The 70,182-nt window shown below is 39.8% G+C and overlaps 5 protein-coding genes and 1 pseudogene across 44 annotated transcripts; 3 read left to right on the forward strand and 3 right to left on the reverse strand.

Moving 5' to 3' along the window:
* Positions 1,433-2,223, forward strand: Or7a43-ps1 (olfactory receptor family 7 subfamily A member 43, pseudogene 1; annotated as a pseudogene).
* Dhrsx (dehydrogenase/reductase X-linked) lies at positions 12,670-17,423 on the forward strand. 11 transcript variants are annotated; one of them, NM_001400919.1, is made up of 7 exons: positions 12,670-12,791; positions 14,140-14,247; positions 14,850-14,918; positions 15,387-15,488; positions 15,938-16,148; positions 16,754-16,961; positions 17,203-17,421. In NM_001400919.1, the coding sequence occupies exons 1-7, from the start codon at positions 12,689-12,691 to the stop codon at positions 17,395-17,397; spliced, it is 996 nt and encodes a 331-aa protein (NP_001387848.1). In that variant the 5' UTR covers positions 12,670-12,688; the 3' UTR covers positions 17,398-17,421. The 11 variants fall into 11 exon arrangements, with proteins under 11 accessions (NP_001387848.1, NP_001099384.2, XP_087434063.1 ...); XM_087577937.1 differs by having other exon boundaries at positions 12,671-12,791; positions 16,827-16,961; positions 17,203-17,423; XM_087577938.1 differs by lacking the exon at positions 12,670-12,791 and adding an exon at positions 13,070-13,189 and having other exon boundaries at positions 17,203-17,423.
* A 146-nt stretch (positions 17,424-17,569) lies between these two features.
* Asmt (acetylserotonin O-methyltransferase) lies at positions 17,570-22,715 on the reverse strand. Of its 3 annotated transcripts, NM_144759.2 has the most exon segments (8): positions 17,589-18,290; positions 18,762-18,884; positions 20,374-20,517; positions 20,981-21,099; positions 21,380-21,448; positions 21,619-21,748; positions 22,017-22,176; positions 22,457-22,557. In NM_144759.2, coding segments are annotated over 8 exon segments (1,299 nt in total). In that variant the 5' UTR covers positions 22,538-22,557; the 3' UTR covers positions 17,589-17,817.
* A 707-nt stretch (positions 22,716-23,422) lies between these two features.
* Positions 23,423-28,090, reverse strand: Akap17a (A-kinase anchoring protein 17A). Of its 12 annotated transcripts, none has more exon segments than NM_001127246.2 (5): positions 23,423-24,565; positions 24,769-25,018; positions 25,676-25,824; positions 26,157-27,033; positions 27,389-27,468. In NM_001127246.2, coding segments are annotated over 4 exon segments (2,136 nt in total). In that variant the 5' UTR covers positions 26,958-27,033; positions 27,389-27,468; the 3' UTR covers positions 23,423-23,629.
* A 312-nt stretch (positions 28,091-28,402) lies between these two features.
* Positions 28,403-31,066, forward strand: Asmtl (acetylserotonin O-methyltransferase-like). Of its 14 annotated transcripts, none has more exons than XR_015633912.1 (8): positions 28,404-28,585; positions 28,691-28,865; positions 29,748-29,924; positions 30,021-30,068; positions 30,240-30,304; positions 30,384-30,445; positions 30,549-30,657; positions 30,772-31,066. XR_015633912.1 is itself a non-coding variant. In XM_087577958.1 (8 exons), exons 1-8 carry the CDS (start codon positions 28,493-28,495, stop codon positions 30,941-30,943), a joined length of 792 nt encoding a protein of 263 aa, XP_087434084.1. In that variant the 5' UTR covers positions 28,404-28,492; the 3' UTR covers positions 30,944-31,066. The 14 variants fall into 14 exon arrangements, 9 of the variants coding, with proteins under 9 accessions (NP_001099385.2, XP_087434084.1, XP_087434086.1 ...); XM_087577958.1 differs by having other exon boundaries at positions 29,748-29,815; XM_087577960.1 differs by having other exon boundaries at positions 28,691-28,822.
* Il3ra (interleukin 3 receptor subunit alpha) lies at positions 31,067-36,520 on the reverse strand. Of its 4 annotated transcripts, none has more exons than XM_087577683.1 (13): positions 36,343-36,520; positions 36,108-36,198; positions 35,652-35,818; positions 35,438-35,558; positions 35,171-35,303; positions 34,557-34,589; positions 34,396-34,463; positions 34,097-34,212; positions 33,974-34,003; positions 33,776-33,887; positions 33,221-33,323; positions 31,273-31,339; positions 31,067-31,176 (listed from the first exon to the last, which is right to left on the reverse strand). In XM_087577683.1, the coding sequence occupies exons 2-13, from the start codon at positions 36,166-36,168 to the stop codon at positions 31,120-31,122; spliced, it is 1,068 nt and encodes a 355-aa protein (XP_087433809.1). In that variant the 5' UTR covers positions 36,169-36,198; positions 36,343-36,520; the 3' UTR covers positions 31,067-31,119.
* Between the last annotated feature and the right edge of the window lie 33,662 nt (positions 36,521-70,182).

The following is a 70,182-nucleotide window of genomic DNA, read 5'->3' on the forward strand; positions in this document are numbered from 1 at the left end:
AGAGGGATTAACTACACACAGAATTGAATTCAATATGAGAGAGATGTTTTCTGGTGAATGAAGAATTCCAGAGAACATGCTTTGGGGGAAGTGCATGTTGGATGAAACAAAAGACAGAACCAGAATATGCTTACTGGATTTAGCAAAGATTTTAAAGCTGAAAATTCTAGAATAACACAAGGAAAATGCCTATAACATGATGGGAGTAAGAATCACATAATATTGGTAGGAAACCAAGAAGCACATGAGAACCATGAATGTCATGGTTTGTGACTTGTTTTCAAGAACTGTGTACATTCATATATGTGTGTGCTTTATGTGTATGTGTTTGTCTGGTTTGACTGTCTGTGGGGGCAAGATCACATATGATAGGACAAAGTTGGCTCAATATATTTCAACAAAGGACACATATTAAAGAAACTGGTACAAAAAAAGTGACACTTGTAAATAACAAATTGTAATTTCAATTGACAAAATACTTTTCAGCCACATTAAGATGCAAATGAAACTCCTGATCAGAGTCACTACTTTGGTATCTTCATGTTTTAGCACCATCAAGGGTACTTTGTTTCTCCTCATTTTCCCCTTGGAGCAAGTTCTGCTCATTTATACCTTTACAGACTCTATTTTTTAAATTTATTTTTACAATTATATACAATATATTGTGATCCTATACTTTCCCCTTCAAAATACTCACCCCCCACCAACACACACACACACACACACACACACACACACTCAAACTGATCTCCATGTTCTTTGTCTTCTTTTATACTTTTGGCCAAAAGGTTAGTATATCCTGAAGTGTCTTCCTTATTTGTCCTATTGTGTTATTTCTTCAGAGCCATGTGTCACCATATATGCTGCAGGATATGTGGAATAACAAGAGGCCGAATCTTGGTTGCTTTGGTCCTTGGCTACTTACCATCCTTGTTTAAGTATTGTCTGAGAACTTATTAGTAAAATCATCTTCTTTAGAGATTTTAAAAATGTTTTAGATTTTGCTATGTCTTTGGGACCAGAACTGCTAAACTTCAGACATCTTTCTTATATCATAACCACCTGGTCAGAGAGGTACCACATGTCTGACATGGGGTTGTACACACATATTGACTACCAATCAAGAGAATGCACCACAAGCTTGTCCATAGGTCAATCTTATGGTGGCATTTTTCCAGTTAATATTTTCTCTCCCCAGAAATGATTAGGTTTAGTGTTGACAAGGCCTATTGAGACATGGGTTAGTGTTTAAATATGTCAGTATGTAACTTACTGAGAAAATTCTGAGAATTAGTGAAGATTTCCATGTCATAGATGGGTAGACAAAATATTATTGTATACAAAATATTGACTGTAGAATATGATAGGTTTCAATATAATTACATTGCTACATTTTTCTGTTTCGTTTTCAATTTTTAGTAATTTAAACCACGTGGATGCAAAGAATGATACAAAAATTTCACAATTTCTTCTCCTGGGAATTTCAGAGGACACAAATGGAGCCTGTCCTATTTAGACTGTTCCTGGTCATGTACGTAGTTACAGTGCTTGGGGACTTTGCTTATCATCTTGCTCACCATCTCAGACTCTTACCTGTACAGACCCATGTACTCCTCCTCTTCAACTTGCCACTTGTGGATATGTTTCTCCTCCACCACTGTACCGAAGATACTAGTGAACCTTGAATCACAATGTATAAAAACTGCATCACCCAAATGCTTCCCTTCATATTCTTTTCGGGACTGGATATCTTTCTATTTACCATAATGGCTTATGACTGATATGTTGCCATTTGTAAGCCCTTGCATTACAAAGTTGTCATGAATCCCAGATTCTGTGTGTTAAATGTTCTGATATCCTGGACAGTCAATGTCTTGCATGTCTCATTACAAGGCTTCATGGTTTTACAATTGTCCTACTGCACAGAATTGAAAATTTATCACTTTTTTCTGTGAGCTTAATCAGGTGTTACAACTTGCCTGTTCAGACAACCTCCTTGAGGTTCTTGTCGTGTATCTTTTACCTGTGTCGTTGGCAGCTGGATCCCTCATTGTCATCCTCTGCTCTTACTCTGAAATACTTTCCTGCATACATGCCATCTCACCAGCTCAAGGGAAGTACAAAGCATTTTCTACTTGTGCATCACATCTCTCAGTTGTCCCTTTATTTTATTGCACAGGAATAAGTCTATACCTGAGTTCTATTGCAACAGAAAACTCACAGAAAACAGAGCCCCAGTTTTGTACAGCGTGGTCATTCTATTTTGACATAGAAACAAATCACACCTGTTGAGTCTTAAGAAATCCCCATGAGTGCAGGATTCAGATCCTCATGTTGAGATCTGAATACACTGATCTGATGATGAAGTAGATTATGCTCCTTTTATTATATTATTGAAAGTTCTCTTTCTCTAAGCTCAGCTTCACTATTTGATTGATAATTCTATTTATTATATTTTATGATCAGTGAAATAGCCAACCATCCACACGTTGTCATTTTCTATATTTTGTCCAGAAAAACTTTAAAATTTTAAGACCTCTATTACCACGTTTAAGCATAATTTAACTTCAAATGGCATATATAACAAATAAATCTTCTGTTCTTTAAAATAATAATAAATGTTATTACTGTTAGGAAAACCTGCACTCAGCATACAAAGCTTTATATATAATTTTATAAAGGAAATCAGAAACTATAGTTTTTCAATGTGTATTCTTCATTTCATGGTATGTCATGAGCTTAAGCCCTTTGGGGTAATGTATTAGTATGTTATGGTTGGAGATTGGATTTTATTTCCATGCTCATTTTTTCCTTTTTAGATCACTAACATGTGTGTACCAGCATCTTGTAATCTAATGTTTGAAGTCTTAGCTATAATAAGACAAGAGAGTTATTAAAGGGGTAAATATGGTAACTAAAGAAGTCCAACTATTCCTGGTTATAAATGACATGATTCTCTGCTTAATAGAACCCAAGACTTTATCAAAAAACATCTTTTATATATAATAAACATGATCAGTAAAGGAACAGGATAAAAATTAAGGTAAAACTCAGTATCTTCTATATATACAAAAAAATGAACTTGGCTGAGTATCAAATCGGGGAAGTATCACACTCATGATAGCTGAAAAAAAATAAAGTACCCAGGAATAATGATAACAAAAGAAATGGAAGACCTCTGCAACAAAAACTTAAGACAGTGTAAAAAGAAACTAAAGAAAGTTGAAATGATGGTGAGACTTTCCATGGTCCAGGGTTGGCAGAATTACTATTGTGAACACTGTCAAAATTCTAATGTAATTCCTATCAAATTTTCGCATTATACGCAGAGTAAACACTGCTAAAAGTATGACAATACATGGCCTCAAACTATACTATAAGGCTGTAGTGAAAACGAAACCATTGTACTGTCATAAAACAGACATGTAGACCGATGAAACGGTGTAGCACTTTAAATGAGACCATCCCCCATAGGCTCTGGCATTTGAATATTTGATCCCTAGCTAGTATTGCTGTTTGGAGATGCTTTGGAGATCTGGGCTTGCTGGGGGAAGCATATCATCTGGGCCAGGTTTTGAGGTATAAAAGCCTCATGCAATTTCCTATTTGCTCTTGCTGCCTCCTGCTTGTGGTTCAAGATGTGAGCATATAGCCTCTGTTCATGCCATAATGCCGGCCACGTGTTACCATCGTGGACTCTTAAATCCTCTAGAAGTACAAGTAAACCCTTTTCCCTCTAAGTTGCCTTGGTCATGATATTTATCATGGCAATAGAAAAGTAGGTAACATAAATGGAATAGGGGATTCAGAAGTAAACCCACGTGGTTTTGGCAAGAGTATCTGAACATAAACTTGTTTTTGAAGACAGCCTTCTGTCCTAGCTACTGTGGGCTCATATGTGCAACTTCCGATGTTATGCAGCACACATCATCTTCTTGTAGTCACAGTCTCTGAATTTTATGAACTTTATGCTACCTCTTCTGTGATGATCTATGGGCCTTAGGAGGGGGACATATGCTAGAGGTGGCCCATTTATAGCTATTCTTAATTTTTTTTTTGAGCTGGGGACTGAACCCAGGGCCTTGCGCTTGCTAGGCAAGCGCTCTACCACTGAGCTAAATCCCCAACCCCCATTATTCTTAATTCTTTATTTTTCAGCATCTTCATCTCTCCACTTGGCCAATTGGAGATCTGTGTGTTCATTGCCATCTACTAAAAAATAGCCATGCTTCTCCAATGAGGGTTAAGAGATACATGAGTCTACGGTTACAATGGGAAATTAGTCTTGCCCAAACTCAAGCCAAACAAAAACCATGGAGAGGGGAGGTGAATATGAAGCCCCACCCCTATCTAAGAAGCTATTGGAAGAAGAAGAGCCATATTTTTAACTGTGTGAGTCTAGTGGCTCAACCATGCTGCAATGGGTGGCCACATACCTAAGAGTACATGTATAGCACAGTTCAAATTTGATGCATTTATTTTTTAAGAAAGCAAACAGAAAGTTGGGTGTGTAAAGGTGGTGGTGCAGATATGGGCTGAATTTGTGGTTAATGGGATCAAATACATCATTATGAAATCCTCAACAATTTTTTAATAAAAGAGGGAAAGATATCTGCTTAACAAATGGTGCTAACAAATAAGATATTCACCTGCAGAAGAATAAAATTAAATCTATGTTTCTCCCTCTGTATAAATTCAAACTGAAACAAAGGCCTTAATTTACAAGCTAAAATTATGAAACTGCCAAGAATAAAATCATAAGAAGTATACCTCAAGCTGTACCTATGAGAATCTTATAAGTGTTTTGACAGTTCAACATCTTGGAGAGGCTTCAGAAAAAGAAGGCCATAAATGCATGGAAACCTCCAGCTATCCAACCAACTTCATCAGTTGTAAAAGATAATGTGGACCAGTTCTATACTTATATCTGGCCAGTTGGTCCGTGGGAATTGCAATATCTTGTAGCATATGGAGCAGTTATGCATATATATCAAACTTATTGGTTCTTGAAATTTTTCAATTTTTTTTGGTGGTGCTTATCTTTATTTGTTTTATTGAATTTTTAAATTTACATTTCAAATGCTATTGCCTTTGAACCACCCACCCCGTCCTGCCTGCCTGTCCTGACATTCCCCTACAATGGGGTGTCCAGCCTTGGCAAGACCAAGGGCCTCGCCTCCCTCTGGTGCCCAATAAGGCCATCCTCTGCTACATATGCAACTAGAGCCATAGGACTATCCATATGTACTCTTTGGATGGTGGTTTAGACCCTGTGAGCTCTGGTTGATTTGGTATTGTTGTTCTTATGGGGTTGCAAACACCTTCAGCTCCTTCAGTCTAACTCCTCCAATAGGGACCCTTTTCTCAGTTAAATGGTTGGCTGCAAGCATTCACTTCTGTATTTGTCAAGCTCTGGCAGATCCTTTCAGGAGATAGCTATATCAGGCTCCTGTCAGCATGCACTTCTTGGCATCAGCAAGATTTTGTGGGTATGGTGGCTGTAGGTATATGGGCTGGATCTCCATGTGAGGCAGGTTCTGAATGGCCATTCCTTCAGTCTATGCTCCAAACTTTGTCTCTATATCCCCTCCTATGAATATTTTTGTTCTTCCTTCTAAGAAGGACTGAAGAAGTTGTCCTCCTTCTTGAGCTTCATGTGGTCTGTGGATGAATCTTGGGAAATCCAAGGTTTGGGGCTAATATCCCCTTATCAGTGAGTGCATGCGATGTGAGCTTTTATTGTGATTGGGTTACCTCACTCAGAATGATATTTTTGAGTTCCATCCATTTGCCTATGAATTTCATGAAGTTCTTGTTTTTAATAGCTGAGTAGTACTCCTTTGTGTACTACTTTTTTGTATCTATTCCTCTGTTGAAGGACAATTGGGTTCTTTCCAGCTTCTGGCTATTATAAGTAAGGCTGCTGTGAATTTAGTGGAGCATGTATTCTTGTTGTATGTTGGAGAATCTTTTGGGTATATGCCCAGGAGTGGTATAGCTGGGTCCTCAGGTAGTACTATGTCCAATTTTCTGAGGAACCTCCAGTATAATTTCCAGAGTGGTTGTACCAGCTTGCACTCCCAACAACAATGGAGGAGTATTCTTTCTCCACATCCTTGCCAGCATCTCTTGTCACCTGAGTTTTTTATCTTAGCCATTCTGACTGGTGTGAGGTGGAATCTTGGTGTTGTTTTGATTTGCACTTCCCTGATGACTAAAGATGTTGAACATTTCTTTAAGTATTTCTCAGCTGAACTCTCTGTACCCCATTTTTCATAGGGTTATTTGATTCTTTGGAGTCTAACTGCTTGAGTTCTTTGTATATATTGGATATTAACCATCTATCCCATGTAGGATTGGTAAAAATCTTTTCCCAATCTGTTGCTTGCTATTTGTCCTAATAACAGTGTCCTTTGCCTTAGAGAAGCTTTGCAATTTTATGAGGACCCATTTGTTGATTCATGATCTTAAAGCATCAGCCATCGGTGTTCTGTTCAGGAAATTTTCCCCAGTTCCTGTGGGCTGGAGGCTCTTCCGCATTTGTTCTTCTATTAGTTCAAGTGTATCTTGTTTTGTGTGGATGTCCTTAAACCACTTGTATTTGAGTTTTGTACAGGGTGATAAGAAGGGATAGATTTGCATTCTTCTACATGCTGACCTCCAGTTGAACCAGCACCATTTGTTGAAAATACTATCTTATTTCCCACTAAATGGTTTGCTCCTTTGTCACAGAGCAAATGACCATAGGTGTGTGGGTTCATTTCTGGGTCTTCAATTCTAATCCATTGATCTGACTGCCTGACTCTATACCAATATCATACAGGTTTTTTTTAAAAATCACTATTGCTCTGTACAGCTTGAGATCAGGGATGGTGATTCATCCAGAAGTTCTTTTATAGTAGAGGAGAGTTTTCCCTAACCTGGGTTATCTGTTATTCCAAATGAATTTGCAAATTGTTCTTTCTAACACTATGAAAAATTGAGTTGGAATTTTGATGGGCATTGCATTGAATTTATAATTCTGAAAATATAAAAGACACAGAAAACATTTCAGAAAAAAATTGAGTTTTTTTGGAAAATCATCCAGAAAATATAAAAGATGCAAAATATATTTCAGAAAAAAAATTTGAAGATTTTTGGGAAAATCATCCTGAAATTATAAAAGAGACAGAAAATATTTCAGAAAAAATTCAAGATTTTTGGGAAAATAATCTTGAAAATATAAAAGACACAGAAAATTTCTCTGAAAAATTTTGAATTTTTATGGGAAAATAATCCTCACAATATTAAAGACAGAAAATATTTAAGGAAAAAAAATGACAATTTTTTGGAAAATCATCCTGAAAATATAAAAGACAGAGAAAATATTTCAGAAAATAATTGAAGGGTTCTTTTTTGGAAAATCATCCTGAAAATATAAAAGACACAGAAATTATTTAAGAAAATGTTTGGAGCTGGGGATTTAGCTCAGTGGTAGAGCGCTTACCTAGGAAGCGCAAGGCCCTGGGTTCGGTCCCCAGCTCTGGAAAAAAAGAACCAAAAAAAAAAAAAAAAAAAAAAAAAAGAAAATGTTTGAAGGTTATTTTTTTTTAATTATCCTAAATATACTAAAGACAAAATATTTAAGGAAAAAATGATTTTTTTAAAAATCTTTTTAAAAATCTAAAAGATACAGAAAATATTTCAGAAAAACATTAAAGATTTTTTAGTAAAATAACCCTCAAAATATGAAGATACATGAAATATTTAAAGATAAAAATGGACAATTTTTGAGAAAATCATCCTGAAAATATAAAAGACACAGAAAATATATCAGAAAAAAATTGAAGATTTTTTTGGAAAAATCCTGAAAATATTAAAGATAGAGATATTTAAGGAAAAAAAATTGATGATTTTGGGAAAATCATACTGAAAATATAAAGGATACAGGAAATATATCAGAAAAAAATTCAAGATTTTTGGGAAAATAATCTTGAAAATATAAAAGACAAAGAAAGTATTTAACAAATAATTGAAGATTTTTTTGAAAATAATCCTGAAAATATTAAAGACAGAAAAAAATTTAAGGAAAATAATGACAATCTTAGGGAAAATAATCCTGAAAATATAAGAGACACAGAAAATATTTCAGAAAAAAATTAAAGATTTTTATTTTTGGAAAATAATCCTCAAAATATTAAAGGCAAAGAAAATATTTAAGGAAAAAATACACGATTTTTTTGGAAAATAATTTTGAAAATATAAAAGACAGAAAATATACCAGAAAAAAATTGAAGACTTTTTTTAGAAAATAATCCTCAAAATATTATTTGAAGAATTTTTTGGAAGATAATGCTCACAATATGAAAGTCACATAAAATATTTAAGGAAAAAATGACTATTTTTGGGAAAATATTCCTGAAAATATAAAAGACACAGAAAATACTTTACAAAAACCTTGAAGATTCTTTTTAGAAAATAATCCTGAACTATGACACGCAGAAAATATTTATGAAAAAAATTTGAAGAAATTCTTTAAAAATAATCCTCAAAATGTTTAAGACACAAAAATTATTTAAGGTAAAAATTGACAATTTTTGAGAAAATCATCCTGAAAATACAAAAGACACAGAAAAAAACTTCAGAAAACTAATCCTCAAAATATAAAGGACACAGAAAATATTTAAGAAAAAATGTGAAGGCTTTTTGAGAAAATAATTCTCAAAAATTAAAGAGAATATATTTAAGGAAAAAATGAGGACTACTGGGAAAATAATCCTGAAATTATAAACAACACAGAAAATATTTCTGGAAATAATTAAGGATTTTTGGGAAAATCTTCCTGAAATTATTAAAGATGCAGAAAATATTTCAGAAAAATTTTGAAGATTTTTGGAAAATCTTCCTGAAAATATAAAAGACAGAAAATATTTCAGAAAAAAATTGAAAATATTATTGCAAAATAATCTTCAATATAATAACAGAAATTATTTAAGGAAAAAAATTGATGATTTTTTGGAAAATAATCCTCAAAATATTGAAGACACAGAAAATATTTAAGGAAAAAAATTGACAAATTTTTTGAAAATAATTCTGAAAATATAGAGACAGAAAATATTTCCAAAAAATTCAACAGTTTTCAAGAAAGTAATCATGAAAATATAAGAGACAGAAAATATTTCAAAAAATTTGAAGATTTTTTGAAAAATAACCTTGAAAATATTAAAAACAGAAAATATTTTTAAAAAATGGACGATTTTTGGGACACAGAAAATATTTCAGAAAAAAATTGTAAATTATTTTTACCGAATAATCAATATATTAAAGACAGAAAATATTTAAAGGAAAAATTGTGGATTTTTTGGGAAATAATGCTCAAAATATTAAAGGCACAAAATATTTTACAAAAAATTTACCATTTTTTGGAAAATAATCCGGAAAATATAAAGACACAGAAAATATATCAGCAAAAATTTCATGATTTTCTTGGAAAATAATCGTCAAAATATTGAAGGCACTGAAAATATTAAAGAAAAAATTGACAATTTTTTTGGAATATCATACTGTAAATATAAAAACACAAAAATATTTCAGAAAACATTCAAAGATCTTTTTGGAAAATAATCCTCAAAATATTAGAGACACAGAAAATATTTAAGGAAAAAAATGATGATTTTTGGAGAAATCATTCTATACATATAGAAGACTCAAAAAATTTCAGAAAAAATTTAAAGATTATTTTGGAAAATAATCGTCAAAATATTGTAAACACAGAAAATATTTAAAGAAAAAATGACAATTTTTTGGAAAATAATTCTGAAAAAAAACACAGACAATGTATCTGCAAAAACTTGATGATTTTCTTGGAAAATAATCCTCAAACTATTGAAGACACAGAAAATATTTAAGAATAAAAGTGATTTTTGGGAAAATCATCTTGAAATTATAAAAGACACAAAATAATTTTCAAAATATTAAAGAAATGGAAAATATTTAAAAAAAAATTGTCGATTTTTAAAAAAAAGAATCATCCTGAAAACATAAAAGACACCAAAAATATTTATGAAAAAATTAGAAGAATTTTTTTGGAAAATAATCCTCAAAATATTAAAGACAGAAAATATTTAAGAAAAAATTGAATTTTAAAAAATCATCCTGAAAATATAAAAGATACAGAATATATTTCAGAAAAATTTGAAGTTTTTGGGAAAATAATCCTCAAAATATTAAAGACAAAAAATATTTAATGAAAAATTGATGATTTTTGGGAAATCACCTTGAAATATAAAAGTGAAAAAAAAATCAGAAAAAAATTTCAAGATTTTTTTGGAAAATTATCCTCTAAATATTAAAGACACAAAATACTTAAGGAAAACAATGGCAGTTCTTTGGTAAAACATTCTGAAAATATAAAAGATAACTAAATGTTTAAGAAAAAAAGTAGAAGACTTTTTGGAAAATAATTCTCAAAATACTAAAAACACAGAAAATACTAAAGGAAAAAATTGATGATTTTTGGGAAAATCATATTTTTAGAAATTTCCCCCCAAAATCTTTAATTTTATTACCAATGTTTTCTGTCTCTCTTATTTTCAGGATGATTTTCCACAAATCTTCAAACTTTCCTGTAATATTTTCTTTCCTCTTAAATTTCCTGGATTACTTGCTTACAAATCTTCAATTTTTCTGAGGTATTTTCTGTGTCTTTTACATTTTCTGGATTATTTTCTCACAAAACTTCAATTTTAATAACAATGTTTTCAATATTAATATGTTCTCCAACATTTTCCACATATCTCTAATTTTTTTTCTGAAATAGTTCCTGTGTCTTTTATATTTCCAGAATTTTTTTCCCCAAAATCTTCAATTTTACTACCACTGTTTTCTGTCTTTCATAGTTTCAGGATGATTTTCCACAAATCTTCAATTTTTCCTGTATTATTTTTTGTTTCTTTTATACTTCCTGGGTTATTTGCTCACAATCTTCGATTTTTTTCCTTAAGTACTTTCTTTCATATTTTCAGGATTTCATATCTTCAACTTTATTATCAATGTTGCCATCTTAATTATTTTCTGGATGATTTTCCATAAATTTTCAATTTTTTTCTGATGTATTGTCTGTGTCTTTTATATTTGCTGGATTATTTTCTCACAAATATGCAAGTTTACTAGCAATGTTTTCAGTCTTTACTATGTTTACCATGATTCTCCACAAATCTTCATTTTTTTCTGAAATAGTTCTTTTATATTTTCAGGAATTTTTAACCCAAAATCTTGAATTTTATTACCAATGTTTTCCATCTTTTGTATTCTCAGGATGATTTTCCACAAATCTTCAATTTTTCTTGTGACATTTTCTGTTTGTTTTATATTTCCTCGATTATTTGCTCACAAATCTTCAATTTTATCTGAAGTATTCTCTCTCTTTCATATTTTCAGGATTCCCCCCACAACACACACAAAATCTTCAATTCTATTACCAATGTTGCTGTCTTTCATATTGTCCAGATGTTTTCCACAAAGCTTCAATTTTTTTCAGAAGTATTTTCTGTGTCTTTTATATTTGCTGGATTATTTTCTCACGAATCTTCATTTTTTTCCTGAAATAGTGTTTTTTTTTGTTTTGTTTTGTTTTGTTTTTGTTTTTTTAATTTTCAGGATTTTCTCCCCAAAATCTTCAATTTTATTACCAATATTTTCCGGCTTTGGTATCTTCAGGATGATTATCCATGAATCTTCAAACTTTCCTGTAATATTTTCTGTTTGTTTTATATTTCCTGGATTTGCTCACAAATCTTCAAATTTTTTCTGAAGTATTTTTTCTGTCTTTCATATTTTCAGGATCCCCCCCCCCAAATCTTCAATTTTATTTCCAATGTTGCCATCTGAAATATTTTCCCCAAATCTTCGAATTTTTTCCAGAAGTATTTTCGATGTCTTTTATATTTGCTGGATTATTTTCTCACAAATCTGCAAGTTTAATAGCAATGCTTTCAGTTTCCACTATGTCCACCATGCTTTTCCACAAATCTACATTTTTCTCAGAAATATTTCCTGTGTCTTTTATATTTTCAGGATCTCCCCTCCCCCCAAATCTTGAATTTTATTACCTATGTTTTCTGGCTTTCGTATTTTCAGTATGATTTTCCACAAACTTCAATTTTTCCTGTAATATTTTCTGTTTCTTTTATACTTCCTGGATTACTTGTTCACAAATCTTCATTTTTGTTTCTGAAGTATTTTCTTTGTCTTTCATATTTTCAGGGTTCCCCCCCCTAAAATCTTCAATTTTATTACCAATGTTGCTGTCTTTCATATGTTCTGGATGATTTCTCACAAATCTTCAAATTTTTTTAAAAAGTATTTTCTGTTTCTCTTATATGTGCTGGATTATTTTCTCACAAATCTCCAAGTTTAATGACAATGTTTTCAGTCTTTACTATGTCCACCAAGATTAGGACAGGACCAGGTATTCAGGTGCCATTTCCGGTTTTCCCCGACGCCTGGCGACTACATTTCTGTTTTGTTTCCTAGCCCAGGAGGCGTGGCCTCGGTGACTGACAGCCGCGGAATGTCGCGTGCGTAGGACAAACGCGGAGGCTGCATTTCTGTTTTTTCCCCGAGACCACTTCCGGTTTCGAGGGGAAATGGGCGCGGCCTGCGCAGGGTCACGTTGGGGTCTGGGGTCGGTGGGTGTGGCCGGTCCGCCATGTTGGCCGCTTTGTGGGCCGCGCTACGCGTCTATGCCGTGGGCGTCGCGGTGACGATGGTGCAGTTGCTACGCCGCCTGCGCGGGGGCTTCCGGCCTCCGGGTAAGCCGGGGTCGCAACGGGGTCGGCGAGGGTCGCGGCCGGGGGTCGTGGGAAACGACGGAAACACACTGGCCCTGGCTCCCGGCGAAACCGGAAGTGGCTCGTTTGGGATCATCCGGGTGTTTCTGGGGCGCACGGATATATCGGTGGGGGGTCACCAGGGTTAGGGTGGGGTCACGCGGGAATTTCTGGAAACAGCGGGGACCGAGAAAAAGGCGGTAACCTTGTTAGCCCCGCCTCCCGGCGGAACCGGAAGTTGCATTTCTAGGGTTGTGGGAGGTTCCTGGCGGTGTTTCCGGCCTGGGAGAGGTCACTGGGAGTCACGCGGGATCTGCGGGGTCGACTGTCCGACCCCTGAGCCCCAGGGACCCGATAGCTCCTTGGTTGGAGACAGGGCAGTAAGTCCCACCTCTGCTAGGCAGCTATGAATATTTAAATCATAAATTTGCATATTATAATATTACTTTTCGAAAATCAGAAATCTCTTTTATACCCTGGTCCCAGGTGATGTCACTTCGATCCGGCTTCGAATTTGATTAATGTTCGTCAATATTAATGGACCCACAGCTCGATTTTAAGCCAGTTTATAGTGACATCAATCATGAATAGTAATAAGCGGCTCTGAATATCCACACTCCCCCTCCCAATGGGCGGATCCTGAGCGGAAGCCCAAGGCCCCGCCCAGCACCCAGGGCTTTCCTAGGAGCCCAAGGCAGACAGGACATTCCCTCCCCTGCTCAGGCTACACCCACAGCAAGTCCTGCCTCCAACTTCAGTTTTCACACTGGACACAAAGCCCTGGCCTGCGCTACCTGTCACTAGAGGGCGGGGCTTAGGTCTCTGACCCTCATGTTTACCTGCTGGGCTTACCACCATGTTAATGAGTTCATTTGCATAGCAGCTTTGTGAATATTCTCGAGCTGATTTGCACATTTACCGGCTGATTTGCATATTCAAATGACCCGGACAGGGTATTGGCAGGGGAAGCCCGACCCGGTGGGATCAGCGCAGCTTGGTGTGATGGTAGCCTTGTTGCCGACCCCAACATCGCCCTTGGGCTGACATCGCACTGTACTGAAGTCCTGCCCACCCACTGTCTCCTCACCCTGATGTCACGATTATCCCGCCCCTGCTGACCCTGTTCCTTCCTGTCCTCACCTCTCACCAAGACCCCGCCCCTCCTGGTGACCCCACCCGTAATGACTCCACCCATGCTTACACACACACACACACACACACACACACACACACACACACACCCACACCCCTCCCTATGTGGCTGATCCTACTCCTGCCTCTCACCTCCCCTCCCACTGGCCCTACTCCTAACTCCGCCCCCTCTGCCCAGAGCTACCCCTGCAGGCGGACCGCGTGGCCATCGTGACTGGGGCGACCAGGGGTGTCGGGCTGAGCACTGCATGCCAGCTGGCGAGGCTAGGAATGCGTGTCATCGTGGGTGAGATGGAGGGCCTAGGCTAACCGGGGGGAGGGGGGGAAGTGGGTGAGTGGAGTGGGCTGGACTAACAGGGATGAGGAGTGGGGATAGGGCAGCCTGTGCTAATAGGGGCCATGGGAGGGGTGGCCTGGGCTAATGGGGGGGGTCAGTGGTCCAGCCTGAGCTGGGTTAAGAGGGCACAGCTGGGGTAACTGGGAGTTAGGCTAAGCGTGGCTGTCTGGGACAGCATGGGAAGGGAAGGAAGGCCACCTGGTGCCACCCTGGGGCAGTGAAAACAACACAGGCCAGCCTGGGCTACTCCAGGCTAATATAGGCTGGCCTACATTATCCGGGTCCAACCTGGGCCAGCAGGAGATGAAAGCAGTCAGGCCTGGGCTAAGCCACCCAGGGAAACCTGAAGTCGCCCCCTACCCGTGGCCTGACTGGGTCCATCCTGGGCTAACCCTGGGACAATGGGAGGAGGGCGGTGAGTGTGTTCCAGCCTGGGCTACCCTGGGAAACCCAGGCTGTCCTGGGGTAACCTGGTGTAACTGGGTCCAGCCCCGGCTACCCTGGAGGGGCGGTGGCCATCGTGTTCCCCTTCCCTACCCCATCTCTCGCAGCTGGGAACGATGAGCACAGAGGCCATGAGGTCGTTGCCAGGATCCAGGAGGAGTCTGGACCTGAGAGTGGTAAGGGGTGGGGCCTGTGGGGTAAGGGGCGGGGCATTGGGGCAAATGGAAGCCAGGGTGAGTGAGGCATGGGGTAGGTAGGGTTTGGGATGGTGGGGGCCAAAGGGACAGTTGTAGCTTGGGTAGAGCATGGCATGAACAGGTCTTATATTGGGCGTGGCCTAAGGCACAGGTGAGGGGTCCTTTGATGGGCGTCTGTGGGACCTGGATGTAGGGTTGGGGTTCCAGGACAGCAGGGGAGATGGGGTCAGGCAGAGACTCCTTAGGCTGGGCCTTGCATGGAGGTGGGGCTTGCACGTGGCGTGGCCTTTGGGATTAGGTGGGCGGGGCTTCGGAGACAAGTGTGCATGGGAGTTGGGGGGACGATCCCCAGGAGGGACGATCCACAGGAGGGCGTAGCCGGGGCATCCATCCGCCCCACAGGAAGGGACATTATCCCGTGACCCCGCCCCTGGCACCCACTCCCAGCCCACTTCCTGTTTCTGGACCTGGCTTCGCTGTCTTCCGTCCGCAGCTTTGTGCGCAACTTTGAGGCCACAGCACTGCCACTGCACCTGCTCATCAACAACGGTGAGGGCAGGGCCTGGGGTGGGGGCACAGTGCTGACTGGCTCCTGATATCTTCACTGTGGGCCTCTGACATCGCCCAGATACATGGGCCAGAATCACACAGGCCACATTTGCATATGCAAATCAGCCTGTGACTTTTAATTGCCAGCCAGCAAATCAGACCGTTAATATGCATGGAGAAATCTTATCAGGAATATTTCCAAGTGTGCGAAACACCCTGTTTTGTGGATTTTTTTCCACGTGGGTGAGACTGACCTTTTCCCGTTTCTGTCCTTCCCGGATATGTCACTTCCAGGTTGGTGGGACCTGGAAGAACTTCCTGTGGGTGTGTCTTCTTGGTCCCATTGATTTTTTCCTGGTGGGCAGGACTTCTTGTCTCCTGTCTCTACTCGTTTCCTGTGAGCCTGCCTCCTGTGTGACTTGTCCTTGACCTCACCCCACCCCCTGCAGCCGGTGTTATGCTGGACCCGAGTGGCAACACCAAGGACGGATTCGAGCGCCACGTGGGCGTGAACTTTTTAGGCCACTTCCTGCTGACTTCCCTGCTGTTGCCAGCCCTGCGGGCCTCTGGGCACCAGGGACGCAAGTCGCGCGTCATCACTGTCTGCTCCTCCACTCACTGGGTGGGCCAGGCGGATGTGGCCAGGCTGCTGGGGCAGAGGTGAGCACTGGGGGAAGGGAGGAGAACTTTGCTCAGAGAGCATGCCCTCGGGGTTTGTCATAGCTGCTGGGGCAGAGCATGGCGGAGTTGGCAGGTGCGGGGCCTGGGTGAGGACAAGGCCTGGGAGGTGCCCCAGATGACATCACTTCTTGTTGATTGGTGAGGCGGAGACGTCTTTCCTGCATCTTCTCCAGGCCTGGTAAGGGCCAAGATGTCCCCACACTTATTGGGGTGATTTGCATGCTCAAATGACCCAGGTAGCCATGTTAGCTTGTGCATATTAATGACTTGATTTGTATATTCAAGAGAGGGCGGCCATTGTGGTGAGTGAAGGGTGGACAGGTTGGTGATACTACCTAGGTGGTGATTGACAGGTGTTTGGGGCTATGGTGTCATCAGAAGTTTAACAGGTGGGTGGGGCCCAGGGCATGACTGACAGTTTGGTGGGGACGTGTCATCCCATATTTGACAGACAGGTGGGTGGGACCCCAGGCTGTGGCTGGCAGGTGGACTGGGCTGAGATGACGCCCTCCCCATTCTCTGGGTGGGCGTGTCCTGGCCACCACTGCCCTGGGTACCACCCTGACCCAGACCCTGCCCCACAGCCCTGCCCCCTGTGCCCTGGCTGCATACGCTGGCAGCAAACTGGCCCTGGCTCTGTTCTCCTTGCGGCTGCAGCGCTTGCTCAGTGCCCTGGGCGACCCTGTCACTGCCAACATTGTCGACCCAGGCGTGGTTGACACCGCACTCTTCGCCCATGCTGGGTGGGGGACCCGCGCAGTGCAGCGCTTCCTGGGATGGCTGCTGTTCAAGGTGGGTGGTGCCCAGACCCTACAAACCCTGTGTGACTCCTGTGTTGCACCTGTGGCCTCTGTGTGACCCACGACCCCAAAGACCGTCATGACCTTACATGACTCTCATTGACCCCTAGTTACCCCCATTGGCCCCTAATGACCTCATTGACCACACCGTCAGTAGTCACACTGATGAACCCACTATGACCCCAAGTGGCCCCACAGTGACCTCCGCTGTTCTCCACCCCTCTCCCCTGCAGACCCCCGATGAGGGGGCTTGGACCTCAGTGTATGCAGCAGCATCGCCCAAGCTCGAAGGGATCGGAGGTCGCTACCTGCGGGACGAGGCGGAGGCTGAGGTGCTGGGGGCTGCGAGAGACCTGGAGCTGCAGGGGCATCTGTGGGCAGAGTCTTGTAGACTGACTGGCGCGGCCTGGGTGGCGGTCGGGGAATAAAGGTGTCATCTTCCTGCTGCCTCAGATCCTCACTCTCCTGTCGCACTAGGGTAGGTGGGGCCGTGACTTCATCCCCATGCAGGCACAGGCATCGCCTGTCACTCACCTGGCCTAGGAGCCCGCAGAGCCTTCCCCGAGATGGACCTACAATGTCACCGCCCTTCCCAGAGATACACGGACAAACGCGCAGCTGCGTTTATTGTCCCCTACCCCACCATTACTGTGACATCACTTCCTGCCTAAAACTCACTGACTCTCAGCTGTAATGTAACTGTCCAGAAGTCATAAATTCCCACCCATGATGTCACTTCCTATCCCAAGTCACAGGTTTTGGTTATGGCGTCACTTCCTGGCCAAAACTCCTCCATTCCCATCCGGGACATCATTTCTTGCCCAGGATTCCCTGCCCTCACTCCCCAGTCACTTCCAGTCTCCTTGCTTGAGGGTGCCACTTCTGGGTTCATTTCCTGCCCCGCCAACGTCACTTCCTGCTTGTGGGGCGCTGACCTCTGATTCCAACGTCTCTCCCTGTAGCATGATGCCACTTCCTGTGTTTCCAGTGCCACTTCCTGTCCCTGCAGCGTCACTTCTTGCCCCAGGGACATCACGTCTTATACCTGTGACAAAACTTCCTGTCCCCGTAGTGTTACTTCCCACTCCTGTGATGATCCCAGGGCGGGGTCCCCGCCGGGCCAGCATGGCATGGTATGGCCCACCAGGACGCCGCAGCTGCAGGCGGGGGAAGCCTGCACGAGTGGCCAGGTTGCGGTAGTCGCTGGCCTGGCGCTCCCACCCCTCAGCCTGCAGCATCATGTTGAGTGACAGCAGGAGCGACCGCAGCGGCCCAGCCCCGCCCTTGGCCAGCACTGCCTCCACCAGCAGTAGTGCACCACCTGTGGGGTAGGGGATTCGGAGCTGGCCTGACCACTGTGACCTATGTGACACCCCATGACCCCTGTGACCCCCAGGTGACATCAGCTTGACCTCTGTGACTCCCGCAGTCCACCCCCAGCCAAGACACCCCCTAACCCCACCTGTCCTGCAGGCCCTACGACACCTCCCCCCAACCCCGTGATCGCTAGAACCCCCAGGAATTCCCCCATGACCCCCAACACCACCTGGCCTGCAGGCCCTGTAACCTGCTGTGGCACACTGTGACCCCATGAGCCCCTGTGACCCCGCAGTGACACCCCTTGATTCTACCTTACTTGCAGGCTCTATGACCCCCTCGTAAACCCTGCGACCCCACCGTGACCCCCACCCCAACTGGCCTGCGAGTCTGTCACCATGACCCTGTGACCCTCCTCCTGACCCCACCTGACCTGCAGGCCCCAGAACATCCTTGTGACCCTCTGGGACCCCACCTGGCCTGCAGGCCCTGTGCAGCCGCCCCAGCAACTCCACGCAGGCACCATCAGCCCAGTCGTGCAGGACCCGGGCAAGAATGAAGAGGTCAGCGCGGGGGAGGCGGGAACGGAAGAAGTCACCTATGGGTGGTGCCCCAGCATGTTGGAAGGGGTCCAGGGATCGACAAGGTCAAATAAGAAAGCAGCTCATTAGCATAAGTCGTCATAAAATAGCATAAATAGATTAGCATAAAATTAGAATTCGAATAGGCCAGCATAGCAAGGCTAGGTTGCAGATTTGCATAAAGCTAACATAGGTTAACATCAATTAACATAGAATTCGTCCACAGGAACTGGAGTAATTTCAGAAGCTGGCTTGATTTGCATGAAATTAGTATATTCATGGTTGAAATGCCTGGAGGGAGCACAGCAATGGATCAGGAGCGTGGTTGGCGTTAAATTAGCATAAATCTGCATGGGTTGGCATGATATCAAGACTGACAGGAATGATGATTTGCATGAAATTTGTGCGAATTAACATTGATTGAAATGAACTAAGCACGCATTTTCAAAGTGAGTTTCGGCCATGATTTGTCACCTGAGTTCACTCGCATAAAATTAGCATATGCATAAGGGTAGATCTACATGAAGGGAAGGAGCCAGTGGGGATGATTTTCATAAAATTAGCATGAGTTAGCCTGGAAAGGAGGGAGACTGGGAAGAGTTCCTAAGTGCAAACGAAACAAACCATAGACATCGTTAGCATGGAATTAGCACATATTAGAATCAACCAGATACTGTGAAACAGCAGGGCTGATTTGGATAAAATCAGAATAAATGAACATTAATTAGCACAGAATTAACCTGAGTTATGGATGGACAGTGGATCTCATTTGTGTGAAATTAGCAAAGGCATTAGCATTAACATTCAGGAATAAACCAAGGAAGATATCAGCATAAATTAGCATAAAATTAGCACAAGTCAGAACAATGGCAAACTGGTGTCAATGGTTAGCAGAACTTATCATAAATTAGCATAGAATCTGCACCAACGTGCTGAACAAGGCTGTGAAGCAAAGTTGATTTGCACAAATTAGTATAGCAGAGCTGGGTTGCATAAAAGTAGCAAGTATTTGTTGACCGACATGGGTGGGGTCAACACAATAACTGAGCTCCACGCACAATAAAACCGCTCACTGGAATTAAATAGTATAAATTTGCATAATTGTGACGACAGAAAATGACATCACAGGAAATATTAAGAGATGCACTCCACGGTGTTTGGGGATTTAGCTCAGTGGTAGAGTGCTTGCCTAGCAAGCGCAAGGTCCTGGGTTTGGTCCCCAGCTCCGAAAAACAAAACAAAACAAAACAAAAACAACAACAAAAAAAGATGCACTCCATGGGGGCTGGGGATTTAGCTCAGTGGTAGAGCGCTTGCCTAGGAAGCGCAAGGCCCTGGGTTCGGTCCCCAGCTCCGAAAAAAAAAAAAAAAAAAAAAAAAAAAAAAAAAAAAAAACCAAAGATGCACTCCATGGTCCCCCCCAATGGTCCCAGTCAACCTCCAGTCCTGACCAACTGCAGGCCCCGCCCAGCTACATGCCCCGCCCCTCCAGCCCCGCCTACTCACCAGCGACAAACCTCACACTGGGTCTTGCCCCTGGCGACAGGAAGTGGGTGCGGGCAGCGGCGATGACATCAGGGAGATCAAAGACACACACGGAGCTACCGGGATAGAGGCGGGCGGCCTCCTGTGCCAGCGCCCCAGACCCGCCTGTGGGGGGAGGGGTCGCCATAAGGTGGTTGTGCACACTACTGGAGATGTGGGACACATCCACCCGTGAAATCAACCGGGAGACTTAATGACCTCACTTCCTGTTCATTAACACTGAGTGACAAACATTTCCAGTCTGTAGTGGTTCTCTGATGTTGTCATTTCCTGTTTTTAGGGTTGAATTGTGGGCGGGCCCTGATGACATCACTTCCTGTCATTACAGCACCAGTGATACCTTTGGTGATGTCACTTTCTGTCACAAATGTCTAGCCAACAGGAACAACAGTAGTGGCCTCTCTTCCTGTCCTTTGGGCCACACCCCATCATGACATCACTTTCAGTGTCAGGGGCATGTCCCACCCACAGCAAGATCACTTCATGTACCCAGTTTCCGACCCCAACCCTGATGATGTCATCCCTGACATCCCACCCCTGACATGGGCAGAGTGGGGTCAGGGCTCACCGCCAAGGTCACAGATGACCCGGAAGCGTGAGAGGTCAAAGGCTGTGAGGACCCGTCCCCCGCATAGACTCCATGTCTCCTGCAGGCCCCTCATGAACAGCAGGCGCTCAGGCTCTGACCTGGGGGCGAGGCAAGGGTTGGGTGCCAGAGTCAGGGTTGATAGGCAGGGATGTTGGGCGAGGCTGGGGGGTCAGTGGGCCGGGCTGGGACTGGTGGGCGGGTTCGAGAGGCGGTGCCTGGCCTGTGGGAAGGGTCGGTGGGTGGGGTTGTCCGGCAAATCTTGGGTCGGTGCTGGGACTTGTGGGCAGGGCCGTGCCCAGGGCAGGGGTTACGGGAAGGGGTAGGGGGTCGGCATTTGGGGCTGGGCTCTGTGGGTGGTGCCAGGTAGGGTGGGGGCACCTGTAGATGGCCGAAAAGGGGTCCTCAGCGGAGATGCCCACGGCCCTGGAGTACTGGTTCCGCCCTTCCCTGTGTGGGTGGGGCCAGGACATGTGACCTTGTGACACATCCTGATCCCTCAGGACCCTGGTTTTACCTTTTTGACCTCGTATGACCCCACCATAGCCCTGTAACCCCAGGTGACCCCAGATGACCCCAAGTGACCCTCAGGTGATCCCCACCCACCCACCCGCCCGCACCTGACCCCAGCAGCCAGGTGGGCCCAGCAGCCGTATGTTGTGCCCGCCAGGTAGAGCAGCATGCAGCGTTGAGACTGGGGGCTTCCGCTCACCAGGAATGTGGATGACAGCGCAGAGTTGGTGTAGGAGCCTGAGGGGCGGGGCATGGAGCGGTGGCGTGGCTGTCAATCATCAGATCTAGGTCCTGTCCCCTCACGGGTCACTATAAGCCATGCCCTTATCCTTACAATCATGTCCTAAGCTCCACCCTAAGCCGTCAATCACACTCCCAGGCCTGGACCCTCTCTGTCACACCCGAAGGCCCGCACATAGTCTGTCACTCACACCCAGGCCCCACACCTCATATCTGACCTTGCCCCCACCTCAGGCCCCATTCCCACTCAGGCCATGCCCCTCACCGTCCCCGGCCCCTCTTAGTAGCCCCAGCCTGGTGCAGGCGTCCATTAGCAGCTGCGTTCCCCGCGGACTCCACCCCCCAGTCTGTGCCACTGCCTCCGCTGCCACCGGGCCCTGGGCCGCAAGGTCGAAGATGCCCAGATCCAGGGCAGCAAACAGCACCTGGGGATGGGGTGGGGAGCGGGGTCAGTTGTCACGGGACAATATGTCAGAGGTCAAGGTGGCCCGGAAAAAATGCGCCATATGGTCACCATACAAAGGAGGGTGGGGTCAAACGGTCGTGGGGCACAGAGGACGAGATTGTGGGGTCAAAGGTTGGGACATGCAAAAATAAAGGATCAAAATGAGGTCAAAGGTCAGGATGGTGACTGTGGGGTGGGGTGAGTTAAAGGTCGCCACCCCACCCCCAAATGACCCCCGAACCCCCACCTCTTCTGGGTACCTGGGAGACCATGAAGCCGTGGGCGAGGCTCATAAGGACTCGGAAGTCGCGGTCAAGCTCGCCCTCCCGGCCGGGTGCCATCTTGCCTATCCTAGCCTCAGGCACAACTGCCCTGGCCCTGGGGCAAATCCAAATCCTTTAAACTGGGGCTGGAGTGGGTGTCAGCTGCTGATCCGGATCAGGCCGGCTAGCCAGGTGACGTTACTTCTGTGTCCAGGGATAAACGATGTAAGCCCTGGGCGCTACCACTCTAACCTCTGACCTTTCCTGTCCCCTCCCACCTGCATCACTTCCTGTTGTCCTCAGGGTGGGGTTATTGACCACTTCTGTCTCCTGTGACGTCAAATGACATCATCAGTCCTGTCTGACTCCTAGTGTTCGGGCCTGGCATTCACTTCCAGGGAGAGCAGCTCCACCCATTGACACCTGACCCTATCACAATCCTGAAATGCTAGAAGCCCCGCCCCACTGGGCGGTCTGTGGCATGAGGCAGGAAGCCCTGCCCACGAAGGTGACATCACTTCCAGTTGTCACATTGCACTCCACCCACGGTCAATTCGGACAAGTTCACCCCCAATCTACCCCTTCACCAGAGGCCACGCATACACACATCGCTCACGCTAAGACCCACCCATAAACCAGACCTTGACCATCTACCCAGGCCCTGCCAACACCAAGCCTTTCTCCTGGCGCCAGTCACAGTCCTGCGATCATTCAGACTCGACCACGCCCACCACCGAAGTCCTGCACACCAGGCACAGGTCCAGGGAGGCTTCCAGACACATTGGATAAGCCTTGCACAGCACTTGGGCACCGGTCACCCACATACCACACTTAAAGTGAAGCCTAACTAAGCCCTGACCACCATGGCTGATCTCATCCCTGGTTGACACCCAAGACTTCCCCACTCCAATTGAGGACTGTCCCCACGACCCCAGACAGGATGTGATGCGACAGGGTCACACATCTCCAACTCCAGGCGTTTATTCAGCATGGCCACACAATACGCCACTCATGTCACACCCAAGTCCCGCCCCCGAAACCGAAAACTCAACTCCGCATTCAGAGGTTTGAAAAAAATCCATAATGGCCGCCAGGGAGCCTATGACTTTCACAGTCCTCGGGGCGGAACTTCTGGGTCATCTAGTAAGTCCCATGATTTGGGCAGGTCGGTCACCGGCGCCGCGGGGATCGAGACCTCGAGCGACCACGGTCCTCACGATGGCGGTGTCCGCGCTTCCGGTCCCGCCCACCGCCGTCCTCTTCCTCGTGGGGGCGTCGGCGCTCACTGCCTTCACGGCTTCTAGACTGTCCTGAACTGCCCCCAAAGTCACGGGAATGCCAGGACGGGCGGCCCTCAAGGCCACATCTCTCCCGGTCACTACAGGAACTGGGCATGGCTTTGAGCTTGGCAGATGAACTTTCGGTCTCATTGCTAGCACTTACTGTCGCCATCTTGGCCACACCACTTCCTGTTTCGGGGCTGCCACTTCCTGTCGTCATATTTTCCGACCACGTCTTTGCAATTGGGTCCCTTCCCGGGCCACCTCCTGTCCCTCTGGCACCATTTCCTGTCTTTGCATCACTTCCTGTCGGCTGGACACTACTTCCTGTTTGTTTGTCCGCACCTCTTGGGTCCCCAGTACCACCTCCTGTGGCTGGGATCCCACTTCCTGTCTTTATTTTCTCATTTTCTCTGTCAATGTGGCCATTTCCTGAGGTAGCCACATCACTTCCTGTCTTCATATTCTCCCTTCCATCTCCCCTGATTTCACTTCCTGTCATTGTCTGGCTTTGTCCTGCCTCCCCATGGCCACTCCCCACAGCCATCTTGCTGTTCCCAGCCCCCAAAACGTCACTTCCTGTCCCGGCTCCGCCCACTAGACGCCCCAAGCCAGGCCCCCGGGCAAGCAGCAGGGCAAGGAGGCGATGTCGGAGCTCACGCTCCCGACGTTGCAGTCCCAGTGCCCGCCGCTTCTCCTCTTCCACTCGGCGTAGCTCTGCCTCCCTCTGACGCCGAAGCTCTGCCTCCTGCTGGCGCCGAAGCTCTGCCTCCTTTGCATGGCGACGTCGCTCCTCGCTCTGCTCACGCTGGCGGCGTCTGGCGGCCTGTGGGGAGCAGGGTTGTGAGCCTAAGCTCCACCCACTGGGTAACTTCCTGTGAGCCAAGGATCCCAGAAAAGACTAAGGCAAGCACACACTTCCTGTTGGTCACTTGAGGCCCTGCCCACCCATGCCCATACCACCTCTGACTGAGGCAACACTGTAATTCTGCTCTCCTCTGACTCTGCCCACCCATAAGGCCTGCTTACTTCAGCGCGGGCAAGCAGGGCAGCAATGAGCCGCACAGACTGCAGGTTGCGCTGGGCGAGCAGTAGCCGACGGGGCTCTGCACCTTCCTCTTCCTCACGCCCCAACACAGGCTGGGGCTCTGCCTCCTCCTCCTCCTCCTCCTCTCGACGTCGGCCTCGTCTCTTCCGTGCTCGTTGCCGTGCCTCTCTGCGCCGAAGCTTCTCCTCCCGACGCCGTGCCCGTTGTTGCTGCTCTGCCTCCCGCTGCTTCCTGGGTGGTTGGGGGTGGGTGGGTGATGTCACTGGGCGTGACATCGTGTGATGTAATCGGGTTTGGCGTCACTAGATATGACGTCATTCAAGCAACGTCATCAAATGATTTCATCCCAGGCTGAAGGTGATGTGATAGGGGGCGACATCATAGGGATTGACATCATCGAATGACTTTGCCCCAGACAGGAAATGAGTGTGGGATAAATGAGTGTGGGTTTGCAACTACTGAATGAGTGACAGGTGGGAGGGACCAGGAGTGTAACAAAGAGAAAGTGAGGGGTGGTGATGTCACTCTGTCATTCATATGGGTGACATTCTTATTAACACATTTAACATGAGATCATACCATGATATATGATATTGCATCCTAGTGACATCACCCCAATGATGTCATATGGTATGATGTCATACAACACAAAGTCATTTGGGATGATGTCACCTGGTGATGTCATCCGAGTGATATCGGCCAGCAATACCATTCAGCATGACCTCATACAAGACCTGATGATGTCACACAGCATGATGTCATCAGAGTAAGCTCATCAGGGCGGTGTCATTATCAACAATGTCATGTGAGTGATATAATCCAAATGATTTCCCAGTGACATCATCCCATTGATCCACCCACCAGTCACCCTGCCTCAGACTGGCTCACCGCTGGCCTGCCCGCCGCCGCGCCTCATCCTCACGCTCCTTCCGCTTCTGCTCTTCACGCCGCTGCTCAAGTTCCTGTAGTTTCTGCCGCTCCAGCTGCCGGCGTCTGATCGAAGCCTCGCTCAGGTGCTGTGTGGCATCTGATGTCACCTGCAGGGGAAGGAGCACAGGGGAGTGAAGAGGACGTGTGGTCACATCACAATGCCGCCCTGTGATGTCATGTGGGTGACCTTTGATCTCCACGACACTACCCCGCCCCCTTTGACCCCTGTGACATCATTGAAACCATCATGATGTCATGGACCCCACCCCTCATCTCAGGCACTGCACTTTTCCCGAGGAACCACCCACCTGTCCACATGCAAGCGCCAAGGAGTTCCATGTGTCATTTACATCTGGTGCCCCGCCCCTACTCTGTCAGTCATAGCTTAGTCTCCGCCCACAAGATGTCAATCCACTCCAGGTCCCGCCAAACCCCTCACCTTGATGCCGCAGGCCACAGCTTTGCCGTCCGTGCCCCTAAACATGAGCTTAGCACCACGCAGGGCAGCCATGGCACGGGCGTAGGCATCACGCTCTCGGTACTGAACGTAGGCCTCGAAGCGGAGCCGCCCGCCCCCGCCCCCGCCATGGCTGCCGTCCTCACCAAGGTAAGGGTCCAGCATGGGAATGTCCACATGGCGGATCTCACCAAACGCCCCGAAAGCCTGGCGCAGGAGAGCCTCGCTGGGCCTCTCTGCTGAGGCAATGCCACCAGGGGAAGAAATGCCTCCAGCCTCATCCCCGCCACTGCCCCCACGGGGCGCAAACCAGCGGCAGGGCAGGCCCTGAAGGTGGATGGTGTCATGAGGGTGGGCGGGGTCATCTGTGGGTGGGGGCGTGGCCTCAGCGGCGCTTACACGCAGGCCATGGGGGAGGCCGCTGAGCATCATAGTCTTGCCGTCCAGGCCAGCGAGTGCGGGACGCACAAGCGCCCGGTTCTCGACCTCGCCCTCAAAGCGCACGACCTCAGGGCCGCCCCGGGCCAGGCGCAGTGATGACAGCGGCGCTCGTGCCCCCTGTGCCATCGCCCGCAGTCCCTCCATCACCTCCCAGTTTGACACTGCACGACTTGGCGCACGCGGGGGTGGGGACGTCGAGGAAGGCGAAGGGGGCGGAGCTGGGGGCGGAGGGGGCAGCGACACCGAGATTGTCACCCGCGCGATTGGCTTCAGGTACAGGCCCAGCGCCGGGCACAGGGGCACCGCCTCCGAGGGGTCGTGCACGATGGTGGCTGAGGACATGGCCAGCAAGTCTGGGGGAGCGGGGATGGTGCAGTGATATCAGTATGTAGTGATGCTCATGGTGACGTCACAACATCTGAAACACGCACACAAGGTCATGACATCAGAGAACCTTAGGATGAGAACACAGCTAAGGCTATGCTCACCTGACTCCATTATGGCCAAGGAACCAAACCCCGCCCCTCCTCTCAAATAAAGCCAAGCCTCTGCCCCAGGCTCCGCCCCAGTCCTACATTTCTCCTGCTAGGGCCCCATCCTATTTCCTAGCCGGAAAACTCCGCGGAAGCAGCAGAAACAGGTCAGACCCAGTCCACGCGAGCCCGGAGTGTTCTCCGCTCACCTCCTCTAAGCTCCACCCCTGTGCTCCGCAGCGGCCTCGTCACTCTGCCCCGTTACCCTTCGTAGCCATTCCCGGGGCTCCCGTGACGCACCTTAGCTTCCGGTGCCCAGACTCTAGTCCTCGCCACCGTCTAAGGCCTTTTGGTAAAGTCCCCGCAGGCGTTTCGTTCACGGCCGCTGACAACTGATTTTCGTAGTTTAAATGGCCACTTCCGGTTCCGGTCACCTCTGATCCGGGATACCGGAAACAGGGATCACCAGCAGAATCAGCGGCACTCAGCGCGCACGCGCAGGTTTTTGCTCTCGCTCCCAGACACAGGAGGTTGCGGCTCCTTGGTCAACAGGGCGATAATCCTGTGACCAAGGCGCTCACCGGTGACGTCAAATACGATCGACTCCCTCCCGTTTCCTCCGTGGAGACAACGTCTGTCAGCCGCTTTCAACCGCCCTCCTGTGGCGGGAAAGCGGAGGAGCACAAAGGGAACTTCCGGCACCGCTCACCTCTGACCCCCGCCTCAAGAAACAGCAACAGCAGCAGGGCGCGCATGCGTAGACGCTCTTCCGCCCTCCCAGTTCCCTTTTGCGCTTAGGCTCCGTGACAGTGGCCTGCGGGGTCAGCACTGGTGACCCCTTCGTCGCCTTCGCTCGGATGTCACAACAAAGCAACTAGGCTCAGCAAAGAGCAGACTCTGTCCGCTATGCGTGAGGTCATAAACTATGCGACTCGTCGTCAGCCAGCGCGGCCCGCGTAGCGCGGCGGGCAATCCCGTGATTCCTAGCGTATCCATGTGTGTGACGTCCGCCCTGGCGCGACCCCCGTGGCAGTGACAGTGCATCCGGGTCGTCCTTTCCCGGTTTTGACGGAGGCGACAGGGGGCGGGACTTCCGGAATTGATTCCCAGGGCTCTGCGTGGTTCTAGGGCAAGTTCCGGCTCAGATTTTCTTTAAACGGACTTGAAAAGGGGCGGGACTTCCGCCCGTCATACTGATTTTTACTAGTATCTAATACCGCATACGCCCTCTTGCCTGCGCTTTTCCTAAATTTCGCAAGCCAAGAGGGAGGGGCGGGGCCTGGGCGAATTCCGGAAATTGCGCAAAAACGCCACCATTCACGTAACACGAAGGGTGGTGCCTGGGCTGCGGAGTCCTCCAGTGATATCGGTCAGGTCTGGTAACCCCGCGCGACTCTGGCCCCCATGGCACTGAAGCCGCTCGCCCCGCTCCTGCGCGGTTACCACGTGGTCCTGGCGAGCGCTTCGCCAAGGCGGAGGGAGATCCTCGACCTGGCGGTGCGCTTTCCGTTTGCCGGGTCACTGACAGGGAGGGAACCGGAAGTCGGTGGGCGGAACCGGGAGCCCCCAAAAATGAGAGTGTGACGTGACCACACCCCGCAGGGCGTGGTTTTCGACGTCATCCCCTCGCACTTCTCGGAGGTCCCGCCCCCGGAGCACCTGCTCCGCCCTCAGGACTTGGTGATTGCAAATGCCAAAGGGAAAGCCTTGGACGTCGGAATGCGCCTAAGCCAGGTGCGGGAGGCCCCAGTAGAAAGTAGACTGGGCTTCTGTGAAGGTGCTGGATTTTCTGTTGTGGGGCGGAGATTCTGGGCCCAGGGCTTGGTTTCAGCCTTAGCAGGAGGGGCTTCTGGTTTGATGGCGTGGCTTTCAGTTTGGGGTTGTTGTCTGTTGTGGGCGTGGGTTTACGACCTGGGGCGGGGTTACTATTAGGGGTGGAGCTCCCGGCTTTGGGGCGTGGTTTCAGCCTTAGGGGTGAAGCCTGCAGATTGAAATTCTAGTTTGGGACAGAGATTCCAGTTTAGGTTAGAGTTAAGGGCTTGGGCGTGTGCCCTGTTTTCTGATTCTGATTTGGGGCGTGGTGTGAGCGTTTTGGGGAGGCTTCACAGAGTTGGGTCCTGGATTTCTGTTTAGTTACCGACTCTCCAGGTCAGTGTGGGATTTCATGGTCAATGTGCGTGGCCTTTAGGTTGAAGGGTGAGGGTCTGTTTTAAATGGGGTTTTCATAAGTGGTCGGAAACTCGACGTCAGGGGCGTGGTTCAGGGATTGCGGGCAGAGTCTGCGGTTGGAAGGCATGGCTGTCATGTCAGGAAGACGTTTAACAATTAGTGGGCGTGATCTTCAGGTTGAGGCAGTGGCTTCTTGTCCTGAGAATAACTTTAAGTAGGAGAGTGTTTAGAGTGCTAGGGGCTTAGCTTTTGCATAAGAGGCGGGTTTGGGATTCAGGGTAAGGATCGTGGGCGGGGCTTCTGGTCTGGGACTGGGCTTGCGTGCTAGGGCCGGGGTTTTGGTGTTGGGGTCAGAGCTCCTTGAATCGGCAATAACTTCCAGGTCAAGGTAGGGTGTCTGTCTTTTAGGGCCGACTTGTGGCTTGTGGGCATGGTTTCTTAGGGGCGGGGCCGCCATAGGAAAGGCACTGTTTTTTTGTTTTTTTTTTAGATGATGGCGGGGTTTCAGGCTGTTCTGTGTTACGGGTGGGGCTCCTGGTCAGGTGGAGGAGTTTCCTGGTAAGAGGCAGAGATTTGAGGCCAGGGGAGTGGATTCTGATTGTGGGCGTGGCTTCACCTTAAGGCCCTGGACTTCCCTTTCCTGGCTCTGCCCACCTCTTCCTGCTTGGTAGGCAGAGCTTCCCATTTTGGGGTTGGATTTTCCCTGTCAGGGGCGGGGTTTGCCCGCCCATCACTCAACCATGACCCTGCCCACCAACCCCAGGCTGACCCGGAGACCCAGCACCTCATCATTGGAGCGGACACCATTGTGGTGAGAACCTGGGGGCGGCGGCACTGCGTGCAGTAGGGGGTCACAGAGGGCACGGGGGTGGGTGGGTAATCTCAACCCCTCGCTGATACCCTGGGCCACTCCCGCATTCTGGCTGCCTAATGCACAGGGCAACCCTGCCTTCCCAAACCCTAACCCCCCCACCCCCCACAGGCCATGGAGGGGCAGATCATGGGGAAGCCCTGCGACCGTGAAGATGCACTCCGGATGTTAACCAGGTGGGCGGGGCCTCCCCGGGTGCGTGGCCAAACCCTGACCCCAGGCACTTACCCTACACCTGCTGGGCCCCACCCCCAGGCTGAACGGTCGTGAGCACAGTGTCATCACCGGTGTCGCCATCATCCTTACGGGTGGAGCAGGTGACCCCAGGGTTTTTGTGGGGTTTCTGGGGATCCCAGTGATGTTGTCCGGGTCCTGGGGTCATGACGTCTGTTGGGGTGACCTGTGAACATCCTGTCACAGGCACCCGTGACGCAGAGGTGGTGGTGGTCTTCCACGAGGAGACGCTGGTGACATTCTCGAAGCTGTCAGATGAGCTTGTGCAGGAGCATGTGGAGGGCGGGGAGCCCTGGTGAGCCACACCCACCCCGACTCCGCCCATAATCTTCACCAGTCCTCTGACCTTTGACCTCAGCTTCTAAAACTTGACCCCTGACATGACCTCTGCCACCCCCCTTGCTTCCAGGGACAAGGCGGGGGGCTACGGGCTGCAGGCGCGGGGCGGAGCGATAATGGCAGAGGCCGTGCGGGGTGACCCCCTCAATGCAGCGGGGCTCCCTCTCAACCGGCTCTGCCGCGAGCTGGGGCGCCGGCTGCTGCCTTCGGGACCAGGACAGGAAGTGGAGTCGCAGACATGAAGTTATGTCATCACAGCCGAAGTGACAGGAAGTAATGTTACAAACAGGACCCCTGTGTGACCGCCCCCCCCCCCAACCGCCACCCGGGTCATGGTGTAATAAAGGTCGATAAGGTGGACAGAGTTTCTCAGAGTGGCAAGGGGTTGGTTTATTGGGGTCCGTGCTGGGGGCAGGGCTCAGTTGTCTGTCACCAGCGTCACCTCGCAGTTCTCAGGTGCCTCGACCCATGCAACCTGCAAGGCAGACAGGCCATGCTCACCTGTCAGTCACTCAGCCTGGACCATGCCCCTTCCCAGGTCACATCCCCTCCCTAGGCCCCACTCCTTCACCATCTCTGGCCCAGGTAGGACTCTCATCCTTGGGATGGGTGGGAACAGGCGGCTCAGCAGCGACTTCCTGTGGACAGAATGGGTGTGGGGGCAGTGTCATGCCAGTCATGTTGACATCTGCACAAATTTATTACTTTGCATGAATTTGATGTCATTTGCATGAATTGGTATAATATGTGGGGGGCAGGTCAAGGTCCCGCCTACCAAGCCATCACTCAATGGGGAAACTGTCAATCACAATAGGGGAAATGACATCACGGTGCTGATTTGCATACAGACTTGCATGCAAACCGGCCAGGTCCCACCTCCCCTGGCATCCATCTTCACTGCAGCTGTCACCCACAACCTTAAGATGTCATATGGCGAATTTGCGTGCATTTGTATAAAACATTTAATTTCCAAATTTGCACAGAAAGGAACAAATCTGCATGACTTATATAGAGTGGCTTAAATTTGTGTGGATTTGTGGGTTGTTAGGTAGGATAATGTATGTTGCTGTCAGAAGCGTAGGATGATGCCATACAGATCTGAGTAAATGTGCATGAGATTTGCATAAACTTGACAGCCTTAGTGTGGGTTTATAGAATTTCAAGTGGGACAATATGTGCAGTTGTCAATCACAACAGTGCTATGGGGCCTCATTTGGATAGATTTGCATGAAAGGCAAAGATTTGGCAAATTTTCACGAATCTGCATAAATTTTCACAATGTTGGTGAGAATTTGCATCTATTTGCTGTTGGGCTGACGTCATAGACATATTTTCATAAAGACGTCTAAAAATTTGCCTGAGATTAGTGGAGATCTGCATGAATTTCCACAAAGCTCTCACGGTTGGTTTGGATTTGCATGCAGCCAGGCTCTGCCTCCCAAGCATCAGAGAACCTGTATCTCAGGTTGTCAGACTGATGACATCATTTGAAGTCATTTGCATAGATTTACATAAATCTGTCCAATTATGTTGACTCTGAATGTTTTGTGAATTGGACAGCCTTGGTGTAAATTTGCATACATTTGCATGAGTCTGCCCCTCCTCCTGAGCCAACAGTCACAGTAGGATGATGCCAAATCCAAATTTTTGCCAAAGGCCAAATTTGCATAAAATTGTACAAGTCCACATAAATTTGGAAGAATCTGTCAAATTCTGTGTATTTGCCAAAATTTACATGTAGGCATCCAGGCACCACCTCCCAGCCATACTGAAATGCCGAAATGTTTCCACCTGTCAGTCATACTGTGATGATGTCATAGGACTTACAAATATGTGCATATTAAAATATGCCTAAATGTGTATAAATCTGCATGAGATTAGTGCAAATCTGCATAAATTTCCACAAAGGTGCCCAGGTTGGCTTGGATTTGCGTGAACTACATGCGGCCAGGTTCCACCTCCCAAGGCTGATGACATCATTTGTGTTCATTTGCATAAATTTTCATAAATTTGTCCAATTAACAAAGCTACTCGACTGTAAGTGAAGCTGTGTGACTTGGGACAGAGTAAATGTGGATTTGCATAAATTTACATGCAGGAATCCAGGCCCTGCCCCACAGCTCTCACTTGATGTTAGAGTAGTACACTTGTAAATATGTGTGTTAAAATATTTATAAATCTAGATAAATCTGCATGAGATCAGTGCAGATCTGCATTAATTTTTACAATCTCAAGGCCTTGGCATAGATTTGCCTAAATTTGCATGTGCCTGGACTCTGCCTTCCCAGGCATCAGAAATACTTCTTCAGCTGTCATTCACAGCTGGGGGATGATGTCATACCACAGACCTGCATACATTTGCATAAATTTTACAAATTTCCATGAGTTTGTACCAAACCAGAGACACTCTTGGAATGTGATTTTGACTTCAACCCTCACCCGCAGGGGCAGGAAGTGAAGAGGCAAGGAGTAGAGCTTCCCACCCCCCCAGACCCACCCCCTGGGTGCAACATTATCACCTCCAGCACAGCAGCAGCACAGCCATCACTGTGAGCACCGCGCCCGCCCCCGCCAGGAGCAGCGATGTCATCGGGGTTGCCAGAGTCGCTGTGGGGCCACAGTCTGCACGGGGACAGGAAGTGAGGGTGGATTCCCACCCTGGGAGCCCTGACTGGATGGTGGTTGGGTGGGGTTTGTCTGACACAAGAAAAGACGTCACAGTAGGAAAGCAGAGTTGATGCCATTGGGGAAACCAGGAAGTGTCATTGCCAGGGACAGGAAATGAGGGCGGAAGATCTCAGGGGCCATATTGGGAGTGGGGCTACAGTGAGGTTGGTGCAAGGCCTTGCCAACCAGGATGTGAGGTCACTGGGTAAACTAAGCTGGTTGGGGGTGAAAAGAGAAACATCGCTGGGACAGGAAGCGAATTGAGAGCTAGCAAGTGATGTCACAAGAGACAGAAAGTGAGGCACAAAACAGAAGTGACATCCTTCAGAGAGGCGGTGAGTTTGGAAATAGGAAGTGATGTCACTGAGCAGAGAGGTAGTGGCTCTGGGCAGGAGGTGGGGCCTCACCCAGGCTCCAGGCCTTGCTCCAGTCGCTCTCCACGCCCGAGTCCAGGGCTGTGGCCTTGACACGCACAGAAACCGTGTCCAGGGTCGGGACCTTGAATTCTGTCTCATATACCTGGAGACGGCCAGAAGCGACATCAGCGGGTGTGGCCAGACCCCGATGCCCCACCCCCACCCGGCCCTGCCTCACACCTGACTTACCATCTCAAGCTTTGGCTCTGTCTGTGAACTCTGGGGTGGGGGGCATCAGGGGAGCAGGGCATCAGCGACCAGGCACACCTTGGGAGGTCCTGTCCCTCCCCCCAAGTCCTGTTCCATACCCACCTGGTTGATCTGCAGAGTGAACACGAAGGCCGTCTGGAACCGGCTCTGCGGCGCCCACCTCACACGGGCCCCGGTGCTTTCGCATTCAGCTGTCAGCACGGGCGGGGCCAGGATCTCTGTCGGGAAGGGGCAGGGCAGGGATGGGCGTGCAGTGGGGCCACATTCTGCACTCCATGGTGTAGAGTGGGCCTGCCCTGCCCCGTACTCACTGACCTGCCCGGTGTCTATGTTGCAGGTATTCAACGGTTCCCACCACACCCCATCCCACCCACCCCGCATTGCGCGTGCTATAGGCTCACCCACGGCAGCCATGTCGATATCCGCGTCGGTACAAGACACGGGCGCGTGGACCCCATGGGCGCCACCACTGCCGTTCACCGTCACTGTGATGAGGGAGGCCAGGGTCCCAGCCTCACCCACCGCACAGCCCACGCGCGACCCTTGGGAGTCAACCTCGTACCTCGGGCACTCACGGTCGTGGTCTGGGCTGTGCCTGTGGAGGTTGGGAGGGGGCAGAATGTGGGGATGAAGGGACATGGGAAGTGAAGTCAGTGAGTCCCAACCACACAGGAAGTGACCCCACCCACAAGATAACGACAACATCCACACAGGAAGTAACAATATTCACAGGGAAGTGACATAACTCCATCCCACACTGAAAGTAACACTACCAAGTCCCAAACACACAGGAAGTGATACCACTCACAAAAGAAATGATGGAAATTAGTCCCGCCCACACAGGAAGTGATGTTGCTAGGCAAAGTCCTGGCCTCAGAGAGACAGGAAGCAACCCCAAGTCACACAGGAAGTAACCCCAACGTCACAGGTAGCCCTCACAGGAAGTGACCTGATGAAGAAAGGAAGTGACATAATCCACCCAAAAGTGACATGGCCCAGACAGGAAGTGACATCACCCACACAGGTAGTGACCCACCCCACATACAGGAAGTGTTGTCACCCACAAAGGAAGTGACCCTGCCCACGCAGGACGTGACAACACCAAAACAGGAACTGACCCTGTACACAAACGAAGCGATCCCCTCCTGGTCCCGCCCCTGACATCCCTACACCCACCTTGCATCTCGCAGGAACATTCTGTATCGCACATCCCGCGTTGCCCCAGGGCCCCGACCCCAGCGGCAACTCAGCCAATCCACGTCGTGCACCCAGCAGTGCAGGTTGCGGGCGGCAGCCGCCCTGTTGGGGTCTTTGGGGGGCCAGGGGCCGGAAAAGACACAGAGGTCAGAGATCATGCATGGAGTTAGGGGGTAAAATTTGGCGTCAGAGGTCAGATGTGGTGCATGGTAGTCGGGGTCACTTGAGTCAGGGGAGGGGCCTCACCACGGGGCTGGAAGCACAGGTGGGCCGCATCCTTCTCTTGCCCCTCGGGGAAGACAGTGAAGTTGGTTACGTGACAGTGGGAAAGGGCAGGGAAGGAGCAGGAATGACCTGCAGGGTCCGCCTGGGGGCGACAGGAAGTGGCCAGGGGTTGACTGACAGCACCTGCTCCACCCACCCTGGCCCCGCCCACCCTGGCCCCGCCCCACCCACTCACCCGCACAGGGTCCCGCCCCTCCTTTCTGCACAGGAACCTGGGACCCAAGGCCCCGCCCTCTGCCCTGGTCCCGCCCCCGCCCCACTCCCACGTCAGCCTGCGCTGGGCGGGGTCGATGCTTAGGTTCCTGATGGGCGGTGTCAGAGGTGGGGCCTCCATATGGACTCCTGCGGGGGGATGGGGGTAAGGAGGAAAGGATGGGGTCACCGCTAAACAAAAAGTGTGGCTGGTGGGTTGTGCTTGGATGGAACTGATGGCCTGGATGGGCCAAGCTAGGATTTGACCTCAGATTTTGCTACTTCCTGTTTCGTCCCTACTTTCTGTCCATGCTCCGCCCCCTTCTTACTGAGGCCACGCCCCTGAGCTCACTTCCAGTGTTTTCTCATCACTTCCTTTTCTGAGTCCACCGACCCCGCCCACCCCGCCCCAGCCCCGCCTACTCCAGTCCACGCCTACCCCGTTCTGACATCGCCTCGAACATAGTAACCGACAGCAGCAGCCACACTCCGGCAGCCATGATGGCCGTGGGAACCGGATCCGAACGTATCTGTCCAGTGGTGGTGGTCAGAGTCAGCCTCACCCTGGGCCTGGAGGGTCCGAGGGGAAGAGGCGGGGTCTCAGCGCTCGGACACGCCCTGGATCCCGGCCACGCCCCTGTGAGGGTCACTTCAGGTTTGGGGGCAGAACTTACTGTTATCTTCCGTTCCTGCTCTCAGTGTTCCCTGAGACACAGAGTGACCACCGCCTGATCCCGGACCCCAAATCCACGCACGGACCTCGCTCGCTCTCTGCCGACCCCAGCAGAGTCCACAGACCTCAAAGCCCAGGTCTAGCCGCGACCCTGTGACTCCGCAGGCCCCGCCCCAAGTGGCCGCATCCAGTGTTGAGCAATTATCTGAGGCTGTCGCCTGGCCAGGGAGGGCGGGGCCTGCGTAGTCTCTTGGGTAGTGGGGGGATTTGCGGGTCGCCCAGGCCACGCCCCCCGGCCGCGCCCTGGGGTCCGGAAACGAGAAACCTGCACAGCGGCATCCATGTTGTGGGTGTGGCCGAGCGCAGGATATGCCTGGGTTGCGATCACGATGTGGTCGCCGCCCTGGAGCTCGGGTCGCTGAGGCAGGGGGATGGCGCGGAGCACCGGTAGTTGGGGTATGGTTTGGAAGTAGGGGGCGGGACTAACTGACACAGCGGTGATTGACAGCCCTGGAGAAGGGCGATCACAACACAGTGCAGGTACAAGATTGCAGGTTCAGGGCAAGTACAGGGCTGCAGGTGCAGGTCTGGAGGTAAAGGGCTGAAGGTGCTGGGTTGCAGATATAGAGCTGCAGGTAAAGGCCTGCAGATGGAGGGTTGTAAGTGCAGTGCAAGTTCGAGGGTCGCAGGTACAGGGCTGCAGGTACAAGGCTGCAGGTGCAGGGCTGCAGGTGCAGGGCTGCAGGTGCAAGGCAAGTACAGGGCTACAGGTACAGGTCTACTGATAAAAGGCTGAAGATGCAGGGTTGCAGATATAGGGCTGCAGATACAGGCCTGCAGTTGGAGGGCTGTAAGTGCAGTGCAAGTACAAGGGTCGCAGGTGCAGGGCTGCAAGTACAGATCAGCAGGTATAGGGCTGCATGTACAGAGCAGCAAGTAAAAGGCTGAAGGCACAGAGCAGCAGGTGCAGGGTTGCAGGTGCAAGACTGTAGGTACATACAAGCACGTTCAGGGTTGCAGGTGCAGGGAAGCAGGTACAGAGCAAGCAAATACAGGGCTGCAGGTATAGGGCTGTAGGTGCCTTGCTAGGACAGGGCTGGAGGTATAGTTCTGTAGGTACAGGACTTCAGGTGCAGGGATGCAAGTACAAAGCATCAGGTACAGGGCTGCAGGTACAGAGCAAGTGCAGGGTTGCAGGTACAGAGGAGCAGGTGCAGGGCTTCAGGTGCAGGGCTGCAGTGCAGGGCAAATACAGGGCTTCAGGTTCAGGGCAAGTATAGGCCTGCAGGTGCAGGGCACCAGGTACAAGGCTGCAGGTACAGGGCTGCAGGTGCAAGGCAAATACAGGACTGCAGGGGCAGGACATGTACAGAGCAGCAGGTGCATGGCTGTAGGTTCATAGCTGCAGATACAGGGCTGTAGGTGTAGGGCTACAAGTGCATGGCTGCAGTTATAGGGCTGCAGGTGCAGGGAAGCAGGTATAGGACAAGTGCAGGACTGCAGGTGCAGGTTAAGTGCAGGGCTGCAGGTCCAGAGCAGAAGGTTCATGGCTGCAGGTGCAGGGCTGCATGTACAGGGTTACAGGTACAGAGCAGCAGGTGCACGACTGCAGTGCAGGGCAGGTCCAGGGCTGCAGGTGAAGGGCAGCAGGTACAAGGCTCCGGGTGCAGGGCTGCACGTGCAGGGCAAGTACAGTGCTGCAGGTACAGTGCTGTAGGTACAGTGCTGCAGGTAAAGAGAATCACGTACAGGGCTGCAGATGCAGGGCAGCAGGTGCAAGGCAGGTATAGGCCTGCAGGTGCAGGGCTGCAAGTACAGGGCTGAAAATTCAGGGTTGCAGGTGCATGGCAGCAGGCTCAGGACTGCAGGTACAGAGCAGGAGGTACAGGGCTGCACGTACAGAGATGCAGGTGTAGAGCAGCACGTAAAGGGATTCAGGTACAGGGCTGTAGGTGAAGGGCAGCAGGTGCAGGGCATCAAATACAAGGCTGCAGGTGCCAGGCAGGTGCAGCTCTGCAGTTGCAGGGCTGCAAGTGCAGTACAGCAGGCACAGGGCAAGTACAGGGCAAGTACAGGTGCAGGGCAGCAGGTACAAAGCCTGCAGATGCAGGGCAACAGGTACAAGGCTGCAGGTACAGGACAAGTACAGGGCTGCAGGTGCTGGGCTGCAAGTACACGGTAGAAGGTATAGGACTGCAGGTACAGGGCTACAGGTGCAGGTCAAGTACACGGCTCCAGGTTCAGGCCTGCAGGTACAGGGCAACAGGCTCAGGGCTGCGGTACAGAGCAGGAGGTACAAGGCTGCAGGTACAGAGATGCAGGTGTGGAGCAACACGTACAAGGATTCAGGTGCAGGGTAGGTGCAGTTCTACAAGTGCAGGACAACTACAGGGCTATAGGTGCAGGAAAATAATTCTGAATATAATAGACACAAAATGATTCAGAAAAAATTTGAAGAATTTTTTAGAAAATTATCCTGACATAATAAAGACAGAAAATATCGAAGGAAAACAATAAAGATTTAAAAAAATCATATTGATAATATAAAAGACACAGAAAATATTTCTTAAAAAATTTGAATATATATTTTTTTAAAATCATCCTGAAATATCAAAGACTAAGAAAATACTTAAGAAAAAATTGACGATTTTTTGGAAAAATCATCCTGAAAATATAAAAGACAAAATATTTCAGGAAAAAATTGAAAACGTTTTTGGAAAATAATCTTCAAAATACTAGATGCACAGAAAATATTTAAGGAGAAAATGAAGATTATTGGAAAATCATTCTGAATATAAAAGGAAGAAAATATATCAAAAAAATTTGAAGATATATTTGGAAAATGATGGTCAATATATTAGAGACTCAGAAAATATTTCTGGAAATAAATAATGATTTCTTTCGGAAAATAATCTTGAAAATATAAAAGACACTGAAATATTTCAGAAAAAATTGAAGATATTTTTGGAAAATAATCCTCAAAATATTAAAGGTACAGGAAATATTTAAGGATAAAATGACAAGTTTTGGAATAATCATTCTGAAATTATAAAAGACACAGGAAATATTTCAGAAAAAATTTGAAAACTTTTGGAAAATAATTCAGAAAATATAATAAACAGAAAATGTTTCAGAAAAAACTTGAAGACTATTTAGAAAATCATCCTGAAATATCAAAAACAGAAAATATTGAAGGAAAAAACTGAAGATTAAAAAAAATCATCCTGAAAATATAAACGATACAGAAAATGTTTCAGAAGAAACTTGAAGATTTTTTTTTTTAGAAAGTCATTCTGAAATATTAAAGACAGAAAATATTGAAGGGAAAAGATGACGATTTTTGGAAAAAAGTCATCTTGAAAATATAAAAGGGACAGAAAATTCTTTAGAAAAATTTGAAGATTTTTTTGGAAAATCATACTGAAATATTAAAGACAAAATATTTAAGGAGAAATTGACTTTTTTTGGAAAATCATCCTGAAAATAAAAAAGACATATAAAATATTTCAGAAAAAATTGGAGAATTTTTCTGAAAATAATGCTCAAAATATTGAAGACAGAAAATATTTAAGGAAAAATTGAGGATTTTTTGGTAAAATCATCCTGAAAATATAAAAGACACAGAAAATATATCACTAACATTTGAAGATTTTTTTCGAAAATCATCCTGAAAATGTAAAGACACCAAAAATATTTCAGAAAAAAAATTGAAGACTTTTTGGAAAGTCACCATAAAAAGAAAGACACAGGAAATGTTTCAAAAAATTTGAAGATTTTTCAGAAAATTGTTCTGAAAATATAAAAGTTACAGAAAGAATTTAAGAGTTTTGAAAATCACCCTGAAAATACAAGAGAAACTGAAAATATTTCAGAAAAAATTTGAAGATTGGTTAGAAGGTCACCCTGAAAATATAAATGACACAGAAAATATTTCTGAAGAAATTTGAAGATTTGTTTTGTAAAAATCCCCCTGAAAATATAAACTACACACAAATATTTCAGTATAATTTTGAAGATGTATTAGAAATAATCCTGAAAATATAAAAGATGCAGTAAATATTTCAGAAAAAAATTAAAGGGTTTTATAAAATTCTGCAAATACAAAAGATACAGAAATATTTCAGAAGCAATTTGAGATTTTTTGGAAAATCATCCTGAAAATATAAACGACACAGAAAATATTTCAGAAAAAAATTCAAAGATTTTTAGAAAATAATTCTCAGGAAGATTAAAGACACAGGAAATATTTATGGAATTATTGATGATTTTTGGTAAAATAATTTTTAAAAGATAAAAGATACAGACTGTATTTCAGAAAAAATTTGAAGATTTTTTCTAAAATAATCCTCTAAATATTAGAGACAATATTTTAGAAAACAGAATTTTTTTTGGAAAATAATACTGTAAATATTAAAGACAAATATTATTTGCAAATATTTAAGGACAAAAATGACGATATTTCGAAAAAATCATCTTGAAAATAAAAAAGACAAAAATATTTCAAAAAAATTTTGAAGATTTTTTTAGAAAATCAACCTGAGAATGTTAAAGACACAGAAAATATTTCAGCAAAAATTTAGAAGCTCTTTTGGAAAATATTTTTCAAAATATTTAGACATAGAAAATGTTTAAGGAAAATAATCGAAGTTTTTTAGTAACATTCTGAAAATGTAAAAGACACAGAAAACATTTAAGAAATAATTTGAAGATTTTTAGGAAAATATTTCTCAAAATATTGAAGAAGAAGCAAATATTTAAGGAAATAATTGAAGACTTTTTTGGAAAATAATCCTCAAAATATTAAAGATACAGAAATTAAGGAAAAAATGACAATTTTGGGGTAATCATTCTCAAAATATGAGACAAAATATTTCAGAAAATTGATTCTTTTGAAAATAATCTTCAAAATATTAAAGACACTGAAAATATTTTGGAAAAGTTGACGATTTTTGGAAAATCATCCTGAAAATATAAAAGACACAGAAAATAATTAAGAAAAAATTGAAGATATTTTTTGCAAATAGCTATTAAAGATATTAAGAACAAAAAATATTTTAGGAAAAAAGTGACAATTTTTGGGAAAATCGTCCTGAAAATATAAAAGATACAGAAAATATTTCAGAAAAAATTTTGAAGAATTTTTTTTGGAAAATAATCTTCAAAATAGTAAAAACACAGGAAATATTTAAGGAAACAAATGACGATTTTGGAAAAATTACCTGAATACATAAAAAACAAAGAAAATACTTCAGAAGAAATTTGAAGATTTTTTTTGGACAATCATCCTCAAAACATAAAACACAAAGAATATATTTATGAAAAAATCGAAGATAGTTTGGGAAATAATGCTCAAAGAATTTAAGACACAGAAAATATTTCCAGAATAAATTGAAGATTTTTTGGAAAATCGTTCTGAAAATATAAAATACACAGAAAACATTTAAGAAAATTTGAAGAACTTTTTGGAAAATAATCTTGAAATATTGAAGATAAAGGAAGTATTTAAGGAAAATAGTCAAAGATTTTTTGGTAAAATGATTCTAAAAATACAAAAGAAACAATATTTCAGAAAAAAGTTGAAGATTTTCTTGGAATATATCCTAAAAATATTAAAGACACCAAAATATCTCCAGAATATGTGACGATTTTTTGGAAAATCGTCCTGAAAATATAAAAGACATAGAAAATAATTCAGAAAAACTTTGAAGATTTTTTGGAAAATCATGCACAAACTATAAAACACACAAATATTTCAGAAAATAATTTTGGAGATTTTTTTTGGAAATTTATGCTCAATATATTATAGACAAAGAAAATAGTTAAGGAAAAAAGTGTTGACATTTATGAAAAGAATCCTGAAAATATAAGAGACAAGGCAAGAATTGCAGAAAAATTTGAAGATTTTAAAAAACAAATAATTCTGAAAATATTAAAGGCAGAAAATATTTAAGGAAAAATTGACAATTTTTTGGAAAATAATACTGAAAATATAAAAGCATAGAAAATACTTCAGAAGAAATTTCCATTTTTTTGTAAAATAATCCAGAAATATTAAAGACACAAAAATATTTAGGAAAATAGTGGAAGTTTCTTAAAAAAGCATTCTCAAAATATAAAAGACACAGAAATTATGTAAGAAAAATTGTTCAGTTTTGGAAAAATCATCATTAAAGACAAAATAATTCTGAAAAAAATTGAAATTTTTTGGGGAAATAATGGTCAAAGAATTAAAGATACAGAATATATTTAAGGAATGTTGACTATTTTTTGGAAAATAATCCTGAAAATATAAAAATACAGAAAATACTTCAGAAAAAACATTGAAGATTTTTTTGGAAAATAATTCGCAAAATATTAGAGATGCAGAAAATATGTAAAGGAAAAATGTCGGTATTTGTGAGACTCATCCTGAAATTGTAAGAGACATAGAAAATATTTAAGAAAATATATGAAGATGTTTTTGGAAAATAGTGCTCAAAATTTTAGAGAGAAAATATTTAAGAAATAATTGAAGATTTTTGAAAAATAATCTTAAAATGATAAAAGAAACAAAATATTTTTTAAAAAATTAAAATTTTTTCAGAAAATATTAAAGAGAGAAAATATTTAAGAAAAATAAAATCATATTATTGAAAAATCATCCTGAAAATATACAAGAACCAGAAGATATTTCAGAAAAAATTTGAAGATTTGTTTGGGAAATAATCTTGAAAATGTTAAAGACACAGAAAATATTTTAAAAATATTTGTAGTTTTTATGGGTAATAATTCTCAAAATATTGAAGACAGAAAATATTTATGGAATAATTGAGGATTTTTGTTAAAATCATCCTGAAAATATTTAATAAGTATTTAATAAAAATTTTCAAGATTTTTTTTAGAAAATAATACTCAAAATATTAAAAACAAAATATTTTAGGAAATATTGACTACTTTTTGAAAAAAATAATCCTGAAAATATTAAAGACACAGAAAATATTTATGGAAAAATTGATGATTTTTGGTAAAATAACCTTGAAAAGTTAAAAGACACAGAAAGTATTTCAGGAAAAATTTGAAGATTTTTTAAAAAAAATAACCCCCAAAATATTGAGGACAGAAAGTATTTTAGAAAACATTAGAATATTTGTTTTTGGAAAATAATCGTCAAAATACTAAAGACATAGTAAAATGACAATTTTTAGAAAAAAATCTTCTTGAAAATATAAAATTCACAGAAAATATTTCAGAAAGAATCTGAAGACATTTTTAGAAAATAATTGTCAAATTATTAAAGAAACATAAAATATTTAAGGAGAAAATGAAATATTTTTTGAAAAATCATCCTGAAAATATAAAATGCACAGAAAATATTTAAGAAAAATTCAAGTATTTGGGAAAAAAATCCTGAAAATATACAGGACACAGAAACGATTCAAGAAAAAATGTGAAGACTTTTTTTGGAAAATAATCCTCAAAATATGAAGAAACAAAATATTTAAGGAAAAGAGTTGATGATTTTTTCAAAAATACTTCTGAAATATAAAAGACACAGAAACTACATTTAAAAAAATCTGAAGATTTTTTTGGGAAATAATCCTCAAAATATTGAAGACACAGAAGTTATTTAAGGGAAAAAGTTGATGATTTATTGGAAAACACTTCTGAAAATATAAATGACACAGAAAATATATCAGAAAAAATTTGAAGTTTTTTTTGTAAAATAATCCCCAAATTATTAAAGACACATAAGATATTTATCGAAAACAAATGACAATTTTTGGGGAAATAATCCTGAAAATGTAAAAGACAGAAAATACTGAGAAAAAAATTGAAATTTCTTCTGCAAAATATCTTCAAAATATTAAAGGTATAGAAAGCATTTAAGGAAAAAAATTGACGATTTTTGGGAAAATAATCCTGAAATTGTAAAAGACACAGAGAATAGTTCATAAAAAAATGGAATTTTTTTTACAAAGTAAACCTCAAATATTAAAGATACAGAAAATATTTAAGGAAAAAAATGATAAGTTTTGGGAAAATCATCCTGAAAATAAAAAGTACACAAAATATTTGAGAGAAAATTTGAAGATATTTTGGAAAAACATCTTGAAAATACGAAATACAAAGAATATATGAGAATGATTTTGAAAATTCTTTGACAAAATAATCCTCAATGTTAAAGGTATAGGAAATATTTAAGGAGAAAAATTGACGATTTTTTTGGAAAATCATCCTGAAAACATAAAAAGCACAGAAAATATTTAAGAAAAAATTTGAAGAATATTTTTGGAAAATAATACTCAAAATATTAAAGACACAGAAAATATTTAAAGAAAATAATTGAAGATTTTTGGAAAATAATCCTGAAAATATAAAAGATACAGAAAATATTAAAAAGAACTCAGTATATTTTAGGAAAATAATCCTGAAATTTAACTGACATAGATTCTACTTATGAAAAAATTTAATGAATTTGTTTTGAAGATAATCCTTAAAATGTTAAAGACACAAAATATGTATGGAAAATTATTGAGTTTTTGTAAAATAATTCTGAAACTATAGAAGACACAGGAAATAAGAAAAAAATTGATGATTTTTGGGAAAATTATACTGAAAATATTAAAGACACAGAAAATAGTTCAGAAAGAATTTGAAAATTCTTTTTAGAAAATAATTCTCAAAATACTAAAGAAACAAAATATTTAAGAAAAAAATTAACAATATTTTGAAAAATCATTCTGAAATTATAAAGTAGACAAAAAACATTTAAGAAATGTCTGAGGAATTTTCTTGGAAAATCTTGAAATATTAAAGACACAAGAAATATTTAAGGAAAATAATTGAAGTTTTTTTGGTAAAATGATTCTAAAATACAAAAAAAAGACTATTTAAGAAAAAAATCCTCAAATCGAAGACATAAAATTTTAAGGAAAAAAATGACGATTTTTTGGAAAAAATCCTATAAATATAAATGACATAGAAAATACAACAGAAAATATTTGAAGTTTTTTTAGAAAATATTGAATCACAGAAAATATTTAAGGAAAAACTTGACGATTGTTTTGAAAATAATACTGATAGTATAAAAGACAGAAAATATTTTTAAAAAATTGAAACTTTTTTAAAGAAAATAGTTCACAAATAATAAAGAAACAGAAAATATTTAAGGACAAAAATTGACCATATTTTGGAAAAACCATGGTGAAAACATTAAAGAAACAGAAAATAGTTCATAAAAAATTTGAAGTTATTTTGGAAAATCATCCTGAATACATGAAAGACAGAAAATATTTAAGGAAAATAATTGAACTTTTTAAATCATTGTGAAAACTTAAAGGACAAAGACATTTTTCAAGAAAATTCTTTGAATTGTTTTGGAAGTAATCCTCAAAATATTAAAGACAGAGAAAATATTTAAGAAAAAATGTAGATTCCTTTTTGGGAAAATAATCCTGAAAATATCAAAATCATAGAAAATATTTCAGAAAAATTCGAGATTTTTCAGGAAAATAATCATGAAAATATAAAAGACAGAAAATATTTCAGAAAAAAATTGAATATTCGTTTGGAAAATAATCCTCAAAATATTTAAGGAACAGATAATATTGAGGGAAGAAAAATGACAGTTTTTTGGAAAGTCATCCTTTAAACATTAAAAACATAGAAAATATTTAAGAGAAAATTCAAAGAATTTTTTTGGAAAATAATCTTCAAAATATTAAAGTAAAATAGTAAAAGCCATATACAGCAAACCAGTTGCTAACCTTAAACTAAATGGAGAGAAACTTGAAGCAATCCCACTAAAATCAGGGACTAGACAAGGCTGCCCTCTCTCTCCCTACTTATTCAATATAGTTCTTGAAGTTCTAGCCAGAGCAATCAGACAACAAAAGGAGGTCAAGGGGATACAGATCGGAAAAGAAGAAGTCAAAATATCACTATTTGCAGATGATATGATAGTATATTTAAGTGATCCCAAAAGTTCCACCAGAGAACTACTAAAGCTGATAAACAACTTCAGCAAAGTGGCTGGGTATAAAATTAACTCAAATAAATCAGTAGCCTTCCTCTACACAAAAGAGAAACAAGCCGAGAAAGAAATTAGGGAAACGACACCCTTCATAATAGACCCAAATAATATAAAGTACCTCGGTGTGACTTTAACCAAGCAAGTAAAAGATCTGTACAATAAGAACTTCAAGCCTCTGAACAAAGAAATTGAAGAAGACCTCAGAAGATGGAAAGATCTCCCATGCTCATGGATTGGCAGGATTAATATAGTAAAAATGGCCATTTTACCAAAAGCGATCTACAGATTCAATGCAATCCCCATCAAAATACCAATCCAATTCTTCAAAGAGTGAGACAGAACAATTTGCAAATTCATCTGGAATAACAAAAAACCCAGGATAGCTAAAACTATCCTCAACAATAAAAGGACTTCAGGGGGAATCACTATCCCTGAACTCAAGCAGTATTACAGAGCAATAGTGATAAAAACTGCCTGTTATTGGTACAGAGACAGACAGATAGACCAATGGAATAGAATTGAAGACCCAGAAATGAACCCACACACCTATGGTCACTTGATTTTTGACAAAGGAGCCAAAACCATCCAATGGAAAAAAGATAGCATTTTCAGCAAATGTTGCTGGTTCAACTGGAGGTCAGCATGTAGAAGAATGCAGATCGATCCATGCTTATCACCCTGTACAAAGCTTAAGTCCAAGTGGATCAAGGACCTCCACATCAAACCAGACACACTCAAACTAATAGAAGAAAAACTAGGGAAGCATCTGGAACACATGGGCACTGGAAAAAATTTCCTGAACAAAACACCAATGGCGTATGCTCTAAGATCAAGAATCGACAAATGGGATCTCATAAAACTGCAAAGCTTCTGTAAGGCAAAGGACACTGTGGTTAGGACAAAACGGCAACCAACAGATTGGGAAAAGATCTTTACCAATCCTACAACAGATAGAGGCCTTATATCCAAAATATACAAAGAACTCAAGAAGTTAGACCGCAGGGAGACAAATAACCCTATTAAAAAATGGGGTTCAGAGCTAAACAAACAATTCACAGCTGAGGAATGCCGAATGACTGAGAAACACCTAAAGAAATGTTCAACATCTTTAGTCATGAGGGAAATGCAAATCAAAACAACCCTGAGATTTCACCTCACACCAGTGAGAATGGCTAAGATCAAAAACTCAGGTGACAGCAGATGCTGGCGAGGATGCGGAGAAAGAGGAACACTCCTCCATTGTTGGTGGGATTGCAGACTAGAACAACCATTCTGGAAATCAGTCTGGAGGTTCCTCAGAAAATTGGACATTGAACTACCTGAGGACCCAGCTATACCTCTCTTGGGCATATACCCAAAAGATGCCCCAACATACAACAAATACACGTGCTCCACTATGTTCCTAGCAGCCTTATTTATAATAGCCAGAAGCTGGAAAGAACCCAGATGCCCTTCAACAGAGGAATGGATACAGAAAATGTGGTACATCTACACAATGGAATATTACTCAGCTATCAAAAACAACGACTTTATGAAATTCGTAGGCAAATGGATGGAACTGGAAAATATCGTCCTGAGTGAGCTAACCCAATCACAGAAAGACATACATGGTATGCACTCATTGATAAGTGGCTATTAGCCCAAATGCTTGAATTACCCTAGATGCCTAGAACAAATGAAACTCAAGACGGATGATCAAAATGTGAATGCTTCACGCCTTCTTTAAAAGGGGAACAAGAATACCCTTGGCAGGGAAGAGAGAGGCAAAGATTAAAACAGAGACTGAAGGAACACCCATTCAGAGCCTGCCCCACATGTGGCCCATACATATACAGCCACCCAATTAGACAAGATGGATGAAGCAAAGAAGTGCAGACCGACAGGAGCCGGATGTAGATCGCTCCTGAGAGACACAGCCAGAATACAGCAAATACAGAGGCGAATGCCAGCAGCAAACCACTGAACTGAGAATGGGATCCCCGTTGAAGGAATCAGAGAAAGAACTGGAAGAGCTTGAAGGGGCTCGAGACCCCATATGTAGAACAATGCCAAGCAACCAGAGCTTCCAGGGACTAAGCCACTACCTAAAGACTATACATGGACTGACCCTGGACTCTGACCTCATAGGTAGCAATGAATATCCTAGTAAGAGCACCAGTGGAAGGGGAAGCCCCGGGTCCTGCTAAGACTGAACCCCCAGTGAACTAGACTGGTGGGGGGAGGGCGGCAATGGGGGGAGGGTTGGGAGGGGAACACCCATAAGGAAGGGGAGGGGGGAGGGGGATGTTTGCCCAGAAACCGGGAAAGGGAATAACACTCGAAATGTATATAAGAAATACTCAAGTTAATTAAAAAAAATCTTAAAAAAATATTAAAGTAAAGAAATATTTAAGGAAAATAAGTGATGCTTTTTGGTAAAATCATTCTAAAAGTACAAAAGACACAGAAAATATTTAAAGAAAAATTTTAAGATACCTTTTGGAAAATAATCCTCAAATTTAAGACACAGAATATTAAGAAAAAACTGACAATTAAAAAAACCCTGAAACTATGAAAGACTCAGAAAACAAATCAGAAAATATTTGAAGATTTTTTTAAGAAAATACTCCTAAAATATTGAAGACACTGAATATATTTAAGAAAAAAATTGATGATTTTTTTTGAAAAATAATCCTGAAAATATAGAAGACAGAAAATATTTTTTAAAAAATAATTTTTTTAAAGAAAATAGTTTCCAAATATTAAAAAAACATGAAATACTTCAGGACAAAAATTGACCATTTTGGAAAAATCATCCTGAAAACATCAAAGAAATAGGAAATATTTCAGAAAAAATGGATGATTTTTGGGAAATCACCCAAAAAATATAAAAGATAAGAAAATAAGAAAAAAATTGAAGGTTTTTGGGGAAAATAATCCTCAAAATATTAAAACACAGAAAATGTTTCAGGTATAAAATTTACTATTTTTGGTAAAATTATTCTGAAAATATAAAAGGCATAAAAATATATTAAAAAAAGTTTGATGATATTTTGGAAAATAATTCTCAAAATATTAAAAATACAGAAACTATTAAAGAAAAATATATCAGAAAAAATTTAACAGTTTTTTTCAGGAACCTAATCCTCATAATATTAAAGACAGAGACAATATTTAATGAAATAATTTGAGGATTTTTCAGAAAAATAATCCTCAAAATATTAAAGACAGAAAATATTTATGGAAAAAAATGATGATCTTATGAAAAATCATCCTAATAATAGAGAAGACATAGAAAATATTTAAGGAAAAAATTATGATTTTTGGGAAAATCATTCTTAAAATACATGACACAGAAAACATTTCAGAAAAAGTTCAATATTTTTCAGGAAAGTAATCCTGAATACATAATAGACAAAGAAAATATTAAGGAAAAATTGACGATTTTTGGGAAAATCATCCAGTAAATATAATAGACACAGAAAATATTTCAGAAAAAAATTGAAGGTATTTTTGGAAAATACGCATCAAAATAGTAAAGACACTGAAAATATTTTGGAAAAAATATGAAGACTTTTTTTGGAAAATCATCCTGAAAATATAAAAGATACAGAAAAAATTTAAAGATCTTCTTCAAAAATAATTCTCAAAATGTTAAGGACACAAAAAGTTTCAGAAAAAATTTTGAAGATTTTTTTTTTTTTTTAAATCTGGGGACCGAACCCAGGGCCTTGCACTTGCTAAGCAAGCGCTCTACCACTGAGCTAAATCCCCAACCCCAGATTTTTTTTTTTTTTTGGAAAATAATCACCAAAAATTTAAGTCACATAAAATATTAAAAGAAATAATTGATGATATTTGAAAACATAATCCTGAAAATATAAAAGACAGAAAATATTTCATAAAAAATAGAAAAATATTTTTGTAAAATAATCCTAAAAATATTAAAGACACAGAAAAATTTCAGAAAAAAATTCAACATTTTTGTGGAAACAATCCTAAAAATATTGAAGTATTTCAGAAAAGTTTGATGAGTTTTTTTTGGAAAATAATCCTCACAATATTAAAAATAACAAAAATATTTAAGGAAAAGATTGACAATTTCTGGGAAAATTATCCTAAAATATTAAAGACACAGAGAAAGTACAGAAAAATATTGAAAATTATTTTGGGAAATAATACTCAATATATTAAAGAGATAGAAAATATTTGAGGGAAAAAGGGACGAAGTTTTGGAAAAATCATCCTGAAAGTATAAAAAACAGCAAACTTTTGAGAAAAAAATTCAACGTTTTTCAAGAAAATAATTCTGAATATATAAATGACACAATATATTCAGGAAAAATATGATGATGTTTCAGAAAATCATCCTCAAAATATAATAGACACAGAAAATATTTCAGAAAAAAAATGAAGATTCTTTTCGTAAAATAATCCACAAAATTTAAAGAAACAGAAAATATTTAAGGAAAACATTGATAATATTTTGGGAAATCATGCTGAACACAAAACACAATAAAAATTTCAGAAAACAATTGAAGATTTTTTTGAAAACAATTCCCCAAAATTAAAGACAGAAATTATTTAAGGAAAAAAATTGACACTTTTCGGTAAAATCATCATGAAAATAAAAAAGGCAAAGAAAACATATAAGAAAAATGCGAAGTTTTTTTGGGAGATAACCTTCAAAATATAAAAGACAAGAAAATATGCCATTATAAACATTGACGAATTTTGGGAAAATCATCCTGAATATATAAGACACAGAAAATATATCAGAAAAAAATTGAAGATTTTCTTTGAAAAGAATCCACAATATATTTTTTTTATTAACTTGAGTAATTCTTATTTACATTTCAAATGTTATTCCCTTTCCCGGTTTCTGGGCCAACATCCCCCTAACCCTCCCCCTCCCCTTCTTTATGGGTGTTTCCCTCCCCATCCTCCCCCCATTACCGCCCTCCCCCTAACAGTCAAATTCACTGGGGGTTCAGTCTTAGCAGGACCCAGAGCTTCCCCTTCCACCGGTGCTCTTACTAGGCTATTCATTGCTACCTATGAGGTCAGAGTCCAGGGTCAGTCCATGCATAGCCTTTGGGTAGTGGCTTAATCCCTAGAAGTTCTGGTTGGTAGTCATTGTTGTTCATATGGGGTCTCAAGCCCCTTCAAGCTCTTCCAGTCCTTTCTCTGATTCCTTCAATGGGGGTCCTCTTCTCAGTTCAGTGGTTTGCTGCTGGCATTCGCCTCTGTATTTGTTGTATTCTGGCTGTGTCTCTTAGGAGAGATCTACATCCAGGCTCCTGTCAGCCTGCACTTCTTTGCTTCATCCATCTTATCTAATTGGGTGGCTGTATATGTATGGGCCACATGTGGGGCAGGCTCTGAATGGGTGTTCCTCCTGTGTCTGTTTTAATCTTTGCCTCTCTATTCCCTGCCAAGGGTATTCTTGTTCCCCTTTTAAAGAAGGAGTGAAGCTTTCACATTTTGATCATCCGTCTTGAGTTTCATGTGTTCTGTGCATCTAGGGCAATTCAAGCATTTGGGCTAATAGCCACTTATCAATGAGTGCATACCGCGAGCGTTTTTCTGTGATTGGGTTACCTCACTCAGGATGATATTTTCCAGTTCCAACCATTTGCCTATGAATTTCATAAAGTCATTCTTTTTGATAGCTAAGTAGTATTCCGTTGTGTAGATGTACCACATTTCTGTATCCATTCCTCTGTTGAAGGGCATCTGAGTTCTTTCCAGCTTCTGGCTATTATAAATAAGGCTGCTATGGACGTAGTGGAGCAGGTGTCTTTGTTATATGCTGGGGCATCTTTTGGGTATATGCCCAAGAGAGGTATAGCTGGGTCCTCAGGTAGTTCAATGTCCAATTTTCTGACTGATTTCCAGAATGGTTGTACCAGTCTGCAATCCCACCAACAATGGAGGAGTGTTCCTCTTCCTCCACATCCTCGCCAGCAAAATCAGAAATGAAAAGGGAGACATAACTACAGAATCAGAGGAAATTCAAAAACCATCAGATCCTACTACAAAACCCTACGTTCAATAAAACTAGAAAATCTGCAGGAAATGGACAATTTCCTAGACAGATACCAGTACCGAAGTTAAATCAGGAACAGATAAACCATTTAAACAACCCCATAACTCGTAACGAAATAGAAGCAGTCATTAAAGGTCTCCCAAGGAAAAAGAGCTCAGGTCCAGACGGGTTTAGTGCAGAATTCTTTCAGACCTTCATAGAAGACCTCATACCAATACTATCCAAACTATTCCACAAAATTGAAACAGATGGAGCACTACCGAATTCCTCCTATGAAGCCACCAATTACTCTTATACATAAACCACACAAAGACCCAACAAAGAAAGAGAACTTCAGACCAATTCCCCTTATGAATATCGATGCAAAAATACTCAATAAAATTCTGGCAAACCGAATCCGAGAGCACATCAAAACAATCATCCACCATGATCAAGTAGGCTTCATCCCAGGCATGCAAGGATGGTTTAACCCTATTAAAAATGGGGTTCAGAGCTAAACAAAGAATTCACAGCTGAGGAATGCCAAATGGCTGAGAAACACTTAAAGAAATGTTCGACATCTTTAGTCATAAGGGAAATGCAAATCAAAACAACCCTGAGATTTCACCTCACACCAGTGAGAATGGCTAAGATCAAAAACTCAGGTGATAGCAAATGCTGGTGAGGATGTGGAGAAAGAGGAACACTCCTCCATTGTTGGTGGGACTGCAGACTGATACAATCATTCTGGAAATCAGTCTGGAGGTTTCTCAAAAAATTGGACATTGAACTACCTGAGGATCCAGCTATACCTCTCTTGGGCATATACCCAAAAGATGCCCCAACATATAAAAAAGACACGTGCTCCACTATGTTCATCACAGCCTTATTTATAATAGCCAGAAACTGGAAAGAACCCAGATGCCCTTCAACAGAGGAATGGATACAGAAAATGTGGTATATCTACACAATGGAATGTTACTCAGCTATCAAAAACAATGACTTTATGAAATTCATAGGCAAATGGTTGGAACTGGAAAATATCATCCTGAGTGAGGTAACCCAATCACAGAAAAACACACATGGTATGCACTCACTGATAAGTGGCAATGACAACCAACCAGAGCTTCCAGGGACTAAGCCACTACCCAAAGACTATCCATGGACTGACCTTGGGCTCCAACCTCATAGGTAACAATGAATAGCCTAGTAAGAGCACCAGTGGAAGGGGAAGGCCTTGGTCCTGCTAAGACTGAACCCCCAGTGATCGTGATTGTTGGGGGGATGGCGGTAATGGGGGGAGGATTGGGAGGGGAACACCCATATAGAAGGGGAGGGGGAGGATTTGTGGGATGTTGGCCTGGAAACCGGGAAAGGGAATAACAATCGAAATGTAAATAAGAAATACTATACTTAATAAAGAAAAAAAAAAGAAATACTTTGAAAATATTTTTGGAAAATAATACTCCAAATATTAAAGACATAAATTATTTCAAAAAGAATTTGAAGTTTTTTTTTGGAATATAATCACTATGAATAAAAGACAAAGAAAATATTTAAGGTAAAAATTGATGATTTTTGGGAAAATCATCCTCAAAATATAAAAGGCAAAGAAAATATATCAGAAAAAAATTGAAGAATTTTCTGGAAAATATTTCTCATAATATTAAATGCACAGGGAATATTTAAGGAAAAAAATTGATGACTTTTTGGAAAATTATTCTGAAAATATAAAAGACACAAAAATATTTCTGAAAAAATTCAATATTTTTTGTGAAAATAATCCTTAAGATATTAAAGACACAGACGATATTTAAGGAAAAAATTGACGATGTTTTAGGAAAATCATCCTGAAATTATAAAAGCCACAGAAAATATATCCAAAAAATTTAAAAAGGTTTTTGGACAATTATTCACAAAGATTAAAGACATTGAATATTTAAGGAAAAAAATTGATGATTATGTTGAAAATATAACACACAAAACATTTCAGAAAAATTCAAGATTTTTTTAGGAAAAGAATACTGAACATACAAAAGACACAAAATAAGGAAAAAATTAAAATTTTTGGGAAAATAAACCTCAAAATTTTAAAGACACAGAACATATATAAGGAAAAAATGGCGATTTTTGCAAAATTCATACTGAAAGATAAAATACACAGGAAAGTATTCAGAAAAAAATCAAGAGTTTTCTGGCAAATAATCCTGAAAATATAAAAGACACAGAAAATATTTCAAAATAAAATCAAGATTTTTGGGAAAATAATCTTGAATATATGAGAAAAAGAAAATATTTCAAAAAATATTTGAAGGTTCTTTTTTTTAAAAATAATCCTAAGAATATTAAAGACACAGAAAATGTTTAAGGTAAAAATTGATGATTTTCAGGAAAATCATCCTGAAAACATAAAAGACTCAGGAAATCTTTCATGAAAATAATCCTCAAAATATTAAAGACAGAAAATATTTATTGAAAAAAATTGATGATTTTATGGAAAATTATCCTTATTATATAAAAGACAAGACTTTTCAGAATAAATTAAAGGTTTTTCAAGAAAATACTTTTGAATATATAAAAGACACAAAATATTAAGAAAAAATTGACGATATTTGGGAAAATGATCCTGAAAATCTAAAAACACAGAAAATATTTAATGAAAACAGTTGACGACTTTTGGTAAAACAATCCTGAAAATATAAAAGACTTAGAAAATATTTCAGAAAAACATTTATTATTTTGGGAAAAATTATCCTGAAAATATAAAAGATACAGAATATATATCAGGAAAAATTTGACGGTTGTTTTGGGAAATAAACCTCAAAATATTAATGATACATAAAATATTTAAGGAAAAAAATTGATGATTTTTAGTAAAATCACACTGAAAACATAAAAAAAACACGGAAACTCAGAAAAAAATTCAAGGTTTTTGAGGAAAATAATCCTCAAAATTTTGAAGAAAAAAATTGACGATGTTTGGAAAAAATCATCCTAAAAATATAAAAGAAGATTTTTTTGAAAATAAACCACCAAAATTAAAATTAAAAATATTTAAGGAAAAAAGTGACGATTTTCATAAAAGTAAGCTTGAAAATATAAAGCGTACAGAAAATATTTAAGGGAAAAAGTGACAATTTTTTCAGGAAATAATCCTGAAAAGGTACAAGACACAGAGAGTATATCAGAAAAAAATGTGACTTTTTTGGAAAAATAATCCTCAAAATATTAAAGACAAAATATTTAAGACAAAATATCGAAGATATTTTTGGCTAATAATCCTCAAAATATTAAATACATAGAAAGCATTTAAGGAAAAAATAGACGCTGTTTTGGAAAATCACCCTGAAAATATAAAAGACAGAGAAAATATTTCAGGAAAAAAACTGATTATGTTTTGGAAAATCATTGTGAAAATATAAAAGACACAGAAAATATGTCAGAAAATATATGACAATTTTTTGGAAAATAATCCTAAAAATATTAACGATAGAAAATGTTTAAGGAAAAAATTGAGGATTTTTGGGAAAATCATCCTGAAAATATAAAAGACACAGAAAATATTCTATAAAAACTTTCAAGAATTTTTGTAATATAATGTTGAAAATACAAAAGTCACAGAAAACTTTCTTGAAAAATATGAAGATTTCCGTGAACAATACTCCTCAAAATAGAAAAGACAAAGAAAATATTTCAGAAAAAAATTGGAGATCATTTTAGATAACCATACGGAAAATAAAACAGACACAGAAATTATAAAAAAATGTGAAAATTTTTTTTTTAGGAAAATAATCCTGAAAATATAAAAGACACAGAAAATATTTCAAAAAAATTGAAGTCGTTTTGCAAAATAATGTTTAAAACATAAAAGACACAGAAAGCATTGAAAAAAATTTGAAAAACAAAGCAAAAAAATTGAGAAGAAAATTCAAGATAGTTTAAGAAAACAATCCTCAAAGTATTAAAGATACAGAAAATATTTATAGAAAGAAATTCGCTTTTTTAAATGGAAAATCAACAATGAAAAATAAAAAAAGACACAGAAATTATATCAGAAAAAAGGTTGTAGATTTTCTTTAAAATAATCCTCAAAATATTAAAGGCACAGAAACTATTTGAGGAAAAAGAATTGAACAGTTTTTGGAAAATAATCCTGAAAATATAAAAAACACAGAAAATATGTAAGAAAAAAAATTGAAGATTAAAAAAAACTTTTCAAGGGCTGGAGAGATGGCTCAGCAGTTAAGAGCACCCGACTACTTTTCCAGAGGTCCTGAGTTCAGTTCCCAGCAACCACATGGTGGCTCACAACCATCTCTGTAAAGAGATCCGATGCCCTCTTCTGGTGTATCTGAAGACAGCTACAGTGTACTTATATATAATACATGAATAAATCTTAAAAAAATTCCTTCAAATATTAAAGACATAGGAAATATTTAAGGAAATATTGACCATTTTTTGGGGAAATAGTCCTAAAAATTATAAAAAACACAAAATATTTCAGAAAAAAGTCAAGAATTTGAGGGGAAAAATCTGGAAAATATTAAAGACACAGAAAATATTTAAGAAAAAATTGATGATTTTATGGAAAATCATCCAGAAAATATAAAAGACAAGGAAATTTATCAGAAAAAAATTGAAGTGTTTTTGGAAAATCATACTGAATATATAAAAGACACAGAAAATATATCCAAAACCATTTTAATGTTTTTTTGGAAAACAATCCTCAAGATATTAAAGACACAGAATATATTTAAGGAACAATATTGAGGATTTTATGGAAAATCATCCTGAAAATAAAAAAGAAACAGAAAACTTTTCAGAAAAAATTGAAGATATTTCAGGAAAATAACCCTGAAAATATAAAAGGCACTAAAAATATTAAGGAAATAAATGGATGATTTTGGGAAAATAATCCTAAAAATATAAAAGACACAGAAAATATAGGAGAAAAAATTTAACATTTTTTTTTGGAAAAAAATCCAAAAATATTAAAGACAAAAAACATTTAAAGAGAAAATTGACAATTTTGGGGAAAATAATCCTAAAAAAGTATAAAAAGCAGCAAATATTTCATAAAAAATATTTGAAGATTTTTTTAACGAAAATAGTCTCCAAAAATTAAAGACACAAAAATATTTAAGGAAAAAAAATTGACGATTATTGAAAAATCATCCTGAAAATCTAGTAGACACAGAAAACATTTCAGGAAAGAATTAAAGATTTTTTTCCTTTGGAAAATAACCTTCAAAATATTAAAGACCCAGAAAACATATCAAAAAAAGTGTGAAGCCTTTCTTTTAGAAACTAACCCTCAAAATATTAAAGGCACAAAATTATCCTGAAAATATAAAAGACGCAGAAAACATTTAATGTAAAATATGATGCATTTTTTGGAAATAATCCTCAATATATTAAAGACCTAGAAAACGTTTAAGAAAAAAAACAAATTTTAGGAATATAATCCTAAAAAATATAAAAACAGGAAATATGTCAGAAAATATTCAAGATTTTTGGAAAATAATCTTGAAAATATAAAAGACACAGAAAATATATCAGAAAAAATTGACGACTTTTGGAAAGTGATCCTCAAAATATTAAAGACAGAAAATATTTAAGAAAAAAAATGGACAATTTTCAGGAAAATTATCCTGAAAATATAGAAACAGAAAATATTTAAGGAAAAAAATTGATGGTATTTGGTAAAATAATCCTGAAAATACAAAGGACACAAAATATTTCATAAAAAATTGGAGATTTTTCAGTAAAATAATCCTCAAAATACTAAAGACACACAAAATATTTAAGGAAAAATTATGGAAAATTGTCCTAAAAACATAAAATACACACTAAACATTTCAGAAATGAATAAAAAATTTTAAGGAAAATTATTCTGAAAATATAAAAATACAGAAAATATTTCAGAGAAAATTTGAAGATTTTTTGGGGAAATAATACTCAAAATATTAAAGACCTGGAAAATATTTAAGGAAAAAAATTGATGATTTTTGGGTAAATAATCCTAACAAAATATGAAAACACAAAAAATACTGCAAAAAAAGTTCAAGATTTTTGGGACAATAATCTTGAAAATATAAAAGACAAAAAAAGTAGCAGAAAATATTCAATATGTTTCAAGTAAATAATCCTCAAAATATTAATAACACAGAATAAATTTCTTGAAAAAACTGTATTTTTAGTAAACTGATTTTGAAAATCGAAAAGACACAAAAATTATTTAAGAAATAATTTGAGATTTTTTTTGGAAAATATTTCTCAAAATATTAAAGACTAAAAATATTTCTGAAAAACATGGGGGATTTTTTAGTAAAATCATTCTTAAAACAAGACACAGAAAATATTTAAAGAGAAATTTGAAGAAGTTTTTGGAAAAGAATGCTCAAGTATTAAAGAAACAGAAAATATTTCTGTATAAAATTGATGATTATTTGGAAAATCATCCTGAAAATATATATCACAGAAAATATTTAAAAATTTTTTTTGTAAAATTGCCCACAGAATCCTAAATCACAGAAAATATTTATATTAAAAATTAATGATTTTAGGAAAATAATCCTTAAAATATAAAGATACAAAAATATTTCTGAAGAAATTTGTTTTCTTTTGCTAAATAATCTGCAAAATAATAAAGACACAAAATATTTCAGAAAAAATTTGAAGATTTTTAGGAAAATCATACTGAAAATATAAAAGACACAGAAAATATTTCAGAAAATTTGAAGATTTTTTTTTTGGAAAATAATGCTCAAAATAATGAAGAGACAGAAAATATTTAAGGAAAATAGTTGAAGATGTTTTGGAAAATAATCCTCAAACAATTAAAGACACAGAAAATCCTTAAGAAAAAAATGATTTTTGGGAAAAATTATTCCAAAAAATAAAAGACATAGAAAATAGTTCAGAAAAAATTTCTATACTTTTTGGAAATTAATCCTCAAATTATAAAAGATCCAAAAAATGTTTCAGAAAATTTTTTTTAGATTTTTCTGCAAAATAACTCTCAAAATATTAAAGATACAGAAAATATTTTAGGAAAAATATGGGAAAATCATCTTGAAAATATAAAACACACAGAAAATAAATCAGGAAAAAATTGAAGTTTTATGGAAAATAATCCTCAAAATATTAAAGACATAATAAATTTTTAAGGAAAAAAATGAAGATTTTTGGGAAAATCATTCTGAAAATATAAAAAAACCTCAGAAAACATTTCATTAAAAATTTGAAGAGCTTCCTGCAAAATAATCCTCAAAATGTTAAAGACACAGAAAATATTTAAGGAAAAAATGGAAAACAATCTTGAAAATATAAAAGACAGAAAATGTTTAAGAAAAAATTGAAGAATTTTTGGGAAAATAATGCTCATAGAATTAAAGAAACAGAAAATATTTCTTGAAATATTAACAAATTTTTGAAAAATCATCCTGAATATACAAAAGACAGAAAAAATTAAGAAAAAATTTGAAGGGCTAGAGAGATGGCTCAGTGGTTAAGAGCACCTGACTGCTCTTCCAAAGGTCCTGAGTTCAATTCCCAGCAACCACATGGTGGCTCACAACCATCTGTAAAGAGATCTGATGCCCTCTTCTGGTGTATCTAAAGGCAGCTACAGTGTACTTATATATAATAAATGAATAAATTTTTAAAAAAACGAATAGAGGAGAAATTTATTTAAAAAAAGAAAAAAATTTGAAGATTATTTTTTGGAAATTTATCCTCAAAACATTAAAGACAGAGAAAATATTTAGGAAAACAATTGAAGATCTTTTTGGAAAATAATACTCAAAATATTGAAGACACAGAAAATATTTAAGAAAAAAATTGATGATTTTTGGGAAAAACATCTTGAAAAGATAAACAACACAGAAAATATTTCAGAAAAAAACAAAAGGTTTTTTTGGAAAATAATCCTCAAAATATTAAAGAAACAAAAAACGTTTTAGATAAAAATTGAAGATTTTGACCCAAATCTCATGGGGAAGACAGCTGACCACCCAGAAGTGCATACATCCAGAGACCTCAGGACAGACTGCCAACTCTGCACACCTCTGCCCATATCCCTGGTCCAAGGGGGAAACTGCACAGTGCCTCTGGACACAGAGATATAGGAACAGATAGCCACTGGTACCTGCGGTTCTGGTCTGCGCCCAGGACTGAACTGAACTGGCCAAACAGCTCCCTGAACCCAAATCACATGGGAGAGAGAGCTGGACCCTCAGAAGTGTGGATACTCCCGAGAAGGCAGAAGAGACTACCCTCTGCTCACAGTCCAGACCCAAGAGAGAATTGCATAGTGCCAACTGTGCTCGCTGGATGCAAAGACCTACGAGCAATCAGGGGCAGGATGCTTTGATTCCTGCCCACACCTAGAGCTGGAAGACAGTCTCCAGGAATGCCAACACACCTGAAATTAGAGCACCTATTCTCAGGAAAGGCTGAAAGAAAACAGGAAAACAGTTCTACAGGAGTGCTGACACAGAGGTTTATAGCAGGGTCAAGTCACTCTCAGAAACAGCAAGACAAGCAAACACCAGAGACAACCCAATGGCTAGAGGCAAGCGCAGGAACCTAAGCAACAGAAACCAAGACTACTTGGCATCGTCAGAGCCCAGTTCTCCCACCAAAGAAAATACTGGATATCTAAACAAACCAGAAAAGGAAGATTTAGATTTAAAATCACATTTTTTGATAATGATGGAGGACTTTAAGAATGACATAAAGAACTCCCTTAAAGAAATGCAGGAAAACACAAGTAAACAAGTAGAAGCCCTTAGAGAGGAAACACAAAAATTCCTGAAAGAATTACAGGAAAACACAGTCAAACAGATGAACGAATTGAAAATGGAAATAGAAACAATAAAGAAAGCACAAACAGAGACAACCCTGGATATAGAAAACCTAAGGAAGAGATAAGGAGCTGTAGATACAAGCATCACCAACAGAATACAAGAGATAGAAGAGAGAATCTCAGGGGCAGAAGATACCAAAGAAAACATCGACACAACTGTCAAAGATAATGTAAAACGCAAAAAGCTCCTAGCCCAAAAGATACAGGAAATCCAGGACATAATGAGAAGATCAAACCTAAGGATAAGAGGTATAGAAGAAAGTGAAGACCCCTAACTTAAAGGGCCAGTAAATATATTCAACAAAATTATAGAAGAAAACTTCCCTAACCTAAAGAAAGAGATGCCTATAAACAGAAAAGAAGCCTACAGAACTCCAAACAGATTGGACCAGAAGAGAAATACCTCCCGTCATATAATAGTTAAAACACCAAATGCACAAAACAAAGAAAAATATTAAAAGCAATAAGGGAAAAAGGTCAAGTGACACATATAAAGGCAGATCTATAAGAATTACACCAGACTTCTCAACAGAATCTATGAAAGCCAGAAGATCCTGGACAGATGTCATACAGACCCTAAGAGAACACAAATGCCAGCCAAAGTTACTGTATCCAGCAAAGCTCTCAATTAACATAGATGGAGAAACCAAGATATTCCATGACAAAACCAAATTTACACAATATCGTTCTACAAATCCAGCCCTACAAAGGATAATAGATGGAAAACTCCAACATAAGGAGAGAAACTACACTGTACAGAAAGCAAGAATATAATTTCCTTGCAATGAAACCAAAAGAGAGACAAACAAACATAATTCCACCTCTAACAACGAAAATAACAGGAAGCAACAATCACTATTCTTTAATATCTCTCAACATCAACGAACTCAATTCCCCAATAAAAAGACATAGACTAACAGACTGAATAGGTAAAGAGGACCCAGCATTTTGCTGCATGGGTGAAATACACCTCATAGACAAAGACAGACACTACCTCAGAGTAAATGGCTGGAAAACAACTTTCCAAGCAAATGGCCCAAAGAAACAAGCTGGAGCTGCCATTCTAATATCAAATAAAATTCACTTTCAACCAAAAGTCTTTAAAAAAGATAAGAAAGGACACTTCATATTCATCAAAGGAAAAATCCACCAAGATGAACTCTCAATCCTAAATATCTATGCTCCAAATGCAAAGGCACCACATTCATAAAAGAAACCTTACTAAAGCTCAAAGCACACATTGCACTTCACACGATAATAGTAGGAGATTTCAAGACCCCACTTTCATCAATGGACAGATCATGGAAACAGAAATTAAACAGAGACATAGAGAAACTAACAGAAGTTATGAACCAAATGGACTTAACAGATATTTATAGAACATTCCATCCTAAATCAAAAGGATATACCTTCTTCTCAGCACCTCATGGAACCGTCTCCAAAACTGACCATATAATCGGTCACAAAACAGGCCTCAACAGATACAGAAAGATAGAAATAATCCCATGTATCCTATCAGATCACCACACACTAAGACTGGTCTTCAATAACAACAATAAGGACAGAAAGCCCACGTATATATGGAAGTTGAACAATGCTCTACTCAATGACAACTTGGTTAAGAAAGAAATAAAGAAAGAAATTAAAGACTTATTAGAATTTAATGAAAATGAAGATACAACATTCCCAAACTTATGGGACACAGTGAAAGCGATACTAAGAGGAAAACTCATAGTTGTAAGTGCCTGCAAAAAGAAACAGGAGAGAGCATATGCCAGCAGCTTGACAGCACACCTGAAAGCTCTAGAACAAAAATAAATAAACCCAAGGGGAGTAGAAGGCAGGAAATAATCAAACTCAGGGTTGAAATCAACCAAGTAGAAACGAAAAGGACTATACAAAGAACCAACAAAACCAGGAGCTGGTTCTTTGAGAAAATCAACAAGATAGATAAACCCTTAGTCATACCAACCAGAGGTCACAGATAGTGTATCCAAATTAACAAAATCAGAAATGAAAAGGGAGACATAACAGAATCTGAAGAAATTAAAAAAATCATCAGATCCTATTACAAAAGCCTATATTCAACAAAACTTGAAAATCTGGAGGAAATAGGCAATTTCTTAGACAGATACCAGGAACTGAAGTTAAATCAGGAACAAGTAAACCATTTTCAAAAACCTCATAACTCCTAAAGAAATAGAAGCAGTCATTAAAAGTCTCCCAACCAAAAAGAGCCCAAGTCCAGATGGGTTCAGTGCAGAATTCTATCAGACCTTCATAGAAGACCTCATACCAATACTGTACAAACTGTTCCACAAAGTTGAAAAAGACAGAGCACTACCGAATTCCTTCTATGACAATTACTCTTATACCTAAACCACACAAAGACCCAAGAAAGAAAGAGAAATTCAGACCAATTCCCCTTATGAATATTGACGCAAAAATACTCAATAAAATTCTTGCAAACTGAATCCAAGAACACATCAAAACAATCATCCATCATGATCAAGTAGGCGTCATCCCAGGCATGCAGGAATCGTTAAATATACAAAAATCCATCAATGTAATTCACTATATAAACAAACTCAAAGATAAGAACCACACGATCATTTCATTAGATGCTGAGAAAACATTTGACAAAATTCAACACCCCTTTATAATAAAAGTCTTGGAAAGAATAGGAATTCAAGGCCCATATCTAAACATAATAAAAGCAATATACAGCAAACCAGTAGCTAACATCAAACTAAATGGAGAGGAACTTGAAGCAATCCCAATAAAATCAGGGACTAGACAAGGCTGCCCACTCTCTCCCTACTTATTCAATATAGTACTCGAAGTCCTAGCCAGAGCAATCAGACAGTGAAAGAAGGTAAAAGGGATACAGATTAGAAGGGAAGAAATAAAAATATCACTATTTGCTGATGATATGATAGTATACTTAAGTGACCCCAAAAGTTCCACCAGAGACCTACAAGATAAACACCTTCAGCAAAGTGTCAAGGTATAAAATTAACTCAAATAAATCAGTAGCTTTCTTCTACTCAAAGGATAAACAGACAAAGAAATTAGGGAAATGACACCCTTCATAATAGCCCCAAATAATGTAAAATCTTTGTGTGATTTTAACCAAGCAAGGGAAAGATCTTTATGACAAGAACTTCAAGTCTCTGAAAAAAGAAATTGAAGAAGATCTCAGAAGATGGAAAGATCTTCCATGCTCATGGATTGGCAGGATTAATAAAGTAAAAATGGCCATTTTGCCAAAAGCAATCTACAGATTCAATGTAATCCCGATCAAAATTCTTACTCAATTCTTTATAGAGATAGAAAGTTCAATCTGTAAATTCATTTGGAATAACAAAATCCCAGGAGAGCGCGAACTATACTCAACAATAAAAAAACTTCTGGGGGAATCACCATCCCTCACTTCAAGCAGTATTACAAAGCAATAGTCATAAAAACTGTATGGTATTGGTGCAGAGACAGGCAGATCTATCAGTGGAACAGAATTGAAGACTGAGAAATGAACCCACACACCTATGGTCACTTGATCTTTGACAAAGGAGCTAAAACCATCGATGGAAGAAAGATAACATTTTCAACAAATGGTGTGGTTCAACTGGAGGTCAGCATGTAGAAGAATACAGACCTATCCATTCTTATCACCCTGTACAAAGCTTAAGTCCAAGTGGATCAAGGACCTCCACATCAAACCCGATACACACAAACTAATAGGAGAAAAAGTGGGGAAGAGTCTTGAACATATGGGCACTGGGGAAAATTTCCTGAACAATGGGGGGGGGGATTAGGGGAAATATTGAAAGAGTTGAAGGAGTTTGCGACTATAAAAACAACAATGCCAACGAACCAGATCTTCCAGGGACTAAACCACTACCGAAAGACTATACATGGACTGACCCAGGGCTTCAACTGCATATGTAGCAGAGAATAGCCTTGTTAGGCCATCAGTGGAAGGGGAAGCTCTTGGTCCTGCCAAGTTTGGATCCAACAGTGTAGGGGAATATGGAGGGCACTAAGGGGGATCGATGGGGGGAATACCTGTATGGGGAAGGGGATGGGGGATTATAGACAGGAAACCAGGAAGGGTAATAACATTTGAAATGTAAGTAAAGAAATATATCCAATAAAACAATATTAAAAAAAAGATTTTAAAACAAGCAAAATAATTGAAGATTTTTTTTTTTTTTGGAAAATAATCCTCAATATACTAAAGAAACAGAAAAGATTTAAGAAAAATTATGATTTTGGAAAAATCATCCTGAAAATATAAAAGACAGAGAAAATGTTTCAGAAAATTTTAAATATTCAAATATTAAAGACACAGGAAATATTCAATAAAAATAATTGAATTTTTTTTAGTGAAATCATTCTGAATATATAAAAGACACAGAAATTATTTAAAAAATAATTGGAGTTTTTTTTTTTTGAAAAAGTTGCTCAAACATTTAAAGACACAGAAAATATTTCTGAAAAACACGGAGGATTTTTTGGTAAATCATCCTGAAGACATACAACACACAAAAATACTAAAGAAAAAATTTGAATATTCTTTTGTAAAAATAATGCTCAAATAATTAAAGACAAAGAAAATATTACTGGTAAAAATTGACAATTTTTTTTGTAAAATCATCTTGAAAGTATAAAAGACATAAAATATTTAGGAAATAGTTGGAAGGTTTTTTTGCATAACAACCCTTAAAATATTGAAGTCACAGAAAATATCTAAGGAAAATTTTGAAGATTTTTTTAGAAAAATAATGCTCAAAGACACAGAGAATATCTCTCGAAATAATTGATATTTTCTTAGAAAATCATCCTGAAAATATAAAAACCAGAAAATATTTAAAAAAATTTTTGAAGATTGCTCAAAATAATAAAGACTTAGAAAATATTTATGAAAAAATTGGCGATTTTTATGGAAAGTAATTATGAAAATATAAATTTACAGAAAATATTTCAGAAAAAATTGAATTTTTTCGTAAAATAATTCTCAAAATATAAATTCTCAAAATATATTTAAGAAAAATAATGACGATTTTGGGAAAATTATCCTGAAAATATAAAAGACTCAAAATATATCAGAAAAAAAGTCAAAGATTATGTTTTGCAAATATTTCTCAATATATTAAGGACAGAAAATATTTTTATTATTATTATATTATTATTTAATTTATTATTTTTGGAAAATAATTGAAGATTTGTTTTGTAAAATCATCCTCAAAATATTAAGAACACAGAAAATCTTTAAGGAAAAATTTATGATTTTTGAGAAATTATCATAAAAATATACAAGACACAGAAAATATTTTAGAAAAAAATGAAAAACTTTTGGAAAATCATCCTCAAAATATAAAAAGCATAGAAGATATTTAAGGAAAATAATTGAAGTTTTTTAGTAAAATATTCTGAAAATATTGAAGACACAGGAAACATATGGAAAAAAATACGATTTTTGGGAAAATTATCCTGAAAATATAAAAGACACCGAAAGTACTTTAGAAAAAAATTTTAGATGTTTTTTGAAAATAATTCTGAAAATATTTTAGGCACAAAAGTATTTAAGGAAAAAAATGTCAAATTTTGGGAAAATTATCCTGCACATATGAAAGACACAGAAAATATTTCATTAAAAATTTAAAGAAATTTTGGAAAATCATCCTGAAAACATAAAAGATACAGAAAATATTTGAGAAGAAATTTGAAGATTTTTGGAAAATAATGCTCAAATTATTAAAGACTCACCAAATATTTTAGAAAAAAAAGATATTTTGGAAAATCATCCTGAAAATATATGAGACACAAAATATTTCAGAAAAAATTTTGAAGATTTTTCCATGTAATAATCTTTAGAATGCTAAAAACTGAAAAATTTAAGGAAAAAAAGTGAGAATTTTTGGAAAGCCATCCTTCAAATATAAAAAACAGCAAATATTTCAGATAAATTTTGAAAGATTGTTTTTTTTCAAAATAATCCTCAGTATACTAAAATCAAAGAAAATATTAAGGAACAAATTGACGATTTTTGTGAAAAAAAAAAGTAATCCTCAAGATATTAAAGGCACATAAAATATTTCGGAAAAAATTTGAAGATTGTTTTGAAAAATAATCTTGTAAATATTAAAGACACAGAAAATATTTAAGGAAAAAAATGACAATTTTTTCAAAAATCATCCTGAAAACAAAAAGAACACAGAAAATGTTTAATAAGAAATTTGAAATCGCTTCTCGGCCTTTTGGCTAAGATCAAGTGTAGAAATTTGAAGTTATTTTGGAAACTACTGCTTAAAATATTGAAGACACAGAAAATATTTCTGGAAAAAATTACGATTATTTGGAAAATTATCGTGAAATCATAAGTCACAGAAAATATTTCAGAAAAAATTTGAAGATTTTTTTGTAAAATTATCCTCAGAATACTAAAAAGACAGAAAATATTTTTAGAAAAATTGATGATTTTTAGAAGATAATTCTGAAAATATAAAGGAACAGAAAATGTTTCTGAAAAAATTTGAAGATTTTTTTGGAAAGTATTTTTGGAAATTTTTTTCGGAAAATAATCCTCAAAATATTAAAGGCACAGAAAAATTGATGATTCTTTGGAAATATAATACTCATAGAATAAAGACAGAATATATTTCTGGAAAAAATTGACAATTTTTTGGAAAATCATCCTGAAAATATGAAAGAGAAAATATTTCAGGAAAAATTGTAAGTTTATTTTGCATAGTGACCCTTAAAATATTAAGGAAATGTTTAAGGAAAATAATTTAAGATGCCTTTTGGAAAATAATCCTCAAAATATTCAATTAAGAGAACATATTTAAGGAAAAAAATAACAATTTTTGAGTAAACCATCTTAAAACATGAAAGAGAAATTTCAGAAAACATGCCAAGATTTTGTGGAAAGTCATCATGAAAATATCAAAGACAGAAAGTATTTTAGAAAAAATTTGAAGAATGTTTTGAAAAATAATCCTCAAAATATTGAAGACACAGAAAATATCTCTGAAAAAAAACTGACATATTTTTGGAAAATCATCCTAAAAATATTAAAGAAAGAAATTATTAAAATTTTTTTAGGAAAATAATGCACAAAATATTAAAAAAACAGGAAATATTTATGGAAAATTTGACAATTTTTGGAAAATAACCGTGAAAATATGAAGGTACAGAAAATATTTCAGAAAAAAATTGTATTTTTTTTCAAATAATCCTCAAAATATTAAAGACACAGAAAATGTTTAAGGAAATAAATGTTGACTTTTTTTTGGAAAATCATCCTAAAAATATATAAAAAACACAGAAAGTATTTCAGAAAAAAATTGAAGGTTTTTTTTGGAAAATAATCCTCATAGTATTAAAGACACAAAAAATATTTAAGGAAAATAATTGAAGATTTTTTTTTTGAAAATAATTCTCAAAGTATAAAGACAAAATCTTTAAGGAAACAATTACGGTTTTTGATAAAATCATCCTAAAAATATAAAAGACAGAAAATATTAAAAAAATTGGAAGACTGTAAAATCATCTTCAAAATATAAAAAACAGAAAATATTTAAGGAAAATGATTGAAGATTTTAGTAAAATCTTTCTGAATATATTAAAGACACAGAAAATATAAATTGAAAAAAATTACAATTTTTGGGAAAATCATCCTGAAAATATAAAAGACACAGAAAGTACTTAAAAAAATTTGAAGATTTTCTTTGAAAATAATCCTCAAATTATTGAAGACATGGAAATTATTTAAGCAAAAAAGTCGAGTTTTGGGAAGATAATCCTGAAAATATAGAGACAGAAAATATTTCATATAAAATTTAAAGACTTTTTTGGAAAATGATCTTTAAAATATTAAAGACAAAATATTTGAGGAGAAAATTTGAAGAATTTTTTCAAAAATCATCCTCAAAATATAATAGACAGAAAATAGGTAAGTAAAAATTGATGATTTTTGGGAATGTCATCTGGAAAAGATAAAAGATAAAATATTTTACAAAAAAATTTGAGGATTTTGTTTGAAAATAAGACACAAAATAGTAAGGACACAGAAAATAATCAAAGAAATTAATTGAAGATTATTATTGAAAATAGTCCTCAAAATATTAAGGATGCAAAACTTCTTTAAGAAAAACAATGACAATTTTTGGGAAAATCATCCTAAAAATATAAAAGACAAAATATTTCAGAAAAAAATTCGAAGGATTTTTGGAAAATAATCCTCAATATATTGAAGAATAATCCTCAAAATATTAAGACAGAAAATATTTAAGGAAAACACTGACGAATTTTTGGAAACTCATCTTGAAAATATAAAAGGCAAAGAATATATTTAAGGAAAATAATTGAATTTTTAAAAAACCATTGTGAAAATATAGAGAACAATGACATTTTTTTCAGAAAAATTTGATGAAATTTTAAAATGTAATCCTCAAAATGTTAAAGACATAGAAAATATTTAAGAAAAATATGGATTATATTTTGGAAAATCATTCTGAAAATATAAAATACACAGAAAATATATCAGGAAATATTTGAAGATATTTTTGTAAAATAATCCTGAAAATATTCAAGACACAGAAAATTTTCAGAAAAATATGTTCAGATTTATGGGAAAATCTAGAAAATATAAAAGGCACAGAAAATATTTAAAAAAGAAATGACGATTATTGGGAAAATAATGCTGAAAATATAAAAGACAAAATACTTCAGAAAAAATTGAAGATTTTTTTGGAATATAATACTTTTGAGTCACAGAAAATATTTAAATAAAAAATTGGTGAGTTTTGGGAAAATCATCCTGAAAATGTCAAAGACACAGAAAATATTTCAGAAAAAAAATTGAAGTTTTTTTGCAAAATCATCTTGAAAATATAAAAGATTTAGAAAATATTTCAGAGTAAATTTGAAGATTATTTTGAAAAATAAT

This window comes from Rattus norvegicus, chromosome 12 (assembly GCF_021556685.1).
Source record: "Rattus norvegicus strain SHRSP/BbbUtx chromosome 12, alternate assembly SHRSP_T2T, whole genome shotgun sequence".
NCBI classification, from domain to species: Eukaryota; Metazoa; Chordata; class Mammalia; order Rodentia; family Muridae; genus Rattus; species Rattus norvegicus.

Excerpts from the sequence above, each read along its gene's own strand:
- Asmtl (XM_087577958.1), top strand. The coding sequence starts at position 28,493 with ATGGCACTGAAGCCGCTCGCCCCGCTCCTGCGCGGTTACCACGTGGTC. Across the intron at positions 28,586-28,690 it reads GGGAGATCCTCGACCTGGCG|GGCGTGGTTTTCGACGTCAT; the intron begins GTGCGCTTTCCG and ends CACACCCCGCAG. Across the intron at positions 30,069-30,239 it reads TTGGAGCGGACACCATTGTG|GCCATGGAGGGGCAGATCAT; the intron begins GTGAGAACCTGG and ends CACCCCCCACAG.
- Dhrsx (NM_001400919.1), top strand. The coding sequence starts at position 12,689 with ATGTTGGCCGCTTTGTGGGCCGCGCTACGCGTCTATGCCGTGGGCGTC. Across the intron at positions 16,149-16,753 it reads GCCAGGCTGCTGGGGCAGAG|CCCTGCCCCCTGTGCCCTGG; the intron begins GTGAGCACTGGG and ends CCTGCCCCACAG. Across the intron at positions 16,962-17,202 it reads TGGGATGGCTGCTGTTCAAG|ACCCCCGATGAGGGGGCTTG; the intron begins GTGGGTGGTGCC and ends TCTCCCCTGCAG.
- Asmt (XM_087577690.1), bottom strand. The coding sequence starts at position 22,537 with ATGGCACCCGGCCGGGAGGGCGAGCTTGACCGCGACTTCCGAGTCCTT. Across the intron at positions 21,100-21,618 it reads CACCTGGCTGCTGGGGTCAG|GTCAGAGCCTGAGCGCCTGC; the intron begins GTGCGGGCGGGT and ends CCTCGCCCCCAG. Across the intron at positions 18,291-18,761 it reads GCACAGGGCCTGCAGGCCAG|GTGGTGCACTACTGCTGGTG; the intron begins GTGGGGTCCCAG and ends CCTACCCCACAG.
- Il3ra (XM_087577681.1), bottom strand. The coding sequence starts at position 36,168 with ATGGCTGCCGGAGTGTGGCTGCTGCTGTCGGTTACTATGTTCGAGGCG. Across the intron at positions 35,819-36,107 it reads CGAGGCGATGTCAGAACGGG|GAGTCCATATGGAGGCCCCA; the intron begins GTAGGCGTGGAC and ends ATCCCCCCGCAG. Across the intron at positions 34,004-34,096 it reads TCACTCTGCAGATCAACCAG|AGTTCACAGACAGAGCCAAA; the intron begins GTGGGTATGGAA and ends CCCCCACCCCAG.
- Akap17a (XM_087577947.1), bottom strand. The coding sequence starts at position 26,957 with ATGTCCTCAGCCACCATCGTGCACGACCCCTCGGAGGCGGTGCCCCTG. Across the intron at positions 25,019-25,675 it reads CGGCGGCGGGCAGGCCAGCG|GAAGCAGCGGGAGGCAGAGC; the intron begins GTGAGCCAGTCT and ends CCAACCACCCAG. Across the intron at positions 24,566-24,768 it reads CCCTGCTTGCCCGCGCTGAA|GCCGCCAGACGCCGCCAGCG; the intron begins GTAAGCAGGCCT and ends TGCTCCCCACAG.